Genomic DNA, 72,089 nt, shown 5'->3' with positions numbered 1-72,089 from the left:
AAACTGAGATTAATTCATCAACAGGTTTACGACGCCTTGCCGACGCAGACGGAGGGTCCAGGCCACCAGCTCCAGCCGGGTGATTGGGTAGTCACCCGTAACTTCTCACGCAAGAAGAATCTGGACCCCCGTTTTGTTGGACCTTACCAGGTGCTCCTGGCCACGAGGACTGCCGTTCGTCTCGAGGGGCGAAAGAATTGGGTACATGCTACCCATTGTAAACGAGTCCCTATTCCTTTGCCGGCAGACCCGTGGGTGAGGAAAGGCATTGCGTCAACAGAAGCAGAGACATTGCCGGCGTTTGTACCTTTTAGCGACGCACAGCTTGTTGGTGAACACTCAGCGCAGCAGAAAGCCACTGTTGGAACATTGTCATCAAAAGACTCAAGATCAAATCAACCGATTGATCAACAGGACGCTGTCTCTTCAACGGATCCTTTGTTCGACGAGCAGACACGTCCCGGGAAACATCGATATTCTTTGCGTTCTCATACTAAGGACAAATAAATTGTTTTCTTGCTTTGCTGAAATTGATAACTGCAATATCCTCGTTTCCCCTGATCAACTTTGAACAATTCGTATCATTGAATATTGTTTTGTACATGTATTAAGATTTTTTCTTGTATCTTTTTCCTTCCTCAGCTGAAATTTTGTGCTAAATAAAATACATATTGTGTATTGAGGGCCGTAGGGCCGCGCGCGTACTTCCTTCTGGACAGTAGGTCTTGACGCTAGGTTAAAGGCCGTCGGTTCCTAGGAACTCCTGGGGATTGACCATTGCTGCACAGAACGAAGTGCGTCAAGAAACGTTGCGGACGGTCGTAGGGAAATGGCATTTTCGAAGCTGAACGATTTGGAAGGAGCTCAGGCGTACAGAGTCAAACTGCAGAAACTCAGTCGTACTAAATGTGTTGTATTCCAATTGTTTGTACTGTTTTTAACTGCTTCTGCATTCTTGGCGGGTGGGGTGTATTACGCTATGTCTTACTTCTTACTTGCTACCCCTACTCCTACTTCTTACCCTAACCTTACTTTTACTGCTACTACTGCTTCTCCCCATTCCTTTCATATTTTACCGGAACACGAACAGGCTAGACGTGTAGAATTCCGCAACAATTCCTTTATCCAGCTCCTCCATCAGCATCAGTTAGTGGTTAACACTACTAATTGTTGGGTGTGTGGGTTGATGCCACATACTACGGGTAAGGGAATTCCATATCTGGTACTGCCGTATAGTTCCCAAGGGTCAGCTCGAGCATACCAAACAATGCTTCGAAGCGCACTAGGTTTCCACCCCTCTCCAGAACGTTCCCCCAAACCTGGTCCTACCTCTTATCAGTGGGTGCTATCGATAGCAATACAGGATTTGGAAGATGAGATCCATGATGCTTTTCTCATCCCTAAGGAAGAGGTACAAGCCTATAGGGTCCTGAGTAGAGGGGAATATAGTATGTTCACTAATGAAAAGCAGCTTACAAGCTCGCCTCCAATATGGGTCGTACCCCACACTGGTAATTTTTGTCTTGTGGGTCGTGGTTCGCAAGCCTCACTTGGAGTAAGTGCTTGCACTGAAAGTTACCTTCTGCCAATGTCCCCGACCCCTGTGTTTCTGGCTGCCAAGGGTACGTACTTCATCTGTCATGATCGTGCATATACATGGTTGCCCTCAGACTTCATGGGCTCATGTTTTGTTGCAAATCTGTTGCCTCCGACGTTCACTGTAGATGCCGATTACCACAAGACTAGAGTTGTACGAGGCGTAATTAGCGAAGAGGATACTGCCGGTCAAGAGGCAGGAGACTTTTTCAAGGGTTTCCTCCCGTTTTGGGGACCTATGGTTAATAGTAGGAACCTGAGACATTTGACTCGAGTGGTAGAATCGACAGCTAACATTACCGCCAGTGCCCTTGGTAATATCACCACAGAACTTCAGGCGGAGAGACTTATGACGTTGCAAAACCGTATGGTTTTAGATGTCGTCTTGGCAGATCGCGGTGGGGTATGTAAAGTGATCCATTCGAGCTGTTGCATTTTCATACCTGATAATGCTCCTACTGTCTATCAAGCCATCTCGAAGTTGCATAAGATCTCCGAATCCATACACGTGGATGTAGGGGATTGGACGTTACTCGGTTGGTTTTGGGGCCTGATGTCGACTTGGGGTTGGAAGATTCTGATGATCATCGGGGTTGTGGTAGTGTTCCTGTTCACGTGTTGCCTTTGTGTGCAGTGTGGTCCTGCCTTATGTGGCCTCTGTGCTACAACGTGTATGAGACAACCATCTGTTACCAAGGGGACTCGGTCGGACAGAGCTATGCTACAACGACATCTTGATGGTCTGATGAATATCGAATATGATTCCGACTAGTGCTTGCCTACATGAGGGCAAAAGGAGCGTCTGAGGTTCCGTGACAATTGTAAGTGGTGTTTTCGACTCGCACGAATATGGTCGAGTCTAGTATCTATGAACCGCAAATGACGAGTTTAGTAAGTGTGCGCAGTTTCGCTGTGCTAACTTAAACCGTTCGTTTGTTACGTGGGCTTCTCATCTGTACCCACGGGTTCCATCTTAGATACGGCATCCATTTTGTCTCTTGCCCTCAAGTAGTCAGCGAACGGACGCTGTCCGCTTCGCGACCCTGGGACTCCCAAGATATTTGCGGAAGACACATGTCCTTTGAAAGTGTCTTTATGACGAGGGGGTTGCTACTGTAAGGCAGATGGCGCCGCACGAGGCTCATCTTGCCGCATGGACTTATTGTCTCAGCCGTGCATCTCATTAGGCACGTCCCTTTGATGCCTGTATCTCGTGCTTCCCGACACCTCCCTTTTACACCCTTTCCGATCTCCCCACTGTCTCCGTCTTCCTCTGCACCTGTCTTCGTTCCTGTTTCGATCCACTTTACTGCTGATTGGAATTTGCTAATGGTGGGAAGATGGGTTTTTACAGTTGGGAACCGCCAAATGTTTCCGCACTTATGTTCCGGACCTTGTATGTTTCAAAGCGACCAAAGCGACCCCTCTGGGAGCTAGATGTGGGAACTGAGTTGTAAACCTTTGTGTGCAATGTTAGCCTATGGGTAAAAACTGTATAAAAGGAGCGATCCACAAAACCAATTTGAAGCAGTCTCCCCAAGTTGCACGTGTTGTACTTGTCGTGACTTCTGTGTTCCCTGCAGTAAATAAACCTTGACTCTTTGACGCCGAAGGAAGTGTCCCGTGTCTCTGTGACTTGTACGCCGGAGCAGGTTACCCACGAAGGTTTCAGGTGTTGTGCCCTGGCACCGCTGGGTCCAAAAGAACCCAGTCCTTCAACTCTTCATAAAAGTCATGCCCAAGGCCTCTCATCTGGAGTGCCTGGTAATCCTTTTTTAACACACCGAATTCCACTTGTTTTGCCTTTGTTCCAGGTCTTTTCCTCTTATAAATGTCGGCAGGTTTAACCTGCAAGAATTTATCAGTAGAAAACTACGTGGATGTGATAATTAGCACACAAATTCATAATTCCGATCCCTTAAAGGGTTTGCACAGGGATGGGAGTTTATCCCTGACCTTGTAATGCGGGCCTAAGTGTTGCAATGTGTATTACACTCTGTACTGCATGCAGTAAAGGCAGCCAACCTCCTTTAATTTCTGAAGGTTAAACCTGTCAAAATGTAAATAGAGAATAATGCCAGTAAGTACTGGAATATGTGGATTTTGCTGTGCTAGGCACTAAAATTCAGACGTGATGCCCAATTTTGAGGGCAAAACTTGTCAGATGGCTCACTTCACAAACATTTTAATATTATTAAATGATACATTTACTTACAGGTAATCTTCATTACCCTGAATAGGAGTCCTCCTCATCCCAGTCCTAATCTGTGAGGTGTCCACCTCCTCAACAGCCTAGTCACACGTTCACCCCCTCAACATTTAAAGAGACACAGGGCCTTATTACGACAACGGTGGTCCATGGGACAGCTGTAGTCGTGGTAGCTGTCTGACCACCCCCACACGGAAGGACCACCCGCAGTATTATAAGTGGAGCGGTAGACCGCCACTGAACTGCTGCTACCGCCATGGATCAAGGATCCTGCGGTGGTCTGGCTCAAGTCCAAAATATGCTAGCGGTGCAACAGCAGCATAGCCAAGCATATATTAAGGTGCCACACCGCCACCCTTTTCATGGCGGTTGCACTATCATGAAAAGGGTGACAATGAGGCAACAAAGGGTGCCCCCTTGTTGCCCTGTGCATGGGGGTGAATGCAGGGAGACACCTGTTATGTCCCCATGTAGGTATGCACCCCGAGTTCTTGCACAGGAAGGAATGCACAACATGGTGCATTCTTTCCTGTGCAGGAATGTGCATTGGCGGTCCAGTGGAGTGCTTTTTAAGACTCACAAAGAGCCTTTAAGCAGCACCTTCGTGGGACCATCATGCTGCGCGCTAAACCACAAAATTACTTGTAATCTAGCAGGCGGGTGGCAGTGAGTTTCGGTGATCCATGAGCAGAACTGTGGCGTGCCGCCCGCTCCAGGCCAGCTAAAACTCATAATAAGGCCCAAAGATTTCAGATCCTATTTCTATTACCGACTGAAATAAATAGTCCTTCCCACATACCCTACTCCTGTTAGAAAACAATGGAAGTACAACAATGGGAGGAACAGAGGAAAGGAAATGGATTGGGGTGAGGAGAAATCCTAAATGGGTAATGAAGATTACTGGTAAGTAAAAGGTTCATTACTCCCTCATGAAGACCTTCTCAGCCCTGATCTAATCTATAGGGATCTCACAAACAAAAACTTGCACCACCAATAAATATTTATTCTGTTTCACAATTACTTCACTGCTGAAAAAATGCCAGCAGAATTAACATTTTGATGTCTTGCATCAGACAAATCAAGTCAATAATGTTTAATGAAAGTAGAGTACGGTGACTATGTAGCTGCCCTGCATATCTCCAACAAGGGCACACCCCCTGCTTTTACCCAAGAGACCAAAGCCACCCTGGTTGAGAGGTCTTGAATGTTACCTGGAAGAGATTTACCCTTTGAAGAAAATGCTTGTGTTATGGCCTGATGGGTCAATGTAATCAGAGTACCTTTGGGCACTCCCTTACCATTGGCTACAAATCCATTAGACACAAACAGAGAGTTAAAATCCCCAAAAGGCTTTGTATGGTCTAACTAAATACTCAAAGCCGTTTTAACATCTACGAAAGATGTAACAGAGCTGCAGGACGTGTCCTGAAAATCTGGTAACACCACTTCTTGCAAGAAATGTAGAGGAGTTGTTACCTTGAGAAATAATTTAGGTTCTAATCCCAATACAACACTAGCAGGAAAAATCTTAGATAGGGGTGAAAAATGGTAAAAGCCCATGGGCCCGTAGTAGGTGGCAAATTCCGGTCGGAAACGGCCGAAATCGGCCGTTTCCGACCGGTATTTGGCACTTTGAGATGTAGGGGGCCAGTATTTACCTATTCGGTATATTTACCGAATCGGTAAATTTACAGAATCTGTAAAATACCGAATCGGTATTTTTACCGATTCGGTATCTTCCAGATGTAAGTGGGACTCTTCTGAGTCCCACAGGCCTTTCAGATTCGGTATTTTAACACCCAATGTAATTGGGTGTTAAAATACCGAATCCAGGTGTGCATGCACATGTGTGCATGCACACCTATGCCATGTGACAGACAGACATGCCCTTAGGGCATGTCTGTGTGCCACATGGCACACAAGCCAGTATTGGGGGTGCTAGAGGGTGTCAAAGTGACACCCCCTGCACCCTTGCTGGAATCGGTATTTACCTATTCGGTAAATACCGAATCGGTAATGCCCATTGATTCCTATGGGCTTCAAGGCCCATAGGAATCAATGGGGGATACCGATTCGGTATTTACAGAATCGGTAAATACCGAATCTTACAGATTCGGTATTTACCGAATCTGAAATACCTACATCTCCCCCCCTCTAATTTACCACTTCATAAATACCGAATCGGTATGATTCGGTATTTATGAAGTGGTAAATATAGATTTACCTACATCGGGCCCCATATCTTGTCTAGCCATCTGGCTGAAGTAATAAAACCTGTTCAGAACACCCCAAACCTTGCAGCCCTAACGGTTCCACATCCAGGTCGTAAAATTGAGATAACCGCGTTGATAAAGAGTTTGATTTAGAAACTGTAATGGAGATCGATCGACTTAGAGATGAAAGAACCTCCCCTTGGCCATTGTGAGAAGAAACAAAAACTAAACGTGCCTCGGCCGATAGGGGCTATCACTTTCACCCTAACCGTTCCACCTCGATCGTTTGTAGAACCCTTGGTAGTCGGTAAGTGGAGGATATGCAAACAGCGACCTTCGAGCCTGCTCAGGCCTCAGGACAGTGTTCCTCTGTACATAATTCCGGACACATTGCATTGTCCTGGGAGGCAAAAAAGGTCTAACCACAGGATTCTAAACCCGCGAGATATCAGACTGAATTGTTGAGCAGACAAGTGGTAATTCACTGAGAATGCTAAGTTGAAACTCACGCTGTCCACCCAATAATTCAGCACTCCCTTGATGCCAGTACATGAGCTTTTGTCCAAACAAATATCCAAACCGTTAACTTATTTTGTGTCGCCTTAATGATTTAAATAGCATCTTTCCATCTGGTTGTCAGTGAAGAATAACACACCTCTGTCTCTCAAATGAACTCTGTCCAGTTGGAAGACTGGATCTTCTCCCAAGAAGACCATGGGACTTTCTGTTCTTGGACCTTCAGAACTGCCTTCCAGTCCTAAAGACTGGCATCCATGGTCAGAACTGCTGGAAATGGGTACTGAAACAAACCCCCCTTCTCTAGATTCTCCTTCAGCCACCATGTGAAGTCCTGGGCTATCCCAGGAGTCACTGGAATCCACTGCTTGTAATTTGCTGAGCTCAGAGACCACTGACCCAGAATGTGATTGACCACAGGTTTCAAATGAAAGTTCGCCCAAGGAACCACTGCTGTGGACACTGCAAGGAGACCCTGTTTCTTGAGCCAGGATCTGTGGTCACCTGAGATTCTTCGGGCAGCCTGCGGGTGTTGGATATTACAACAATCTCCTCTCATCTGGCAGAAACACTTAACCCACATTTGTAGCGAAATATGTTCCAATGAACTGTTTGACTTGTGATGGAACTAGATGTAAATTTTGCAGGTCCAACAACAGGCCCAACTCCTGGAGCGACTTGGTTGCCTTGATCATAGCTGCCACTACCCCTTTAAAAGATAAGGAGGAGAAAGTAATCACTCATCCATATATCGAACAATATTTACACCATTAAGCTGAAAAGAGCCCACCACGGGAGCCAATACCTTTGGAAAGATGTGGGGAAGTCGTCAAGCCGAACAGAAGAGCTTGAAACTGGAAATAAACCTCATCAATGGCAAATCTTAGGAATTCTTGACTGCCCACATGGATCGGGATATGAAAGTAAGCATCTTGTAGACCAAATGTCATAAGATAGTCGCCTTTCGCATTTAGGCAAATGAAAGATTGCAATCACAATTCTGAATGGTTCCACCAACACAAATTTTTTCAAGACCTTGAGATACAGCACTGGGAAATTCTTCCCGTCCATCTTTGGAACAGGAAAGAGAGTGAAATAAAATCCTATATTTATTTGATCAAGTGGGATTGGAACCACTGCCCCTTTGTCCAGTAGAGCTTGAATTTCTATTATTAACGCTAGGTGCCTGACATTTTTCCTTGGTGGAGTACTCTTGCTAAGTGTCCCAGGCCTGTCTCAGAACTTTATCTGATAGCCATGTTGTACTACTGAGAGGACCCATGCAAAGTGTTTGAACCCACTGGTGAAGGAACTGCCTTAGCCTTCCCCTACCATATAGCCACATTTGTTTTATATCATAGATGTTCAGGATTTGCTATAGAACAGAGTGCCCAGACCAGTGGCCAGTCCTCAAATGGGGTATTTCTCTTGAGCAATAAATGCTTCTTCTCATGAAAAAAATCCTTTTTATTGGGGAAGGTCTAGAAAAGGCTTAATAGGTTTTGTCCAAAGAAAGGCAACTTGTAGAGCAATGCATGTTGACTAGACTCCAATCTCCAGGACTTCAGGCCCATGTTCGCATTCCGACCTTCGATGAACCTGCTACTAATGAAAAAGCCGACAGACCATTGAAAAAAGCATCCAAAGGGAATTGTGTGAACATTTTCATATTGACCAATAAAGATGTTGATGGCTCCTAGCTGTCTGAGTTTCAGAGCAATCACCAGGGGTGGGAACCTCCTGTGACGAACAGCTGTTGGCCTCATGGACTCATCAATGTGCAATCAACCGTGGTGCCTTTCAGTCATCCCAGCCCTTCGAACAGCTGGGGGTACTCCAGCATGATGTTGTCAGAGTGTGGCTTGTGGAGCTGTTGGGCAAAGAAGACGGCCCCCAGGTCTTCCGCTGTGTGGCAGCTGATCAGTGTGCCATTGGTTCCTTCAGTGATATGGAATTGGGCTTGCATAGCTCTCCCATTGCTTACCACCTCAACTTCCACTGCCCTTTTCAGGTGTAGCGGCTATGAGCAACCATATGTTTAGATCCTTGCTTTTGTTGCCTCTAACTTGGGGCAGGGAACCAGCCTGTCGAACTGTGATAAGTCCATTACATTGACAGAGGCGCCGGTGTCAATCAGTGCTCTCACAATCGTGCCACCAATCACCGCTGTGAGCATCAGTGGGGACCTCCTCCGATTCATCATCACCAGCATATGCCCTCTGGTAGTCACCAGCAGTGGGACCTTTGCCTTCCACAAGGTACAACTGTCTCAGGGTCGGTTTTTTGTGCCTCACTTTCCTGATCAGAGCCCCTGTCCCTCATTACAGAGCACTTTGACGAAGTGGTTCAAGCGTCCACATTTAGAGCAGGATGAACCCTGGATGAGGCAGGAGTTTGGAACTCGATTTTCCAGGGTGCAGTTGCCACACTTTCCGTCTGCCGGCTGTGTCCCACCAGATGTGTTGGGTCATTTTTATATGGCGTCTGCTTGCTCTTCTTTTAATTTGACGGTGGGGTTTGCACCTGCCTGGGACACACCTCTTGCCAGGGCCATATCCATTTCATCAGCCTGAGTGTCTGCCAATTTGTGTGAATTCACTAGCACTAGCATGGTGCCCAAGGTGATTCCAGGTTGGCTTAAGATGAGTCGACGGAGGGCTGCCGACTTGTACCTTGTGTTAGTTGGGCCCTAAGTTCGTCTAGCTGGCTGATGTCAGTGCACATGTTTCCCAGTTTCCTGAGCCATGCGCAGAAAACGTCTACTGACTCGTTCTCCCTCTTTCTGGCCTGGCACAGTTTGAAGCGCTCATAGTCGGTGTTGAGCTGTGTGTCAAAGTGTCTGTTTAATGCTGCCACCGCAGCATCAAAGTCCACATCATCATTTGCATTGAGCAGGGTCTCAAACAGGTCATACAGCGCCACTGCGTCAAAATGAAGCAAAAGTGACCTCTTGACTGCATCCTCTGTTTCTCATGTGGTGTGGAAGTAGTGCTGACGGCGTCTGACCAAATGTCTCCATTGTGGCGTGGCTGTCGCGGGGTCTGCCAACTCGCTGAAGGGCGGCAGCTCCAAGAGTGAGTAGCCGGCGTAGGCGGTGTTTGTCGTTGCTGTTGAACAGACATGTCAGGGGGTTCAGCGTTAATGTGCCATGTATGATTCTCACTCTGCGTGTTTTACCTCTACTGTTGGACAGTTCTTCTGCATAGCCTAGTACTACTCCTGCACTCTGTGTCTGCGTTCCTCCTACTGATCCTCTTCTTACGAGCTTCTTCAATTAATTCCTTCCTTTCTTTCCTTTATGTCTTTTTTTTCTTGTATTCAGGCCTCAGCTTCTTCCCACAGCAGCAGGCCATGATGCACAGATTCCCCAGGGAGGCCGCTCACTGGCCTGTTTGGGCTTCCTGAGAAATTTAATTTCTGGGGCAGCCACATGGCGCTCACCTTGCGCTCCTCCTTTCAGAGCCCACAGGCCCATCGTTGCGCACGTGGTGGGGTGTGCCTCTGACGCCTGCAGGTGGGGTTGCGGTCACAGCATATTTTGTGTTAGAGAGCTGCAGGCTTCAGACTGGTCACGCGCCCAGCCGGCATGCACGTGCCAGAGGCGATCACTGCGGGGCCCCTGGCGCATCACAGCCAGGTCGGCGACACTGCACCAGGGCCCAGTGATTTGCCTCACGGTGCTGCAATGTAAAGAATAGACCTCCTCTGTCTGTATTCTGATGCCCCCCCCCTTTGCCTATCACTCTGACATTTGGGATGCAAACACTCAGGGCCTCATTTATGAGGCTGTGCGTCACTTTTACGCCACTTTTTGTGACGCACAAGTGGCGTAAAATATGCGCCTTGTTGCGCCATATTTACAAAGTGACGCATCTGGGTAGATGCGTCACTTTGTAAACCCCTGCACCACGTTATACCTGCGCCAGGTATAATGTATGCAAGGGGGCGTATTGACGCAAGGAAGGGTCGTAGAAGTGACGCGGTGAAATCTATGAGATTTCAATGCGTCACTTTTAGGACGCCGTTGTGTCAAAATCTTGCGCCTGCCTCACAGCAGGCGTAAGACTGATGCAGGCCCTTTCACATGGGGCTTGCCCCATGTGAAAGGACGCATTGCTGGAGTTGCGTCACTTTTGTGACACACTCCAGCAATGCGTCACTTTTGCACTTACAGATACGTCAGAAATACTGACGTATCTGTAACTCCTTGCGACGTGATGCGTCATATATTAAATATGACGCATCAGGAATGTCGCAAGGAGTGCGCACTGAGAAGTGACGTATCGCTGCTTTCACGCAGTGATGCGTCATTTCTCATAAATGAGGCCCCTAGTACCACAAGCGGTTGCTCCTCCATTTATTTATACCTTCAGGTCACACCCTGCTCACGTCATGCATACTTTGCAACGCTGTAGTGTTGACGGTAGGCAAATGGAACTAGAGCAAGAACCACGCAATGCGTGAAGTGGTGAAAATAACTAATAAGCAGCGACCCTGCCAGTAGAAATGCCTGCATTACATCGTAAAATCAAAATTTTTTGATTAACAAAAAAAGAAGTAAAAAACATAGACATTCATTGAAAATGCAGTGTAAAGTGATGTCATAGTTATAGTTATCTCAAGTAACTATAGCTTCTGCCCTAAAGTAACTTTAACTCACAGCCTGGCCATGCACTGCTAACTAGCTCCAACATTAAATCACTTATTATCTGTTCAATGGCATCATTGAAAAGATCAATGCAACATCTGAAATGATAATTGATGACGACTCTGTGCATGGGAGGGCACAAGTTATAGTTACTTTAGAGCATTTCAGAAATGACTTCAGTTCTTCTTGCTCTCACCGAGTATGCAAACCACACCATGCAGGAATGTGTTTCAGATGCTGTCAGGGCGGCATCTGTAGTTAAGGCTCACCTATGAGCCATATATAGCTGTCGCCGTGAGACTGCTGTAGCACCACTAGCCGCCCATGGATTAAAGTTTTAATCCGGCAGGCGGGCGCTCGACTGTCTTGGCGGTCCCTCTTGGTGGAGCAGTGGTAGTGGGCCAACAAGAGGACGACCAAACTCGTAATAAGGCCCTAAGTCAAGTATTGCCATGGCCAATCACTGGTACTGCAAACATTTCCCATAGAAGATAATGAAGGCAAACACTTTTTTTTTTTAAACCCCATGGTATATATTGTGAAAATTGATTTCTTTATGTTTACTTCTTAAAAAGAATGTAAATGTATTACATATTGAAAAAATATTAATTAACATTTAAAAAAAACATTACCTTATTTGAAACTATTTAATTATAATTCAATAAAAATAACTGGAAGCCGTCAATTGAGGGCAAAAGATCTGAGTTTATTAAAGCTTTAGCGGTTGTTCCTAGTTTTGCACATCAGCTTGGTTCTCGGTCACTGGGGGTCCTCTTAAAAATGCATCAGCCCTAATGTGTGCCCCAGCTAAGGTTTGGAAGTGAGGTCTGGGGGTAGGCAAACTTGGTCAAGATCCAAACCGTGGAGAACCACTTTCTACGTCAGGTAGTGCAGGTTTCACACTCCATCCCCGCGTTTTCAGTGCAGGCGGAGCTTGGTCTTGGTCATGTGACGGACATGTTGGCCCTCAGCCCCCTTCTGTGCGGGACTGGTCATGTGATGGACACAGTGGCCCTCAGCCCCCTATTGTGCTGGATTAAGGTGTGGGCCAGGGAGGAATTAAAGTTTAACCACATCGATGCTGATGACGATGCGGTGGCGCTGTGCTAATGACGCAGCGGTTCCGTCATGGCCTGCGCGGCGCGTTCTAGTGAGCTGGTGGGGCCATGACGGAACTGCTCCGTCATCAGCACAGCTCACCCAAGGCTGGTGACTGAGCGGTTCCATCTCCAGCATGTGAGCGCCGCGCGGCCCCCCGCCCCCTTAGTAATGCGGCAGAATAGCCGCCGCAGCGAAGGAGTTAATCTATTGATCCTGGCAAATTGCTTGGCCCTTGATCTGGTGCACAAACTCGTATGGCTAGCCTATGTGAAGGCAGATATTGCCTCTATCAGGAGAGCAGTTATCTTTAGTGATCCTAATTCTTTGTCCTCTCGCGAATTAACGCGTGTTAAGAGACTGCTTCTGGATCTAGCCATGCTGGATAGAGAGCAGTGTAAGCTTCACAAACTCTAGGTGTGTGGACACATGCTCTTGAAGCCTGTTCAGAGTATGGAGCCGTATCTAGTCCAGGTTCGCCATCAGCAAAACCGGTTTCTCCAGGTCAGATTCAGGTTTAACTCACTTCACCATCTTTTGGCTTCTCCAACTGGCTGGGCTTTGCTCGATTGTAGGCCACCCTGTGGTTGCGACAATAAGGCCTCCGAAGGACACTCTAGACTTCGTTATGTTTTGGTGCTATTTTAGTAGGCCTGGGAAGCTATTTTTAGTCTCTGTTTAAGTGCCTAAATTTTTCTCAAGTATGGCAGGCGTTGGTTTACCTACAGATGCTCCACAATGAATTTGCTATGTTTGCTATTTTATGGTTTTTAAAAGCTGCATTGGTGTCTAAGAGATCAAAACCTGACTAGTTCTTCTACTCTCCTGGCTGACTGGGGCTTCCTGTTTTATTGACTGCCATTTTTATTTGGAAATATTTTACTGTAACACTGCGATGGGTGACCAGGTAACGATCGATCGGGCGCACTACCGTTTGTCTGAGCAAGTAATCGTTAAAAAGAGTGTAATTGAGTGCTTCAAAGGGTGGAAGGATCGGTTACCAATCCATCCCACAAGTTCCCATGAATGGGAAAAACTAAGAAACAAAACAATTCCTCCCTGAGCACTGCTAATTATAAGCAATCCAATATATAAGTAAATAAATTCCACAATGTAAAATTAGTCAGGTGCACATAGTGCCATATACAATTACTCCAGTGTCATGATGATAATAATAATAATAATACGTAGTCAGTCATTTTTGTTTCAAAAAGTCCTTATTCAAATCCAGAAAGATTTCCAGTTTCAACACAAATCTCCTCCACAGATCTTCTCAATATACATTTCTATAGTATTACTGTAGTCAACGAAAAGCGCAGCCAACACGTGTTTCGTCACGCACTTTCTAGTGCATAGTGACTTCATCAGGGCTGCAATCCAGAAATAAATAACATAAGAAACGTCTAATGAAAATATTCAACACAGTTTCATAAAGGTCTGACATAGATCAAAAGTTACATTGGAATGTACTCAAAGAGAGAAATGTAATAGTTCCAAACGCCTGTCGTGTATTGTTAGTCTTGAAAGGAAAATCAGTTGATTGAAAGTTAATATTAAAAATCCACACCATCGTGCACTTTGGACCCAAGAGTCTAAATAAACAGAAATCTCCTTACGCACCTCGACAACTTCACATTCAAAGAACACACAATTTTCTCAATCTCTTAGCAAGGGATCTTGACTGAACTGCTGGGGTCCCAGCTTCCCGGTCGCTGGGTGCTGCTGTGCCGTGTGGGCCCCGGCCCGGGGGGTGCACGCTGCATATGTGGAGCCATTGGCGGCGGACCATCGTTGCGAGTGGCACTGTTGATTCCAGTGGATGCTGTCTCCTTCCCACCATGCTGCTGCTCCACTGGTCTGTGGCTTCTACCCGCGAAAACAGGCAGTGCAAAGTACATAGATTTGCAGTGAATGTGAGACCTGTTTTGCGAACATCATTGACCTTAGCTGAACATACGCGGTTGCACACAGCAGAAAGAGCACCACGATATAATGAATGGGAGGGGGGCTTTGACCCACCGTTACACCTACGGTCCCACCGGCGTATACTGACAGGGGAACACCTGTACAAGTGCAATGCTTGTGAGGGCAGCTTGGACACATTGTTAGATTTCATTTACCATTGGAGAATGCACGCAGCATAAAAAACACTTGACTGAGAAGAGGAGTTTCAACATTCATCAGATCTAATGACCTGCTAGCGCATGCCGACTGGGGAACACCTATACAAGGGCATAGAATGTGATGATCTAAGTCCGTGTCGCCATTGCACCCCTGTTGCCACTACTGGCCTTTACCTTTTTCCTGCTGCCCAGTGAAGTGCGCCATTTCTAACGGCCTGCTAGACTTATCAGACAGCTGCAGTGTTTGTTGGTCCGGCCTGGGGAGGCTCCCATCGTGTTCTGGACTTGTTGTGGCTGTGCCTATATGGAGAGCTTTCTGAGGGTGCTGTACGATGGCTGGGGTTCTGCATGAGGCGGCGTGGTCCCCACATATTGGTGGTAGTGCGGTGCGGTGCGGTCCGGAAGGGCCCCAAGGGTGTTTGGCTGCTGGTTCTCGCTTTACTTTATTCCCTGTCTTGATTGCGGCGATGCGGCCTGTGAACATGGGTCGGTCGGATAGGTCACAGACTAAAATCTCTTTTGAATCCAAACGTGCTCCTATGACCCCAAAGAGGGCCGCATCAGATTCGGAGGCGGACGCAGCGCCTGATGGGCCCCCCACCCTGGAGGCCACGTTAGTTGCCATGCAGCGGACTCTACAATCAATAGAAGACGCTATGGCAGCAGTCAACCACACACTTGATCACATGTCCTCTCTCTCATACAGGCGAAAAAAGAAGACTTGGAAGCTCGGTCCCGACGCAATAACATCCGCGTTACGGGATTGCCGGAATCCACGAATGTGGGAAGGATGGAGACATATATGGAGCGCCTCATCACAGACATATTTGGCACGGAACAATTGTCTAATATGTTCATTGTGGAGCGTGCCCACCGCTCGCTGACTGCTCACCCTATTCCTGGAGCCCCCCCCCTCGTCCCATAATTGCCAGGGTTTTGAACTATAGGGATAGAGACACAATCCTGCGCCTGGCTAGAGAGAAGGGAACGATAGAGCATCAGGGGAACACGCTTTCTGTCCAGGCGGCGTGGAGGGAGTTCGGCACTGTGAAGCAGTTTTTGTGTAATGAAGAGGTCCCCTACGCCATGCTATACCCTGCCCGCCTTCGCATTGGTGCTGCTTCTGACAACAAGATTTTTTCCTCCCCTAAGGCTGCAATGGATTATGCAAAAAAAATTGAAGCGCAGAAAGCGGGCCCCCACGGAGGCTCTGGAGGGGGAGGAACAGGGGGATGCTGAGAGCTTAAGGTTCTTCTTTGTGCGTATTGGCGCTGCTGCACTGAGGGCTCCTAGGCATGCCAGATTCTATATACAATCTAAGATTTCATATTTCCTTCTCATACAGGGCCTATAAGTATTTCTGATTATCTGAGGGAGGGTCTTCACATGTATGGTCCCGCAGAGGACGACAAATAGCGATTGCCTTGGGTTCGGCGTTACAAAATATCCTAACACATTGGCGCACCGCCACCTCTCCCACGATTACTGGCTGATTACACAGAATGTGGCACGTCCTGGGCATGGAAAAGTTGTCGCTCACCATGGCGGGGGAAGGGGACAAATATGAAGAACTCTGGTAACCATTCCGATCACTGCTGGTTACAGAATTCAGAGAAATCACCTGCCCTAGGTACTTACGCTTGCTGAGACTCACAGAGACAAAGGAGACTGACCTTAAGGCAGCCGCAGATTGACGGATCATGAGGGCAGAGAGCCACGGGGCACTGGGGTGGACTCGAGCACTGGACGGGGGGGTTGGAGGGGGAGGGGGTTGGGGTTGGGGGGTCTCTCATTCTTGTTTACAGTTGGGGTGGTGGGACCGTAGTAGGGTTACAGGATAATAGCCAGTCCTTAATGGGATGGATTGTACTAGTTGTATTGGGTTCACATGGACCTTGTTTACTTTGAGAGAGTTTAATGATACCTGACTGAACTGTACATGTGATGATTGCCCTTTCTAGGTGTTGACTTTAATAAAAAGAGTTAAACCATAAATTTGCCACTTGGAATTTGCGCTGCTTGAATTCGCCACGGAAGATCAGGATGGTGTTTGCAGGCTTGGATAGAATGGGCGTGAGTGTCGCTCTCCTCCAGGAAACGCATTTTACTGCGGCATCGGTAAGGAATGTTGGGGCCCGATGGGCTGGTGTGCGGGCTTCTTCCTCCTATTCTTCATATGCAAGAGGTGTGCTCACGTTGGTGAAGAAAGGTGTCCGCTTTACCGAAATCAAAACTAAAACGGACAACAGTTGTTGGTGTGTGATTATGCATGGTAGGCTGGGGGGTGAGAGCGTGCTTCTAGTAAACATTTACGGGCCGAATGTGGATGATCCAGCGTTCTTTTCGGATGTGTGGCGACTGATCATGCAGTTTACTCCTGCTGAAATTATCTGGGGTGGAGATTTTAATATGTACCTTGACATGTTTAAGGATAGACATGGCGCAGGCGAGATCCGACAGAAGAGAGCATCGGAGGTGCTGTGGGGTCTGATTGATGCTGGGCTTGTGCAGGATGTTTGGCGCTCACGCCACCCGGAAGCTTGTGTGAGTGCTTGTGTGAGTACATGTGTGTCTACGGTTGATTTCAGGTGAGGTGTGTCACTGGGTTAAGAGTGTTTGTCACGTAGCCAGAACACTTTCCGGCCATACTCCAGTGCTCATGGAGTTGACTTTGCCGGACTATAGGGCTCCGCAGTTTGCCTGGCGGCTCCAGCCGTCTGAATTGAGAGATCCTGTGTTTCAACACACTATAGAGGAGGCGATTGGGAACTACTTTAAGGAGAACAAGAGCACAGTGGATAGTGCGGGGGTCCTATGTGAGGCCTTCAAAGTCACCATCAGAGGGGCGTGCATAGGGGTGCAGGCGGGAGTACTGCGGGATAATAGGCGCCGGATACAGAAGTTGGCTGCATACATCAGTGACCTGGAGCGAGCCTTTGATGACGATCCAACTGCGGATAAACTTGCACAGATCCACTGAACATAATGATACTGTTGACCAGGAGCTGCGGCATTGCTCTAAGCATCGGATAGCGCAGTAATATGGGGAGGGTGGACGGCCTGGCCGTTCTCTGGCTCAGAAGCTGAGGGAGCCCCGAAGCCAAGAGCCCATAAATGAGCTTAGTGACGACTCTGGTACAACCCGGCACTCGACGGAGGAGCTTTGTGATGTAGTATTGAAATTTTACACCGATCTTTATGCAGCCAGGGATCCCCTTCGGATGAGGAAACACATGATTACTTGGATGATGTGGCACTGGGTTGGTTGTCCAACGCACATTGTGAATATTTAGTGCAACCATTCGGGGAGGACGATGTTCGGGAGGCTATAGTGGCTTTACCTACGTGTAAAGCTGCCGGGCCCGACGGGATGCCAAGTGAGTTTTATAAGACATTTGCTACGATCTTAGCTCCGTGGTTGTTGGAGGTCTTTGCTGAGGTGTATGACGGCGGGTCTCTGCCTCCATCGCACCGCGAGGCCTTACTTGTCACATTATTGAAGCCTGACAAGCCCCCTAATCCGTGCGGATCGTACAGACCGCTCTCCATCATCAATATTGATACCAAAATATTGGCAAAAATGATAGCCACTAGACTTCAACCCCTGGTGCCCCTGCTGGTTTTGCCAGATCAGTCGGGTTTCGTGATGGAGAGATCCACCATGCATAATCTGCGTACATTATTTTGCACGCTGCATTATTTCGAACCTGACTTTCAAGCCGTTGCTGTGTTACTCGACGCAGCAAAGGCCTTTGACTCCGTGCATTGGTCCTATATGTTAACGGTACTGGGCAGAATGGGGTTCCCCCCCTTCTTTCTCCAATGGATTTGAGTTCTCTATAGCGGACCTGTCGCCAGAGTGCGCGTCAATCATAGGGTGTCGTCCCTATTCTCTACCAAAAGGGGCACTCAACAGGGTTGCCCCCTGTCTCCCATTCTCTTCTCCTTGCTAATAGAACCCCTGGCGTGCAAGCCTCGCCAAAAGCATTCGCCCACAGCTTTAAGATTTTGATAACGCCCATTAATAGTCTCCCTGTATGCGGACGACATGCTACTTTATGTCCGGGGGCCATCAAACTATCTTTCTCCGCTACTGAGGGAGTTTGTCCAATTTGAGAGGTGTTCTGGTTTGGGCATTAATTGGTCCGTAGTCTTTCCACTAACTGAACGCACAAAAGAGGTTGAGCTGGACTTCCCACTGTCGTGGACTTCTGAGCCAGTGAAGTACCTGGGGGTAATGATCCATAGAGAGCCAGCTGTGGTGGTTGCAGAGAATTATGGGTGTGCCATTAGGCGCATAACAGAGCAGACGGAGAGGTGGGCCCGTCTCCCCCTGTCGCTGGCAGATAGGATTGCTGTCGTAAAAATGGTGTTTCCGCCCAAGATGCTGTACTTCTTTATTAATATTCCAATTAAATTAAATCTGGCCTTTTTCCAAACGTTGCAGTCGGCTCTACTTACATTTGTCTGAGGGGTTAAGCAATCACGATGTTGGTGGGATCTTCTAGTACAGCCCTTTGATCGGGTGGCTTTAAGGCTCCGGATCTTCGCTTAAATTACTTCTGTGCTCAAGCGCATTTTGCTCATTATTGGCATTTTCCGCAACGCTTTCAGCCGCACGTAGCTATTGAGGCAGATGCTGTTCTTGCCATTCCTGTGCAGGCTATGGTTTTATCGGGTGGCTCCTGTGGTCCTCGGCAGGAAATCAACCCCTCACTGTGTACGTCCTGGGCGTGGAGGGCTCTGGCATTTAGAGTTCAGCTTCCATATTTGTATGCCCCCCTCCTGCCCATAGCTTCGCATCCGGGAATTTCGGCTGCTAGGGAGCCCGCTGCCTTAAAGCACCTTTCGGCTGCCAGTATAGTTCACATGGGAGACCTGTACGGAGGGGGTTGTTTCAAAACTCCTCCCGTTTCCAGCCAAAGTCATCGAGAAGACCGTCAACAACCAGCTGGCCGCCTTCCTAGAGATGAATGGATCCCTCGACCGCTCACAGTCTGGCTTCCGAGCCAACCACAGCACCGAGACCGCCCTCATCGCTGCCACCGATGACATCCGAGCCCTGATGGACAACGGAGAAACAGCGGCCCTCATCCTCCTAGACCTCTCCGCGGCATTCGACACTGTCTGCCACCGCACCCTAGTGCAGCGCCTCAGCAACGTCGGAATCCAGGAGAAGGCACTGGAATGGATCATCTCCTTCCTCGACGGAAGAACACAGAGAGTCCGTCTACCACCGTACAAGTCAGAGGCCACCGAAGTTATCTGCGGCGTCCCTCAAGGATCCTCGCTGAGCCCCACCCTCTTCAACGTCTACATGAGCCCCCTCGCGGCCATCGCACGCCAACACAACCTCAACATCATCTCCTACGCTGACGACACCCAGCTGATCCTCTCCCTGACCAATGACCCCGCCGCCGCCAGAGCCAACCTTCACAAAGGGATGAAAAACGTAGCCGAGTGGATGACGACCAGCCGCCTGAAACTGAACTCAGACAAGACGGAAGTCCTCATCCTGGGCTCCTCGCCCTCCACCTGGGACGACTCCTGGTGGCCCCCCGCCCTGGGCACCGCACCCAAACCGACAGACCACGCACACAACCTGGGCTTCATCCTGGACTCCTCCCTCTCCATGACCAGACAAGTCAACGCCGTCTCCTCGTCGTGCTTCAACATCCTGCGCATGCTACGGAAGATCTTCCGGTGGATCCCCACCGAGACCAGGAAGACGGTCACCCAGGCCCTTGTCACCAGCCGACTGGACTACGGCAACGCCCTCTACGCCGGAACCACCGCCAAGCTCCAGAAGAGACTCCAGCGGATCCAGAACACCTCAGCCAGACTCATCCTCAACATCCCACGACACAGCCACATCTCCGGACATCTGAGAAACCTGCATTGGCTCCCCGTCAACAAAAGAATCACCTTCCGTCTCCTCACCCACGCACACAAAGCCCTACACGATCAAGGCCCGAGCTACCTCAACAACAGCATCAACTTCTACGCTCCCAAACGCCATCTTCGATCAGCCAGTCACGCCCTCGCCGCCGTCCCCCGCATCCGAAGAACGACAACAGGAGGAAGGTCCTTCTCCTACCTGGCCGCCAAGACCTGGAACTCCCTCCCGACCGACCTGCGTCTGAGCCAAGACCACCTCTCCTTCAGGAAGAAGCTCAAGACCTGGCTGTTCGAGCAGTAGCAGCACCCCCCCTCCCCCAAGCGCCTTGAGACCCTCCGGGTAAGTAGTGCGCTCTACAAATGCCCTGATTGATTGATTGGAGAAGCCCAAAATGGCGTTAATCGATCCTTCATGTTTAGATTCATGTATGTCCGCGTTCGACAGGCCGCTCTAGACGTATACCCAAAGTTTCTGGAGGAGCCTACGACTCTCAGGGCATTACAGGTAATGTTGGCGGGGGGAGCTGTAAGGGACTTATTACTAGACTCTACTCTGCCTCCCAGAGGGACCAAGAGTTTGAGGACCATCAGTCACATCAAAGCTGGCAAACCGCGACAGGCAGTCCGATCCCGATGGAGGTATGGTCGGCGTGTTGTCAACTCACTGGTCGACTAACGGCCAATTGTAATCTCAGAATCATTCATTTTAAGTTCCTGCACCAAATATATTATTCAACTTTACAACTTCATAGGTATGGTCTAAGAGAATCAGCAAGGTGTGTGCAATGTGGAGTTGATGATGCGGATTTCTTTCATGTGGCCTGGCTGTGTGGGAAAGTCTTGGCGTTCTGGGCAGAGGTGGCTGCATACGTCGGAAGTGGTACTAGAACTTATTGATTGTTCACCTGAGCTATGTCTACTGGGATATGTAAATGACTTGAAGCCTGCCAGTCGATGCCTCGTGGCGATCTCCACACTGATGGCAAAGCGGGAGGTAGCGAAGAGATGGGGTTCGCAGACTGCTCCAACTATAAAATTGTGGCTTACTGATCTGGCCTTTAGTAGAGACCAGCTGCAGGCATATGAAGAAGAGCTGCCTGTAGCTTCCCGCCCTAAAGACTTCTGGAGCCTCATGACTGCATATATGGTAGCGCATCCTGATATATTTGGGGAAGCGCTGCTTCATACATAGTGCCGCTGCGGTCCTTATCTTTGGTCTGTCACAGTTTGGACAAATTCTGCAGTGTTGGTCACAAATGCTGTATTGTAGTGTGCTATGCTGATACTCAATGTAAGAACTAGCCGTCATGTAGCACATGTGTGGTAAGTAACTCAGGCTTCTTTCAATTATCTCAAGTTTATTGTCACTCAAGAGATTAACAGAAACATACAGCAGGGTAACTCAATCAGGAATAACTGTCAAACCTCCAACCTCCACATTCTGAAAGAGAATCTATTATACAGAATCAAAGGACTTCTATCTATGGTTGCATAATTTTCAAGACTTGATTTAATGATTTGTCATGACCATCCTTTGTTTCTCTGAAAATCAAAACATTGTCTTGAAACACAATAACTCCAGGGGTATCTTTAAACATCTGACTCATCAATCTCTGAAAAACTGCTGCCACCGATGCAAGACCAAACGGCATTCTGCAATATTGATAGCTACCAAAAGGAGATACAAATGCAGTCAAAGGTCTTGTGGCTGGATTTAACACCACTTGATGGTATGCCGAAGCTAAATCCAACTTCATGAACCACCTTGCCCCTCTAGTAAATGATAACAGTTCTGTGACCTTAGGCAAATGATGTGAATCAACCCAGATGTTTTTGTTTAAACTACGCAAATCCACACAAACACGCAAGTCACCATTCCTCTTTCGTGCCACCACTAGGGGAGATAACCACAGCGAAGATTCTATGGGCTCAATAATGCCTTTCATGCACAATTCATTAAGTTATTTTTCTAAACTGTCTTTCACACTGAATGGCATACTCCTCACCTTGTGATTAACTGGAATGGCCCCATCTTTCACTCTTATTTCATGGGTGAAATCTTTAATCATACCAAACCTTTTCCAAAAACTTCATGAAATGCAAGACTCAATTTTTCTGTGTAATCTGAAGAATCAACCACAATTACTTGCTCTTTCGTACCTGGTCTAAGAACCATTTGAAACAGACCCTGGTGAAACCACCCTAAGATGTTTAACCCTTTTATGGCAACATAGACCTTCCCAAGTATTCTTCTTCCTTTAAATTGTAACACATCCTCAAAATACCCAGCTAAATCAAATTTTCGCCCCTCATAAGAAACAGGAGCCCTGTCTGGTAGTTCTAAAATGCTTTCAGGCCATGTTTCTTTAAATACCTCTTGTGTAATCATAGTTATCCTTGCACCTGAATCAACAAGCAAAGTAAGTGTTTTGCTACCCACACCAATTTCAACATAAGGATCAATGCATTCTGATGAATCTCCTGTGATAATCTATTCATCATGTACAACCATAATCATTTCTTTCAGATCATCTTAAATACTTTTGATGGTATCACTTTCTTTACTAGCAATTTCAGAAACATTTCCCACCCCAAATGAATTCCCTTGACTTTTGTTTTGGAATCCTGAATTTGACATTTTATTGCTTTGACAAAATTTTGCAAAATGTCCATAGCTTCAGCATATTCGAAAAGTAGAATTCCTTGAAGGGCAGAATTTGTTCCCTTTATTGTGACTAACAACAAGGAGCTTAGAGGGAAATGAGGTCATAGGTCACCCTCCACTCAATGTATACTTTCACAATTATGACCTAGACCGCATGGGCACCTATAAATTACTTATTTTGATGGTGTACCATATGTTGCAGAACTTTTGCAACTAACTCCCCTATTTTAATTAATGAGGTAGGAGGTACATCCACATTGTGCCACATTTAAAAACTGCCCAATCCCTTTGCATAAGACAACAGTTGTGAGACGACGAATAACACACACCTATGTGCCAAACTCAGACAAGCAGAAAAAAGTGTGTGCGAGCGAGATGGCGCCTCGCGGGTGCACCACCGACGGGAACCTGGCAGGTACTCACCAGGATTGCCCTGATCTCATCATTGGCACCATCAAGCTCGAAAGAAAAAATGTGTCCAATAACAAACAAAAAGTGTGTTTGTGAAGATGTGCAGTGTAAAGGAACCACGAACAACACAAATAGTGTCAAAACAACATATAAACCACAAACAACACGGGTCTTTACATTTATTCTGTCTCTTTCATGTTGGTTGTGGGCTCTAAAAAAGTGAGTATGGCTACTACTTATCCAACCATACTCTACTTGCCGACATGTTTCATTGCCATTCAAATTTAGGCAATTTCTTCAGGGCGTCACACATTTTAAGCCACTGCATTGGACATACGTAGTCTTCACAACTGTTAAAAACATATAAAAACACATGGTTGTCAACCTGCCTTATAAAAAAGCCTTTTAAAGATAGCTTTAAGTATGAGTGATCCCAAATGCACATAATTACACAGTATTTACCCTCAATCGGCCACCTTGGCTCATACCAGCCGAGAGGACGAAACCTTCGTGTGTTTCTGAATGACTCCGGATGTAAGTCACTTTTCCTCCCCTTCGGTAATTTTCACTGCAGGGGATAGAGCACATACAGTTTACATGTATATTTTATCTTGCCTCCTTCAAGCATTCTAGGTTTTCACTTTCCTTTACTGCAGATTATTAAATGTTCGATATTTCCCCTTTCTCGCTGCGGAAGTTAAGTTTCTTTAAAACCTTTCCTATATTGTGGGACAAATTCCCACATCTATAACAAATGTCATTTTGTTTGAAGAAAGTGGTCTTTTCAGTGCTTTAAATTCTCGGTGTAATTTTAGTCTCTTTAGCTCTGACTGCAGCAATCGCCTCCTCACTTTTCTTTTCAGTTCTTTTACCTCTATTTTGGACATTTCAATGCTTTTAGCTGTGCAAACAGTTTCTTCCAATGTAGGATTTCCCAATGTGAGTAACTTTTGTTGGATAGACTTATCTGTACATTTACAAATGTACTGGTCTCTAATCAACAGTTCTCTGAACGCCTCAAGTTGACACTCAGCACTCAAATGTAGATATATAAGTTTCTACATCCTCTCCTGGTAATTGCTCCCTTTTGAAAAATGTATGCCGAATAACAACAACACTTGGTTCTATATAGAAACGCAACTCTAGTTTCCTTACAGCCTCTATATAGTCATTAATATCTTCTTCTGCATTGTCTCTTACTAAAGGAGGTAAGTGTGTATATATCTCTCTGCCTAAAGAATGTAGCAGCAAATATTTCTTTCTCTCTGAACGGTATCTAGATGCACCAATCGCTCCCAGATAGGTCTCAAATGCATCAAACCATTTTTCCATGCTATTGGTGGATTTCCTGGTGTTTCCAGAAACGGTGGTGGTGCTGAAACAGACTGCATCTTAAAGATTTTTTTTTTAAATAAGATGCTTAACTCTGAATTCTATACTAATTGTATTTACACTTTGTATACATTAATTGACAAACTTCAGCTTAAATTGTAGTCAATTAGTTTTTCTACCACATAAGCTCATTTGCCAACCACAACTGTTGTTTTTGCCAACCACCCTAAATTAGTCACACCTTCATAGCTTCGTGTAAAAAAAAATGAATACTGCTTCTTTAATATCAATTTTCCAAGTCAATTGACCAATGTCCCTTTGTTCCTGAATGTATCTTAATCTTTTAGAAAAGATGTTATGCTATAGCGCTATTTTAGTTATTAAATTAAAGTTTGTTTTTTTCCAACTTAAAATGGCATCCGCAAATTTTCACGTTCCTTAATGACTTGCCAACCACTAAGATTCCGCCTGTATGCTACGCTCCTTGAGGTTTAGAGAACATAGATTCTGCCAACCATGACGTTAATGGTCCGAAAAGATTTTGCCAACCACGACGTTATTTGTCCCAATTTATAACTGCTCATACACGCTTCGCACTTTGCCAACCAACCTAAAATGGCTGACACGCTTTGCATGTAGCGTCTGTTGAGGGAGTGTGCGCTGTAGCTCGCCTTGCCAACCACGTTTTGCCAACCAAATAACTCACAGAGCTCCTCCTCACTTCACAACGCATTCAACCACAACTCTGATCACTCTTTTCTTCGCGCTTAAACACTTATCTCTTTTGACTTGTATTGACTTGGCAATTTTTCCCCTTATTATTTCTCCTGTTGCTGCTTTTCCTTTTTCTGTGACCATTCCTTTATCTTCACTGCAAGGTTCTCCGTGGGTTCTTCTTTATCTCTTGAGCATAGTCGCCATCATAAATGTAGTAAGTAACTCAGGCTTCTTTCAATTATCTCAAGTTTATTGTCACTCAAGAGATTAACAGCAACATACAGCAGGGTAACTCAATAAGGAATAACTGTCAAAGCTCCAACCTCCACATTCTGAAAGAGAATCTAGAATACAGAATCAAAGGAGTTCTATATATGGGTGCCTGAGCAGTCAGGGACCAAACCACAGAATACTACAACATGTTATAACAGAGTCGTCTCACTGAGGGGGCTCTGCACTATTCGTATTGCCTGGTAGATGGGTTAGGGGAGGTAGGAGGGTTGGGTGGAGTTGGGATGTTTCTCATTTATTGTAATGGATTCAACATACATAGAGATATGTTGCTGGAGCGTATCCATTCTACTGATTTATATTGATGTGTACTGGTCGTGATATGCATACAACCAAAGAATATACGCTGTATGTTATTCCTTTTGAAATGCTATTAAATAAATACAAATAAAAAACTTTCAATCAACTGATTTTCCTTTCAAGACTAACAATACACGACGGGTGTTTGGAACTGTTGCATTTCTCTCTCTCAGTACATTCCGATTTAATTTTGGATCTATGTCAGACCTTTATGAAACTGCGTTGAATATTTTCATTTTACGTTTCTTATGTTAGTAATTTCTGGATTGCAGCCCTGATGAAGTCACTTTGCACTAGAAAGTGTGTGACGAAACAGGTGTTGGCTGCGCTTTTTGTTGACTACAGTAATACTATAGAAATGTATATTGAGAAGATCTGTGGAGCAGATTTGTGTTGAAACTGGAAATCTTTCTGGATTTGAAGAAGGACTTTTTGAAACAAAAATTACTGACTACGTATTATTATTATTATTATTATTATCATCATGACACTGGAGTTATTGTATGTGGCACTGTGCACCTGACTAATTTTACATTGTGGAATATATTTACTTATATATTGGATTGCTTATAATTAGTAGTTCTCAGGGAGGAATTCTTTTGTTTCAAAATATTTTACTGAGATGGTTTTATTATATGTCTTTTGCATTCTTTTATGGTTGTGTTTGTTAACCGAATAAAGATTTTATGATGATGATGATGAATAATAATAGTTAATAATATAAATTAAAAATAAATGTACGTTTAGTTTTACGAAACATTTTTTTTATTAATTGTATGCATAATTTAATGTTTATGCATATTAAATAAATAAAAACATCTTACTTTAAGTGGATTTTTTAAATACATCTTAAAGATATTATAGATTTTATTTAATATGTTTAAATGATTTAAATATTGAATTCAAAATTAAATTAATAGTGATTTAGCATGTTAAATAATTTACATTACTATTCAGCATAAAAAATATACTTCTAAACTTTTCCCTATATTTTATCATAAGGAGACTAAAAAGTTACAAGTAGTAACTTTATACTCATAAATTAAGCACCACCCCAGATGGAGACAAATAGGCCCACACCTTGTAGTAAAGCTACTCTCATTATTGGTGAATAGCAAAATGAGTAAATGAACCGCGAAGATTAAACTTAGATTACTCACTTGCAAATTTATGTTTGTGAATAGTCCCCAAAGTCCAGAAAAGTGCATTCAAGTTCCTGTGATTGGTAAAATCTACTTATGATTAAAACAGGAGTGTAGTCACAAACATTTTGACTTCCTAAGGTGGAAATAAAAACGAGCATTGGCAAAGCCAACAAGTCTCACCCCGCTGAGAATAACACTGGGCAGGGCAATCTCTAGTTTGCCCTTGGGGGGAGCACACAAGGGAGAGAACTTGAAAAAACATGCACTCTTATGGAGTGCTTAATCAAAAATTAAAAAGTAGTTCCCTAAAAGTAAGCAATGGAAAGACACAAGTTATCCAAATCAAGAGTATGTTAAAGATGCTATGCTCCGTTGGAGGGACCAACTCAAGATGGACCAAAATGGACAAGGCAAGCCATCAAATAAGAAGCAAGGAAATTAAAGTGACAAAAAGCCAAACAAGGGTAAGCACTGGCCCTTTTTTAAGCCCACTGAAGTTCTTCATAAGCCCAGAATAGTTTTTTTTCAACCAGACGACTGCATTTTCTGGTAGGGTCAACCTAAGAAGGTGTGAAAAACTAAATCCAACCTTGTGAATTTAAGAATACTGAATAGCCAAATCAGGTTTAACATGTGAATACCAACCTACCCAAGTGCAAAAGTCAATTTACCTGAGGAATCTGCTCACTTGAGGCAGTTTGGGACAGTGGTATGGGGGAGGAGGGCATAGGAGTGGCTCAGGGAGGGTGGCATACAGCTGTTTTAGTTACTCAGACAAAGTTAGACCTTGGCAAGATTCTCAGGTAATTTTCCCTTTGGAAATACTTGACGTACGTGTGTGTCGGAGTGGGAAATGGGTAGGGGCCACCTCATTGTGGTCAAAAGAAAAAAGTTGGTGGAAGCAGAAAATGTGTTCTCCATAGAACAAAGAGGAAGAAATACAGTGTGTAGCTTCTGCACCATATAACAGACAAAATATCCATGGTGCTAAACCGACCCAGCATAGGTTAAGAAGGATTATGGCTACGAGGTTTATACCTGAAAATCTACAATATGCTTAGATTTTTAGGACCTCTGAATGGAGATGTTTCTCCATAGATGTTGTCATTCGCAATCATGTTGCATTTATAATTAAGTCCTATTCTCCTTATCTTCCTCTCCACTCAAGCACAGGTATTGAAATATTCCAGCACACTTTTTGCTAGGAGATAAAACATACAGCTCTGTACCTATCACCTGACAATGTGTATCCCATACACTTTTGAGGAGCTTTTCGACTGCCTAATGGGTATTGATGATATTTTTTCCATTAAATTTAAAAGAAGTTGAATAATAATTCTGACAAATTTCAAATGACCAATAGCACCTAAACATAATATTGCATTTAAGAAATGTGTAATCTAATACATAAAGGAGATATCACTTCAACTAATGAATGTGGGGGACCACAGAAAAGCTTGTTGGGCAGATATTGTTGATTCATACAGTGTAAGCAATATATAACTATAATCCAATCGTTTTTAAGTAAATAGTCTATGTATAATACATTCTCTACTATGCCATTTTGCAGATATGGTGAATCATCCGATTTAGTACAGCTAGGTTAATTATGTCATAAACTATAATTATGAAACTACACATGTATGACATCTATAAACTGCACATTTTGTATTTGTTTTTGTTTTCTCTTTTTCTAAATTGCATAAATTATTTTATTAATTCAATAATGAAGACTTCAACCAAAACAACAAAAAATGAAAGTTGGTAGATAGCAACATTTGGGGCTGATTAAGTGGGGTCGGTAACTGAATAAGCAAAAGTAGAACTGTATGATTCCTTAATAAGGGGAAACTGTTATGTTCCACTCGACGAACAACTCTTGAATATAAGTAAGTGAAGTTTAATCAAGAGTGTTAAGTCAGAAACCACCAGTCACCTCACAACTCATCCAGTCAACTGACACAAATAGAATGTCACAGCTTAGTTCCATTTCCACACAGGGCACTATGAGCAGTGACAAGTACAATGGCATAATGAAATTCTAACACCACATGAAAGAAATCATACAGTTCAAGTGGATTATAAATCACCTTCCCCCATTAGAATACAAAGAACTAATGTAAAAAAATCATATACCAACTGTAGGGAATTTAAGGAAAGGAAATGACAATGAAACAGAGAACTTTTGGAAAGTTACTCAATAAACAACAAGAATAGGCATATAGTGTAGGAATACACATCTTAACTTGCAGAGTTAACATCCAATGAAATGCTCAAACATAATCTCAGTTGGTTAATCCTCCATTTTTCACTAGCGTGGACATGCTCTAAATTGTAACTTAGTCCAATATAACAACATTTTGTTTAACTTTTTGTATTACAAAGGGGCCCGTGAAACTGGTGGTACCTTTCTTCACAAAATCAGGTTTCTCTCCTATAACTCGGTCTCCCATAACTTGGAAATAAAATGTAGGATCAGACCTGCCTTTGTACTTCTCCTGGTACAGTTTACGTCTATTGGCAATGACATCTTCAGAGAGATATTTTCATTTCAGTCATTGTCTCACCCAGCTTCAACCAAGCTGATTTATGTTTGGAGCTAGGTAACCTGCACTTAAGGGGGCAAAATGTTGATTTCAAGGATACACAATTCAGTGTGACTCTGTGGGTAACGTAGGAGAGATCCTTATGCAGGCGCTGTAGTTCCCTTTAAATGAACATCTTTTTGCTCTGCAGATCCTCAAAAGTACTCAAGCGTTGGACTATCCATATTAGGCAGATCGTACATAACCATATAAATATACATAACTTTTGTTGCAACACTGCAGTTCTGGGTTATGGGTCTCTTGGGAGTCGCCTGAGCACCTCTGGTGGCTGTTTTCCTTCTGACCAGTTCATGAGTTTGCAGCTTGTAGTACTAGGGTGATATCACCATGGAAGGGCTCGACTGCACACTGGAACGGCGCTCCCACATACGTTTTCCCTTTTCTTTGAAGGCTGTGGGTGTTAATCCGACCCCTCACTGAGGGGCCCATGGTTTTTTCCTCCTTCTTTTTTCGCAAGTTCAGTACTGTTCTTTTTTCTTAGGTCGTGGAGGTAAATGATAAGTTGTGATAGTGCACTTCGTTTTCCTTGCAGCTACCTGTTTTTTAATGAGAACTTTGTTGACTGTTAATTAAGTTTAGTTACATACACTCTGTTCTCAATGGATTTGGAGAATGTGTATTTTCCCACAGGGGTGATCCCATCAACCTACTATTCACGATCTGATGAGGTATGGGAAGATGCCCCTTTATGGATACGTTTTTCAGTGATTAGGGGAGTAAGGATGATTACTCTAAACATTATTCACAAGACAGATCTTATGTTTATAAGCAGTGAGCCCCTTCATCCTACTAGGGTATTTTCTAACATTCTCCAACATTTTGGCTGGTCAGATAAGTGTTAGGTATGTTGAGGAGTGGTACTATGAGTTTAGGGAGGTATAGGATTTAGCAGGGGTTCTATGGGCATGTTGGACCCGGCCCTTTTTGGCAGGTTCACCCCGAATCTTTTTGCTTTTGCCTAGCCTGTTTCTGTAACCTGGCGTTGGTGATTTTAGGTCTCTGCGCACTTTTTCACTGTGGTCCAGTGTAAAGTACGTGCACTCTCAGTGTGTGTGGTGAGAGTGACCTGCCCTCTTATAGGAATGCATGGGGAATGTGTGTGACCATGGTAGTTCCTGATGTGTGGGGAGTGCAGGGTCGAGTTTGGTATGTGCGAATTCGTGAGATTGAATGCTGCACAATGATGTATGCGGCATGATTGTGCCTAGTGTGGAAGTGTGGAAGTGCCACTTCTAGAGGTTGGCAGTGGATAAGTGTGGCTCAGGGGTTAGAGGCGGCAGACCTGGAGCTTGAGTTCGGCCCTGGACCAGGGTTCAATTCCCCGCCTCGGCGGGTCTTGGGCTCAATAATTCCACGGACTCGATAATTCTCGCTCCGGTGCCTTCTCGACTCACGGGTTCACACTCTGCGACTCTGGGCAATAGCTTGCTTAATCTCCACATCGGCCCCTCGCAGTGGGATGCCTGGCTTTCACCTTGTGGATACCCTGCCAGGGTTATCTCACAGGGGAATACCAGGACGGGTTCCCTAAGCAAGCGCGGAGATGCCCCAGGGTAAGTCATGCGCTATATAAGCTTCATACATTTACATTTACACATTTACACATTTACACATTTACATTACATTTACATTTACATTGTGTAATTTGTGTCTGGCGTGTGATTGGCTGGAGCTGGCTGGTGAGCCTGGCTCCAGGAGTCAGGATGGGTCTGCCCCGGTGGTGAATGGAGAGATTAGCATGCTGATGTGAGGGAGGGGTACACCTGGGACCTGAATAGGGCTGGTTCTTCCCGCCACAATGCTGGCTCCACCCCCCTGTGGTGCGTCTGATGTCCCTAGCCTGGCCAGTGAAAGGGAGTTCCCCATAACCAGTTGTAGCTGGTTCTCACATTGCCTACACCATGCTAGACAAAGGATTTTGCTGTATAAAAAGGGTGCTGTGACACCTTGAAGATGTTCTTGTGCTGCATTTGAAACAAACCAGGGGTGTGCTGCTGCTGGGGCCCAGGGGAAGGCTTGCACCTCCCTGGGCCCTGCCCAGCCCCTGGATGTAGTAGGACTCTTCTTTGTTGGGAGCTGGTTGGCTCCATCTTTGTTCCTCTGGACTGCTTGTGGCCCTAGTGACTTGGGGGCTGCCCCAGCACGTTGTGAGTGCTGGCGTTGTTTTGGAATGCACCTGGGTCTCTCTCTGCGCACTGGAGTGCTTGACTTTGACTTCTGGCAGAGCGCTGTGGTTGTCCCAGGGGGAAGCGCTCCTGCCTTGCATTTGCAGCGCCAGGCTGCCATTCCTCTTTGTGGGGGTCTCCGCCCCTGCAGCTGGTGCCTCGCAGGAGCCCACCCCGCACAATCGAGTCATTTGTTTATGTTGCGGGTAGTCACCCCGTTTATGGCACCTGTAGCGAGTCCCACCTCGCTTCGATATTTTAACTACGCACCGAGGGAGCCTACCCCTCGTTATGCCCGAAAGGATTTCACTGCCGCAGCCCGGGGGAAACGCCGGAAGGAGATGTCCGGCCCGCCACCTGGTTGTGGGAGGGGCCGGGAGGACGTTGTTTCCGCTCCCCCCTGCCTGGGGGAAGCCCTTCTTTGCGCTTCCGGTCTCCCATGCGGAGTGGGAGACCGTAGATGCTGCGGCCGAGAGAGAGAATGCGGCAGGAAGGAGGTCGGGAGCCTACCCCGCCTCGAGAAACCTGAGGAAAAGCCCCCGGGTCCCAGGAGGGGGCCTGGGTGCTGAGAGATTGCCGCCGCGAGAAGCAGAGGAGGAGAGTGCTGGAGTCCCCCGACAGACGCCCGGTGAGTTAAAGAGGGCTGGGGGCTCCACAAGTCCGATGGTGAAGCCGGTACCAATCGGGCTCCTGTGATGAGCGTGCCCGCCGTTGCTGGCCGCCCCATGTGGAGGGGGACTAGGGAGTTCTGAGACCCCTGGGAGGGGCCCGGAGATCGACGGGTGAACCACACCGAGGAGGAGAGAGGCCCGACGCCTCCCTCTAGCGGCGAGGAGGTAACACCGCAACTCTCGGGGACAGTCGCGTCAGGGGCGAAGCGTCCCCACGACGAATTACCAGGGCTCTGAAAGATAAACGTGCACAAATATATCAATCAAGAGCCCCTAAGCCCAACTACAAATATATATAGTGCCTAAAACCCAAAACACCCCCACATTGCAATAACGAGGGAGAGCATAGGAAAAAGCACTTAACTGGCTGCGAAGCAGCGAAGAAAGAGGGAGAGACCACAAGATGGACGGACTACCTTAAGGATTATGGACACTGTAGAAGGACTATGCACATGGACCGATGGGATATGGAGTTCCCTGAATATGTTTTGATTTTTTCTGTTGATGTTATTTACCCGATGTTGGGTATTATGTGATATATTTTTTCATGTTTATTGCTTTTCTGGCTACTATGCGGTGACTTTTGAATAAACAGCTGTGAGAGAAAAGCATAATCTGAAGCCTCTGGTCCTGACATAGAATTTACTTTCCAGCACAAAACTTGTTTTGCACTGAAAATTCACTTGAAAGTAACACAAAGCAGAACAGGGTGCTCCTTTGCATTACGTAGCGTCTAGGGGGCATTCCATGGGTGGTGCATGGACATTCCTATGCAACCACCTGTGAGTTTTTTAAGCAAAACCCTATTTACTAAAAATATTAGACATGGGTTTGCGTAAAAAAAATAACATTATTTCAAATTGGCACTATCACCGAGAAATGCTTTTATTTCTCATTTTTTTCTCACTTTGCATGTGTGCTTCACTATACAGCACACATACAAGATGGATTTTTTTTTAAAGTTATTCTAAGCATAGTAATTTGTATTGGAAGGGCACCCTTTCAGTACAAAAGCTATGCTAGACTCACACAGACACCCTTGCACTATGGTGCAATGAGTGTGCATGCCATCAGCAGCAAATTTATGTTTACGTGACTAGGAACAGGGGAGGAGAAAGTCATATCTCCGTAAATATAGGGCTCTCCTCCTCTCTTTTTCTCACTCAAAACAGCGCAGCATTCTTGGCTGGTGCGATGCGTTGCGTGGGAAATTAGTAAATCTGGGCCTTGACATCTGACGCCTGAAACAGAGACTGCTTGAATGTTAATAAAGTACTGAAACTTCTGCTTTCTGTAAATTACCTCCTGTGCCGCTGTGTAGACAAGCTGTACCTGGGTGCAATCTATGCAACCTATGATGTTGGGAAGCCTTTAATTGTTTGTCCTAAATATAGGGTATAACTTCCTGAGAAAAACCTTGAGTTTCACCATATATATAGGAGAGGGAGCTTGGTTAGAGTTGGATGCTCTCTTTTTCCTAATCACTCTCTATTTTGCCATCCTTGGACCTGACTCACAAAGGTAAAGTTAGACCAAAATTCTAACTTTAGTACTTTTTGGTATTCACAAAGGCTAGTTAGACTTTTGGTCTGGTTAACTTTTGGTCTAACTTTACCTTTGTGAATCAGATCCTAAGTTTAGACCCGAAGTCTAAGTGCCTGATTCACAAAGGTAAAGTTAGACCAAAAGTCTACCTTAACTTTGTGAATACCGAAACTAGTAAAGTTAGACTTTTGGTCTAAGTTAAAATTTTGGTCTAACTTTACTTTTGTGAATTAGGCCCTGGGTTTAGACCCAAAGTTTAAGGGCCCGATTCACAAAGATAAAGTTAGATCAAAAGTCTAACTTACTTTGTGAATACTGAAAACTGGTAAAGGTAGACTTTTGGTCTAAGTTAGATTTTTGGTCTAACTTTACCTTTGTAAATCAGGCCCATAGTTTCTTCATAGAGTTGTACCTTAGCTTTCACGGAAAAGTCATGGGGCAAATGATTATTCAATATCCTATTCCAGTTGTATGTGTTTAGTCTGTGAGACTGTTAAACAAAAACAGAGACATTTTCTGGCGAGCTCTATATTGATCTGAAAAAGGGTTGGTAATCAATAACTTTTCCCTGCTGAAACTCAGGTCAACGTGCCCTTGTTTTCTTGCAAGTGTACTTATAAATACTTCGGAATGTGCAAAAGTTAAATAGTTTAACGAGAGAGAGAATGTTTTTACAACTTGCTGTTCATCAGTTTCCTACAAGGCTTTTTAATCATCATGTATATCAATTTTAAAATAATGTATTACGCTTATTTGGTGATCCTGTAAAAAGATCTGCACTGTAGTCTGAGTGCCTAATCAATTGCGAATCATTGATTAACTACTTCTGCATTCTTTTTAACATTGTTATGGATGTAATAGAATAATTTGTATTATTTCTAATAACGTACAAATAACATTGTGGAAAATATGTCTGGTTTGGAAAGTATCAATTAGCAAGATTTCCATAGATCTGGATTACAAACAATTAGCAGTCAGTGAAACAAAGATGTCGTAGAGTGCTGTAATTAACAACTTAACCCATTGTAAAATTAGATGTATTCGCATGCCAGCCTTGTGTGCATGTTGTTTGGTCCTTTTTTTCTGGGGGATTCCATATGCTATTAAAAGTTCAGCAATGGCAGAGAACTTGCCATTGACACTGGCAGATCCCTAGAAAAGGGTGATATTTCTGCTAATTCTCAGCACTGCTGTCACATATGTGTGAGAACGCAGGCTGTGATATGCCAGAAGCAAAAAGCCACTCTGCTCTGTCTGAAAGGAGGCTGCCTGCTCTACAGAAATGCAAGCCTCGCTGATGGTGCATAACAGTCCTAGAAACAATGGCAGGTGCTCTTCTGCTCACTAATTGGGTTATGAAGGCCCTTCCGAAGTGGTAGTTGGTGGTAGAACATGACCACGTGTTCCTCAGGTATGCCAATTAGTCTCACCTGTAGTCAATAGATATGTCAGCCCTCCTCCCTGCATGTTTCATCACCATGGCTACCTGATTGACAGCCATCCCCCACTGTCACGTGAGGTGAGCTGCCATGGCAGCCATTACGTTTTCTGTGCGACGGAAAGTGCAGGCGATAATTTAGATGATTTGTGTTTGGTTTCACATGACATACACATTTGCTTTACTGTTTGCGACATTGCGACTTTTTTTGGTGTGCTCTTCTACATTGTTGTAATATAGCAGAGTTGTGCATATTTACCGCTGGTGCTTTGGCTTAGTCGCATAGTCTGACGTACTGCTTGCAAATCATTGTTTAATGAGACACAATATCACCGTGTTTCCCGGTTATTATGCTTTTATTATATTAAAACACCCTCTATACTATTTACTTTATGTATTTCATAGTATGAACCCAGCTTCAAAGAGTAGTGAAGTAATGCAAAGAGAGAAGTGATTTGCAGGAGGAGCATTTTATAGATGAGGTGATCTGCTTAGAACTGTATGTTGTTCTTGGACTCTGCTTAAAACCAGTTTAAGGAAACGGTTGTTTGGTAACATTTGGGATTGTAGAATTATTTTTTACACTACACACTATTACACATTAGAGAATGACTCCTGGAACTCTCCTCGGCATCTTTGCTCTGAAACAAACTTCACATCTTCCACCATGGCCCATATTATAAGTAGGCAATTAGTGCGACATAAGATTTTTCACATTTATGCGCCATAATTATCAATTAGCAGAAGTTCTGTCTGCAAAAATGGGGTATAACATACAGACTTTGGCATCTTATCCATGGAAGTTATAAGCAGGTAGAATACTTACTTGCCGCCACCGCCGAGAGTCATATCCAGGCACTTGACTGCACTTACCTGTCAGCCGCCACCGCCGAGAGTCATTCCAGGCCAATATCACGCACCAGAGCTGACGCCTAAGCCGCCACCGCCGAGAGTCATAGCTGGCCATTGAAACCGCGCCGCCGCTCCGGGGGGACTACGGCGCGCGGAAGTGACGAGAGACGAGAGACGCGCCAGCAGAGCGCTCAGAGGCTGCATAAAGGGGAAGGAGACCGGCAGAGCGGGGGAGAATACTTACTTGCCGCCACCGCCGAGAGTCATATCCAGGCACTTGACTGCACTTACCTGTCAGCCGCCACCGCCGAGAGTCATTCCAGGCCAATATCACGCGCCAGAGCTGACGCCTAAGCCGCCACCGCCGAGAGTCATAGCTGGCCATTGAAACCGCGCCGCCGCTCCGGGGGGACTACAACTCCCGGCAGGCCTCGCGGCGGCGCGCGGAAGTGACGAGAGACGCGCCAGCAGAGCGCTCAGAGGCTGCATAAAGGGGAAGGAGACCCGCGTCGCGGAACGCCCGGGGCGAAGCCCGGGCAAAGGGCGGGCCGTCTGAGGCCGTCCGAGGTCGGCCAAGGTTGGGTTGGGCCAGGAACTCTGCCCAATCTCCTACAGGCCTGCAGACGATCTCTGTTCTTCCGATCCATCGACCTCCAGGTAAAATATTCACCCCTTATTTAGCTTCTAAGTCTTGTTCTAGCGCCAAAGCCATCTGCATACATGCCTGGCAGAAAGTTAACACTAGCCACTAACACTATGGAGAACTACCTAGTCCAGGTAGTGGCGAAAATAAATAGTGATAGAAGGTCTTCTTTGGGCTTGGATTCATCTACACAATCTCCTCTAGCAGACAAAGAGACAGAGGACTCTTTTGATCTGTTAAATAGTAGCCTCTCTGGAGTGGCACATGCTTCCGCCCAGGACACTGTTACTATCCAGCCCAGTGGCATAGTAGCCAGTACTGAAGATAACAGCGATAATGAAGTAGTGACTGTGAGCCCTACGACCTGTGAGCCCATCATCCCTTCTATTGTCCCTATTCCGGCACCGAGGGTTACAGGGGCCAAAAGAAAAGCTACACAAAAACGGGCGGGATTAAGGTCAGCTAAAAATAAAATTGCAACACCACCAAGGAAAATTTCTGACGAGGAGGAGGACGATCTGACTGGGGAAACCTATGTGACCTTCTCTAATGTTCAATTCCAGAAATTTTGCAGTTTGATGGACACAAAAATCAAAGGGATAGTTAAACCTTTGATAAGCAAAATTGATAAATTAGCCGCCGAGGTAACCAAACTGGAAGGTCTTCTTGGAAAAACCCTGGGTGAAGTGGGGAAACTCCCAGAAGTCATTATGTCCAGTGTTCAACCTTTGGTTAATGACATTCAATCGATTAAATCCAATGGACTGATTCCTACTGTTGCCCCAAACCCCCCAGTGGCTCCACTGATAAACCCACCGGATAATACCTTTGGTGCTGTACCCTCCGCCCATCTTAATGGTGAACCTAATACCTCGAAAGGGTCATTTGAGCTGGTGGTGGAAGCTTCGCCACTAGTTCTTGTACTAGCAAATGTGCCCCCTCTGGCTCCTGGTGAAGTTGAAACAACATCATCACTTCTAAATAAAACCTTTATCTTGGCTAACTAATAACATGGCCATATCTCCGTGGGGCAAACAGCAACTAGCTGAAGAATTGGTAAACGCAAGAAGAGTGGAGTGGATTGGGAACAGGGAAAAAAAGTTCAAGGGTGATTGCGTTGTGCTCAATCTGTCTGACCCTGAGGTTCTACCAAACATCTTGCCTAACAATTTTCCTCCACAGAGACGATCTACTTCTATTGTTCCATTGACTCTAGACTTCTTTTACCCCCGGAAAGGCAGAGGCCCCAATCCAAGCACCTTAAGAACAAAATGGAACGTCGTAACCAAAAGGGGTAGTAAGAATTTTGGTTCCGTTGAGTGGGGTCTAGGACTGGAAAACAGATTCTCTGCTCTTTCCAATCTAGATGCTTGTGATTGACAAATAACTAATGGTATGCCTCTGCTTCAAATTTCTTCAGCTGCTTGCATAATAGGGGGGCATAGTCGAGCTATAGGTACACCAAATGAGTCATGTAATCCTGATGCTTCAGTAGGACTAACTTATCCAATTGTAAATGACATTGTTAATGTTAATGTTGATGCAAATTTGAATGGGTTTGATCACAGCTCTGAAATAAGTGCGGAGTATGCCTCCGGGAACTTACTATCTTGGAATGTAGCGGGCTCAGTTCCAAAATGGACTGTGGAGAATGGTTTGTATTTGTTAGCAAGTATGATGTTTGCATTTTTCAAGAAACATGGGCCTGTGATCCTGTTTTTGCTTTGGGCTATTTGAATTATTATGTACCGGCCATTAAAGGTCCCAAAGGGAGACCGATGGGAGGACTCACTATATGGGTCCGTCAGTCCCTGAAGATCTTAGTAAAAAATTTGGAGCTTAATCATAAAGACATTCAGCTCATTAGACTTAAGAGGGACTCATCCACCTCCATTGATATTTATAATTTATATGCTAGAGGAGGAAGTGCTGGTAAATCAGTGGTCCTATTGTCTCTGTATAATTACCTAGATATCCACTCTTCTGGGAACAACATTATATTGGCAGGAGACCTAAACCGTACTTTTGAACCCCTTGATACTGGTGAGGCTTTTTTAGGTGCGGAGGAAGATAAGATCTGGGAAATCCCTGCACTTGACCTAACCCCAATAACTCGCTGGACCGAGGATATCTTAGGTTTGAATGCTATGTGCCTTGAACACGGGTTAAGGGCTTTGAATGGTCGTACTAAGTCAGACAGAGTATCAGCCATGACTTTTAATAATGGAAGATCCAGGAGCCGTATTGATTATGTTATATGCAGTATGTCCCTATGGTCATCTATTATTGATATGGAGGTTAAGGAAAGGCTCGAGAGTGACCACAACCCTCTTTATGTTCTCCATAAATGGTGGCTGTCTGATGTTACTGCTCTTAGTGCTTCTGTTGATCCCGTACCCCCGCTGATTGTGCCTACAAATGACTTACGCAGGCTGAGGTGGACTAGTGTTAAAACAGATCAGCTGGTTCTGGAAAAAATAAGTATGGCAACTGACAAGCCTATCATGGCCCTTGAGGGTGAAGCTGGGCTTCCTCCTAGCAAAAACACTGCCACCAAGGTCCATGAAGTTCTCTTTAATGAAATCAAAGGCCATTTTCTGAAACCGGTAAATAAAAAGAAGATCTGTGCCTATAGACCTGCACGATGGTACAATCATGAATGTAGGTTGGCAGGAACCTCCTTGGGTGATGCTATCAAAAACAAAAATCTAGAGGCTATTAGATCTGCCAGAAAGCAATATAAACAGTGCATAGCAAAAGCGAAAAAAGATTGGGATGAGGCACACTGGAACAACTTAAAAAATGCAAGTGATCAAAAGGACTCCAGGTTATTTTGGCATATAGTCAAATGGGGACATGACAGGTTAGAAGAGGCTAGCACTAATAATGTTCCTCAGGACGCATGGGTTAAGTTCTTTAGCGAACAGTAAGCCTCCAGAGATCAGGCAGTGGATAGAAGATGCCTGCATTTTTTACCAACTGAGGATGACATCTTCACCAAGAACGAAATACTTACTGCCCTTAACACTGTTCGAAGTGGACGGGCCCCTGGTATTGATGGGGTTCCGGCTGATGTTTTTTTGAATGACACTGATAGATGGTGCAAATATATTCATTTGTTAATAAATTTGATTACCAGAGGGGCAGATATCCCAGCAACCTGGCGGGGTGCTGTAATCATCCCTATATATAAGAAAGGAGATCGAGCACAGCCCGGTAATTATCGCCCCATTAGTTTAATAGACACCATTCAGAAAATAGTGGGGCGAGTAATTGTCAATAGGTTGCTCGATTGGGCTGATGAATGCAACATTTTTTCCCCCTTCCAGGCTGGATTTCGCAGGGCAACCAGTACTGTGGATCAAGTCTTCCGTTTCCAACTGATACAGTGGAAGACCGTGGTGCTAGGCGGAGGTAGCCTGTACGCAGCATTTGTTGATTTGCGGGCTGCCTTCGACCTGGTACCTAGGGCAAAACTGTGGGAAGTGCTTGAGACACTAGGGGTCCCTGGGGATCTGTTGATTTTAATTATGCGACTGCATGAGGGCAACTATGCCAAAATACGATGGGGAGGATATGGGAATGACACTGCCGAATTTCCTGTTGAGCGCGGGGTTCGGCAGGGATGTTCAATGGCCCCTACTTTGTTTACCCTTTTTATTAATGGTATCGTTTCCCGCATGCAATCTCGGGCTGTGGATGCCCCTTCTCTTGCTGGTGAGAAAGTCCCTATTTTAATGTTCGCCGATGACACCTTAATTTTATCAAAAACCCCTAGTGGTTTACAAAAAGCATTGGCAATATTTGACGAGTTCTGTGTTGATCACGGACTTGAGGTGAATACGTCCAAGACAAAACTCATGGCTTTTAACCCACATAGAAATTTTAAATCAAAAATTACCATGAGTGGTCGCATCCTGGAAGTTGTAAAATCCTTCACTTATTTGGGGATCCTGATCTCCAATGACAATAAGTGGCAGCAACATCTCAATATTGCCACATTAAGGCACAAGCAGCTAGCCGGCACTATAATCAAGGAGCATAGGAAGTCACTGACAAAACCCATTAAACCACCCTTGATAATATATGAGGCAAAAGCAATCGGGTCTGCTTTGTATGGTGCAGAGTTATGGGGGTATGAAAATCTCCATGAACTCCAACTATCTGAAAATACATTTTTGAGGTCATTGACAGGTACCCCACAGAGCAGTCCGCTATTGCCCCTGCGTTACGAGTTAGGTAGAAGAGAAATTACAGAAAAGGCTAAACTACGTCCGATACTATTCTGGCGTAGACTTTGGACTACGCCAGAGCTCTCCCACTACGCGGAAGGGTTCATAGATGTTATTAAAGCTGACCATTATAATAAAATCAGATGGTTCAAAACACTAAAGATTGCATTGTCCAATCTAGGACTATACGCTTTATGGACTGATCCTGCTGGGGCTTTATTTCCCTCTAAGTCTGTTTTAAAAGACATTTTTTGGGAATATGTTGCCAATAGGAGTATGCTCAATACGAATAGTGGGACCATGGCCACTAGTTACCTAGAAGTTAAAACGTACAACACTTATGAAAAGTATTGGGATTACATAACGAACCCCTTGGACAGGAAATTGCTATTCCAATTGAGGGTAGGCTCGCTCCCCCTTCGTAATTTAACAACTAAATGGAAATCTGGGGGGGTAGCAGTTTGTCCAGCCTGTGGGGTAGGAAAAGAAACTCTAGGTCACTTTTTGTTTTGTTGCCCAGTATATTTTGCCCCAAGGCGAGCCTGGTTGGCTCCTATGTGTAGGAATTTAGGTACAAAAAGTAGCATGGTGGCACTGCGTATAGTAAAATCCACTACTGAAGAATGGATCAATATTGCAACTGCAAAGTACTTGGGGTGGGCATGGGTTTTAAGGCAGAGACTGTTGGTAAGTTAACTACTCGCCATTAAGTTGATCAGAGACTGCTAGACAGCTGTCTATTCTCTGTAACTGCTTAGTATTAGCCAGAGACTGCTAAACTAAAGTTTATTCTCTGTAAATCTTTTAGTTGACCAGAGACTGCTAGACTTTTGTCTATTCTCTGTTTATGTTTATGCTTATTTAATGTGTCATCGGCTTAAACTTTGAACTTTCAATGAATTCTTGAGGATTTTTTGCTATTATGATTATCATCCCTCTGGTATTTTTCAACGGTAATGATTTTTGCACCTGTATATATGATGTGTCATCGTTTTTAACTGCCTAAATTGTGTAATAATTTTTAATTGTTTAAATTGTGTAATGTGCTTTGTCTGATTGACTATGTAAATTTAATTGTTTTTTATTATATGTTTGTATGTCTTGCTTTTATGAGTAATACTAGAATAAAGCACTTTTTGAATTGAATTGTTATAAGCAGGTTTGACCGGCTGAAAGTTACCTGTGGAAAAATGTGGAGCTGCACTGTTCAATGTAATATTCATAATTCCAGTGTGTCGGGTAGCAGGAGCTATAGCACAGACAGCAAGTAAACATGCCACTCATAAAGAGAGACCTCCTCGAAGCTCCAAGCAAACTGGGGCTGACCCAAGTGAGCGACCCCATCCACGCAGCCAGAGAGCTCCTCGACTATGTTGTCACCAACTTCACCGACATCACGGTGGACAAGCCCACCACTCTCACCTGGACCAACCACCCCCTTATACAATTCAGCCTCCACCTGCCAATTCAACACGGAACTGTATTGAGCAAGACATCTCAAGCAACTGGAACAAGAATTCAGATGAAATCTGGTACACTGAGTTCCAACCTCAACACCCACCACACCAAGATGACTTTACTCGTTCCCTCATGAACTTTTCCACATTTGGATCATCTCCCAAGCAGACATTCTGTCCCCACTCAAATCCATACTTACATCTCAGGCAAAGCCACAAGCAAGGTGGCACATGAAAGACCTTTGCCTCTACAGAGACATTGCAAATAGCAGGATTGCAGATGGCGACTCACCCATGACCACAGTTACAGAGACACCAAAAGATCACTCCTCCGGAATTTGCCATCAAGGTCTCAGAACCATCAAGCGCTCAGCACTCACCAAACAGATTCATATCAGCTTTAACAACTCTAAAGAAATGAGCACACATTGTGAAGATATAGCAAAGTTAGCCCTACCTCCCTTCAAGACACTGGACCACACTTTGAGACGTTACTTCGGGTTTGACACACTCCTCTGCCAATCTGGCGGTCACGCCTGTGCTGTCCAACCATGGTCTCAGCCTACACTTTCAATCTACACAAGGGCCTGCAGGTCCGCCTGCATCCTCACCCGGACGCAGGTCGATTCAGCAGTCTACAGAGACTATAATCCACTGCCACTGTCCATCGGCTTTTGCTAAGTAAACACCCTACACCTGGTTGGAATTATCACTGGTTACTTGGTGCCTACTCTCCTACTGTGTACATACACGGAACAGCCCTGAAGAGTCACAGGATCATTCCTTGTGACGAAACACGTGTCGGCTGGTTGTTTTTGATGTATTACAGTCATTGCCTTGTGATAAATAACTTATCCTAAAAAACTTACACCGGGCTCGACCTCCACATTGTCAATAAGTCAACAGAATTGTACTAACTTTGTTATATCCTCACAATGTGTGCCCGGGACTGTGCTCATTCTACAGTGTGGATCTTGTGATACACACACAACTGGGGGTTATCAGGTAAATCCCCCGACCCGGCAGCACCGTATTTATTTCAAATACACGCAAAACACTACACACATCAGTTAGAGCGCTCTAAAGAAATCTTCATCATAGTGAAATAATTCACGTCTACCGCTGCCACTTCTGTGAACATCGCCCCCTCCAAGGAATGTTACACCCATCTCTCCCAATAATTCAGCAACAAAATCAACACCATCTCTAACAATTTTGAACCCCAACCGGACCTCTCCACCCTTGCCATTCTTTAATCTATTAAGAACCCACCGGAAACTTTCTGACCTGTTTGCCCATCATCACACCTCTGGAAATCACCACCACCATGCACGCCATCCGCTCATAAGCACCTTCGGATCCCTGCCCCAACTTCATCTTCACCAAAGGACTCAACCCCATATGCAATCCTACAGCTCACTTGCTACAGCCACCTTCCAAGAGTCCTGGAAATATTCCACTATCTTACCACTCCTGGAAAAAACCGTAATCTGACCAAAAGATATATCTCCCTCTTCCTTACCAGGCCAAAGTTTTTGAAATACTCATCAAGAAGAGACTGGCTGACCATCTCGATGCCAACCCCCTTCTGGGCCACTCCACATCTGGATCCAGACCTTACCACAGCACCGACACTCCCTAATCGCCACCACATACAACATTAATCAAATATTGGACAAGGAGGACAATGCAGAAACTCATCCTACACAACCTTTTGGCCACCTTCGATACTGCCTCCCATCCCATCCTCATTCAACGCTGCCACAAGATGGAAATATGTAAACCATACCTCTGATGGATCAACTCGCCTTTCCCTGTCCTCTTCCATTGCCTCCAACCTTATCTGTGGCATCAATTGGGGCTCCTTGCTTAGCCCTAAGCTCTTCAACGTCTGTTTTTTATATTTGGCTATATTTAGATATTCCCTGAAAATACAGAAACCCAGAGCACACTACTATTGCTAGCTCAGACCAGTATCAGGGGGAATTTGCCTTAACCTGACTTTCTCCCTGAATACAGGGTCCGCGCGACTTGTCAATAATCTCACTCAATTTCAATGGTTTAACCCATTTTATAAACAGAAAGAAATTGATCCTATCTTCTTCCTATCTTCACACTACCTGACTGATTATTAAATTAATAAGAAAGACACACCTTGTTAAATTTGAGGGTGAGAAGCTTAAGAGAGACTGGGGTGTTTAAAGAATATCACTGAAGCAGAGGGTCAGCAGCAGACATGGGGACCTTTTGTCTGTACCCAGTTGTAATGGTGAAGTAGATGTCCTAGTAAGGAAATCAGCAGACGTGGCATGTTCCAGAGAGCCACTATGTATTTAGAAAAGCATTTATGCACACTCACATGGTAATCATAGTATTGATCTATGCCTCAGTGGGAGACAAAAGTAGTTTTTTTAAGAGGTACTTAGGATATTACTTCCCTTCATATGCATACAAGATATTCATAGGAGGGGTTAGAATTTGGTGCTATAACCATTATTAGATAAACAGAGCTAGTTATCATCGATGCAACGCCCTAAAGTCAGGTATTTGTTGGAGGACTGAACGGCACATTACTCTCTTGTTGATCCATGGCACGTTATGCACCCGGCGGCCCTAGTACTGGGACGAGCAATGAAGACTGCCATAATATCAAATAGTGTCTCTGATCATAACACACCACAGATTTGGATTTCCTTAGACGTCCAGAAGACCCAATGGGACACTAGTGACTTAATATTGCGATACAAAATACCAAAAGACAAAGCTCACTTGTGATCAATGTTGCATACTTATCTGGAGGAAAATCAGAACAGGGCTTCCTCAGCACTAATATTTTGGATGTAAGGCACAGCCTAGGTAAAGGGTGAAATAATGAGGGACTCATACCAAAATAAGGGAAGGGTCAATGCAGAGAAGCTGGTGTTAGCACAGAGAATTAGGCACTGACTGCTCATTTTACAGCCACACACTCAAAAAACACACTGCGTAATTTACTGAGAGCAAAATTCAAATCGATCTGATTATACCTATCTATGGTGGAAAGGGCTCCTTTTTGTCTTGAGCAACAACACTATGAGAAGTGGGAGAACATGGAATGCCTGCTGGCCCTACAACTAAGTCAACTGGAGGCAAACCACACAAGCCCTGTGATAAAGGACAGACAGGTCTCTGTAGGTACATGCCTTGTGAACATACTTTCAGATTTCCATATGTTTTAAGGAGAATTGTACTCCTAGGAGTGTCAGAACACTGAGGCAGAGGAAGAACAATTCTTAAGCTCAATCCGCTTGCTAAAACTGCCCCTTGACCAGGAAAAATCCCTTGAGAGATCCCTTTGCTGAAGGCCGGCGCTGCACCTGCTGCCTGGAATAGATGGATGATGTTGTAGGACGGTAGGACTGAGTTCTATATTGAGATCCAGCAGGTTATTTTGTTCCAGATGTTCTGACAGTACCCTGTTCACATGTTTCTCCAAATGTTTTCATTGCAACGGATAGGAGAGAAACTGGCCTGTGCATGATGAAAAGGTTGGTACAGGGGAGGAGGGAGATATTGAAAATAATGTGAGAGAGAGAGAAAGATTGAAATTATGTGTGGTGGTTCCTTTATAACACGTGGTGAACCTGACAAGCCCCTGAAAATTATCTGAATTCGTCTGTCCTAAATTAGTGTTGTGTAGTTCCTACAGGAAGTATACAGGATCTGCACGTTTAGATAACATACACCATAGGATTGGTGTCAGACAAACTCTGATCACCCCCACCGGGTATGTTGGCCCGTTTGTTCCAACTTGCTCACAGTGCCACTAAAAGCTCCTCTTACCAAGGAGAGAATAGTTACTGAAAACTATGGAACATGACAACCCTGATCCCTCAGGACCGTGGAAACAATATACTAATTTTCGTTCAGTCACTCGTGCTTACTTCGTATGTCTCAGAGAGGTACACTGAATAAAACAAACTGGGCATTTTCAATAATCATTTATTGAACAGTTGTTATTCTGGTGTAGAATAGATGTGCTGCATCAACCGTCAGACTGTACAAGATATAAATGATTAACATTACTCTAAAGGTAAAAGGATGGTATAGTTCTACCATCTTACTCGCGGCTCGAGGTTTGCTGGGACCGAGACGCCCCTGGGGACCCGTGGATATTCCAGCCCATCTGGGGATTGTTTGCAGACTCTGACTCTGATTACCTGTGGGGAATCGGCGGGTGCGGCGGCCGGGGACTGCGAGTACCAGCATTCCCCAACATCACCAACAGCTGGTTCTCTTCCCCAGCCGGCCCCGCCTCCTGCTTGCTGCCGTTAATACCTCTTGCCGCACCCGCGGCTCGAGGTTTGCTGGGACCGAGACGCCCCTGGGGACCCGTGGATATTCCAGCCCATCTGGGGATTGTTCGCAGACTCTGACTCTGATTACCTGTGGGGAATCGGCGGGTGCGGTGGCCGGGGACTGCGAGTACCAGCATTCCCCAACATCACCAACAGCTGGTACTCTTCCCCAGCCGGCCCCGCCTCCTGCTTGCTGCCGTTAATACCTCTCGCCGCACCCGCGGCTCGAGGTTTGCTGGGACCGAGACGCCCCTGGGGACCCGTGGATATACCAGCACATCTGGGGATTGTTCGCAGACTCTGACTCTGATTATCTGTGGGGAATCGGCGGGTGCGGCGGCCGGGGACTGCGAGTACCAGCATTCCCCAACATCACCAACAGCTGGTACTCTTCCCCAGCCGGCCCCGCCTCCTGCTTGCTGCCGTTAATACCTCTCACCGCCCCCGCTTCGCGGGAGCGACTCGCGGCTCGAGGTTTGCTGGGATCGAGACGCCCCTGGGGACCCGTGGATATTCCAGCCCATCTGGGGATTGTTTGCAGACTCTGACTCTGATTACCTGTGGGGAATCGGCGGGTGCGGCGGCCGGGGACTGCGAGTACCAGCATTCCCCAACATTACCAACAGCTGGTACTCTTCCCCAGCCGGCCCCGCCTACCCGTGTTCATGTCCCGCGGGCCGCGCGCGGGCCGAAGTGCGGGGTTAAGCCTGGTCAAAGGGCGGGCCCTCTAAGGCCCTCAGAGGCCTGAGGAGGACTGCACGGGCCACCCCCCTTGGTACCGGGACAAGAGGAATTACATTGTTTTTATCTATACTCTTGACACTTTTAGGACAGTGTATTTTTCCCTGAAAGCCATCTTTATCTTTAATATATTACCACACTGTACTATGTCACGCAAGGGGACCAATAAGAAATCTCCCTTAATACACGACCCAGGCCAGGGGATCCTGAACTTTACTGCGACCAATCGAACACTGCCCACTCCCAGCGAAGATGCGAATGAGGTGCGACAATCGATAGAAACTAGGCAATCTCCCCCATTGATCCCTGTTACCTCGCAGAACTTGTCTTTTTGGGAGGAAATAAATGCTCTATGTGGCACTAAGTATGCCCTAGTGGCATCCCCATCCCCCGAAAAAAGCATCAGCACTATTATCCCAATTAGGAAACCCTGTGACTCATTCCCACCATCTCTAATAGACAACACCCAAGGTATTGCCTCGTTTCAGGGCCCAAATGATAAAAGGAAGCATGACGAGACTAATGAGAACGGGAATCATCCGAAAACACCAAAACCGTGCGCTGGTCCTACATCGCCAGTCACCAACCCCACCTTAACTACGGTGGAGACTGGAACTTATGTAGATCAAGTACCTTCTCCCTATTTCCCTTTACTGTCTCAGTTAGAGTTATTGCTTAACTCTATCGTATCACCACTGGTAGAAAAAATCAATGCCCTGGGTGATAGATTAACGGGTATCGAGAAAATCATTCTAGCCAACTCCCCACCACTTATTAACGATCCATTTAATGGGGGAAGAGCCCTTCCGGCTACTACCATAACAAAAGAGATAAATACAAAAACTAATTCTCCGTTCACATCTAAGAAGGCAATACCCAATGGTTCTGACCTACTTACTGCCACAAATGTTCCCTTGCCTATTAACTTAAGTAAACACGCCCAAACTTCTCCACAGCTTCCTAAAAAACCTGTTACAACTAAAGTCGCCCCTAAATCTGGGTGTAATAAGTATACTGCTGCCAGAGTGGATCCAAACAGAGTAGCATCCATACACCTACCCCCAGAAGCCGCCCCATTTTTCTTGTTCTTTCAGGAATACCGGCACCCTCCCACGGGAAACTTGAAAGTCGCCAGGAACTTTTAAACAAGGTCATATCCTGGCATTCTGAAAATAGACCACTCGGACCGAATCACGACGGTGGAATCCTGTGTGTTAGAAGTGTGGGCTGGCTAGGGTCTCTAACCAAAGACATCAGTGGGGATCCGGTCCTAGTGAAATTTAGAAATAGGAACATTGTCCCCCTTCTACGATCCAACCCGCCCCAAAAAGGAGACAGCCCTGTATCTGTCTGGGACTTACATGACTTCTACCCAAAGTACACTATATATCCGGTCAATAAGGTCAAAGGCGGATTATACCCATCTGTTGGGAAGGGGTCTCCAGGCAGTTTAATGTGTTCATAAAACTATTGTATCCACAGATAGTTTTCCTTATTATATTTATGTACATTATGTATCGATTTTCTGATGATGTTGCTTTTATGATTTTTTAATTCTACAAAAATCTAATAAAGCTTTTCTACTACTACTACTAAAATCATGAATTCATTAGAGTATATAAAACACATGATAAAAGATGAGTACTCCTACGATGCCTTCCCTAACTAGATGTACCTATGTGTACCTAGCATTGGTATAGGTGTTTATCCGAGAATCCCTCTAAGATCTAATCAACCCCATTAACTTGAGTGAGACTGTGGGACCCTGTCCTGGTGTCTAGCTGGACACCCCGCGAGGGATGTTAAACCACTGCGAGCTGGAGTATCTGCATGAAGGAACCTTAGCGTCTCTGGTCAGTGTGTCGGCCAGGAAGTCTCGGTCTCCTCTCTCTCTATCTTAGCAAGTGGTGATGCATATATAAACATAGGTCTCCCCAGGGGTCCTACCTTACTGTATTACTGTGTTGTTCAAAGGATGACGTTGTGCATGAACTTTATACTGAAATTTTATACAGGAGATGTTAGTCCTGCTGTGCTTCCAAGAAGCCTCATGCATAATGTATGAGATTTCGAACTAGGGAAAACCTGTGTTCTGAATGCAGTGTAATATCTAGGTAAAAGGTCAGACCTTGTAAACTGTGACAAGTGTGATCCAGTGAGAGAATATAGGTGAAGGATAACAAGTTTTACTGAGGCCTATATTATAGTACCTGTATAGAATATAACATTAGCGAGGGAAGGGAATATACATAGGTTCTGGAAGTAGGAGTGTGGGGGGATGACCATGCTAGAGTTTAGAAGGTCAATACGCAATAAAGATGCCTTGCAAGTTTGTCATTTACTATGCATTCAAAGCCAGGCTATGTCTTCTGAGAAATTGATGCTTATTCGTTTAATGAGATTGCTGTTTGGTTTTCATTTTCAGACTGCAAAGTAAGAGGATTTTATTAAGTGAACTATTTGCAGTCTTGATGGAGTATAAGGAATGTGAAAGGAGAGACTGTAGGATTTCATTTTTTGTAACACAACAAAATTTAAACACATATAAATGAATTATACAAATATTTCAAAATACACCAGGAGTTAAGAAAGCACAAATGAAGCACTGTTTTGTAATTCTAAAGTGTGATGGAGTCAACAAACATTAATAGGTTTAAAACAAATCAAGGCACTTCGTGAATGATAATCAGTCACTGAAACCCGATTTCCTCACATTGTCATTTGTGTGCTACATAGTTTTAGCAGTAAACTGCATGTCTATGAAAATGTAATGAAAGAATGTAGAGTGTGCTGCTCCTGAGTGGGAGGCTAGGTCTGGTAGAGGGAGAGGAGTGCTCCTTTTAAAATAGACATATTAGTCTACTTAGCTACAAAAGTAGTGCATAGCAAGGTCAACATATTTCATGCCTGTTATAGTCCGTAATGGATCATAGCATTTCATCAGGACCAGGAAGACCTAATTCTACTCTTCACAGACATGGAGGGAATGAGATATGTGTGAACCATGCCCTGTGAATGTTATGCAAAAGAAGAGACGTTAACAATATATCCTGTATACTTTACATAGACATGGGGAACATCTCTTTGGTGGTAGACCTAGACAAAGGGAACAAAAAGGTACAGAGATGACATTAAAAACAAGTGCCCGTGGTTGTATGTTGACCCAGTTGGAGCGGGGAACCACTAGTACGTGGATCACATGATATACCAGTGATGTGAGGTGTTCTCAGGCCAACAGGTGCTAGTGTCAAAGAAAAACAGGTGTCCTGAGTGCGTAATTCACTTATTCTAAACATTTGTATATTATATCCTTTTGATAAACAAGCATTGAGACTGATATTGCCCGCGTCAAACTACACCTGTATTTCTAGGACAACCATACCTGTTGTTCCAGCACCACTGGCAATAACTCAGTATTCCTGTTAAATGATGCAGTACATAAGTACTTCCCTTGGGATGTATAGATATTGCTTTTTCCAAATAATATGTGGATTTTGTATCTTTTCCTTAAAAAAGGAGGCTAGATTATCAGCAAGTTCTTGGGAATGGGCAAAATATTGTGAAACACAAATAGCATTATCAGATTGCCTCTGATGGGAAAAAAACCTATGCGTGGCCCTTAACCATTCAGCATCACCTGCTGAAGAGGAATTCACAAACCACTAGAAAACACTAGAGGCACTAAGAGGGAAGGCCACTTGCTCAGTCACTGTTATATTATGCCTATGGTATGAGGATTTGTAAGAGGCACTATCACCCAGGTGGGTATCCTGTCACTGACTGGATGTGGGTCTAACCTCACCAAGAGCCAGGTCTTCAGCTTGTTACAGAAGTCTAAAAGGGAGGAGGAGGCTCTGGTGTATAGTGGCAGGTCACTTCCAACTTTAGGAGTGATGTAGGAGAAGGTTTGAGTACTAGATCAGGCTTTGCTTATGCGAGGGATGTGAGCAAGAAATGTGAATAAGAAGGAGTCAGGCCGAGCAGGGGTGTCTGGATGGTTTGTGGAGGCAGATGTGGCTACTGAGGTTAGTGCTGTGCAGTGCTTTGAAGATGTGGGTGAGGAACCATGCTTGTTTGTGTATAGCAAGCCAGGTTGCTCCTTGAGGTGCAGTGTGATGTGTGTGCAGGGTGGGAGGTTGAGAGTTCTACTGGACACCGGGTTTTGTATGGGTTTGTAGTCATCTATTGAGTTGTTTGCTGATTCTGGTGTGGAGGGTATTTTTTGAGTCGTGTGTGTTTGTGCCAAGGTTGTGTGTGATGGTTTTCTAGATGTTGGTCAGGAGCTTTTTGGAGATTTTCCTTAGCATCCTCAGGATATGGAAGAGGGAGGCAATGACGGCGTTGACCTGTGTGGTCATGTTGAGTCTGCTGCCTACAGGAGAAATATCATTAGACACAGTATAAATATTTCATGCAATTTGGCAGGTTAAATGCAAGGAATCCATCAAATCAAACATCAAAATCATGGGAAAAGGCATTTAAAAAGAGTACCCCTTGGGCAAACAACAACATTTTCAAAGATAACCATTCCAAAAAAGTTGACAAACCGTCACAATAATGAACAAATTCTTCCAATATGAGAATAGAAACAGTAATTACAAAATGGGACTTTCTGCAATAAAAAAATTTATTAAGGGCCACAAGTACGACCATTCCTTTTCGCGAGTCGTAAAAGGAAATGTACTAATGTGCCTCAGACACATTTTGCAATTCCCAATGGCTTCACAAATGACCTGCCTCATTAATATTCATGAGGCAGGTTGCAATTTGGGACCCTTTTGGGAATGGGCAATAACACAGGGAGGGTGGGCTGCTGGGGACAGCAAACACCCATGTCTGTGTTTGCTTTTTCAATAAAGCAATTTTTTTTAAATGCAGTCCATTTTCCTTTGTGTTTCAAAAATAAAAATAAAACTTTCAGTTTCATTTTTTAAGAGTAATCAGTGATCTTTGGGATCACTGTTTGCTCTTAGAAAATGTGTTAGCTGCCAATCACAAAGAGGAAGGGATCCACTGGGGACTCCTTCCCATTTGCAAAGGGCTTAATTGTTTTGCAACTGCATTCGGTCACAAAACAATCGTACATGGCCTTGCAACTTGCTATTAGAAAGGGACACCGTTGGCAAGCCCCTTCCTAATAGCGACTCGCAAACCCTATTTTGCGAGATGGTAACAGGTTACAGACTCACAAAATAGAGTTTCTACTGCTTCTTAGTAGCACACCCCTCCACTCCACCCCCAAGGCCAGTCAAGCATAATTGCCAGGGCTGGGTTCTGTTTCCAGTCCAGCCGTGGACAACACCCTCTGATTGTCCCCATTTGAGGAGAATTGAGAACCAGCCAAGTGTTGACGAGGAGTTCTTGAATTTCCTAAGGGTACACATAGCCTTCTGGCTAAGATGATGGCCAGGTTAGCGAGCATTGTAGCAGCTCTAACATTGATTATATAAGTCCAGAAAAGCCTCGCAATGGGGCATATGTGAGAAATGAGTAATTGCATTTTAATATAACATTGTTTGACATTAATTTATTATAAATTATACCAACATTTCAAATAAATGGTTCACTAAAGAGTGAAAGAATTTACTTAAAATTACTTCATATTATTTTGATCTAATAAAAGTTGGTGTTGTGGTAGTTGCATCGATTTAGCTGTACATCAATGTATTAGGTGGCAAAAGGCTGATGGCAACAATGAAATATTTCCCTTTAAAACGAGACTTTGGAGACATCCTTAAAGTTGATCACAGGTGCATCAAATATATGTTTGGCAAGATAATAGGGCTTTGCACTAGAAAATTAGATCTCATATATCTTTGCACCAATGACATTTGATCAGGTGTGGTCAGACATCTTTATGTCTCTTTCAGCGGGGTGATGTCACCTTCCTCACAGTCATTCACGTGATCTCCCAGGAGGTAGTGATGCCACACCAAGTGCTGCTTTTCGAGGAACTGTTTTTGCCCAAACAGATTTATCTGAAATCCTTCATTTCCTTTGTGAGAGACTGTCCGCACTCACGCAAATTTACCTGCGTTTTCAAGACTTACTTTAGAGTAGCTTGGTGAACTGGAGCCTGACACCCATTGTTATTCTCAATACTTCCATCATTTATGGTAAGAGGAAGTACCAATCGGGCTCTGGCAAATGGGGAGAAGTATTTAATATTCTCATATCATGTATCAGAGGCATTAAGCAGGTACTCTGAATACTGTGAAATGTTGCTACTGCAACATTTTGTTTTGTATTTTGTGATGACTAAAGATGCCATTGTTTTGCTTTCTTCAGATCTTTTGTTTTCGCAAAGCATCCTGACTAACTGATCAAATTCTTGAAATTCAGAAAAAAATATATTTTTCCAAATTTCAAGAACCTGATCAGTGAGACAGAACGCTTCATCAAAACAAAATATTGCGAGGGAAGATATCAATCGAGGTACCCTCTGCATAGTAATACAAGACACAAAGAACAAAACAAGGCTTTTTGTACAGAAAACACACAAAGAGGGTTGAGGCAAATGGCCCGCACCAATCACTGCAAATAGGTGGCTAGTTTGGTGATTGTGCATCTGAGTTCGTGTCATGGAGAAGGTGCAAACCAGAACATGTAATGGCACCCATTTATATGCAGTAAATGACTAAATTGAAACACCTGCAAAGTTAACAATAGAAAGCGGACATGCCTCGCCGGAATCATACCGGGTGTCGTCCATTTTGTAAAAGTGAAATACATGACAAAGTATAGTCTGACAAGTTGAAAACATGCAAAGTTACAAACAAAACATGCACCGCCGAAATCTTAAATGGTGTGAACCATTTTGTAAAGGTATAATAACTGTTAAAATACAACCTATGCTCACCATATTATAATGGGCGAGGACTTTATTCACAATGCTCCTTATGTATATTTGTGAGCTATCCAAAGTAGTACCATAGAGTCTAAGCAATCATGATGTTGAAATGAAGCAATTACAAAATGTAGAGACAGAAAGCGGACATGCCTCGCCGAAGTCTTATCAGGTGTCGCCCATTTTGTAAAGGTGAAATACACGATCAAATGTAGCCGATAAGTTGAGAAAATGCAAAGTTAAGAACAAAAAGCGGAAATGCGTCGTCGAAATCTTAAATGGTGTGAGCCATTTTGTAAAAGTGGAAGTAGAATACACAGTAGAATATAAACCATGGTCACCATATTTAATGGGCGAGAACTTGCTAACGTTAATCTATACTTTTGTCTGTTTACATTGCAATTCGAAAATGGCACCCTCGCATTGCAATTTTTGTCATAGAACTTATACTGTGCATAGGGTTTATTCTGTTGCGTCTTCACATATATATGACTGATGCATACATTTTATTATGCACTTTAGTCATGCAAAATATTATTTGCTTTTTTGTTTATCGATGGTGTTGTTTCCAATGCAACCACTACTGTATTTTCTACTTCCTAACAAACTGTACTCATTGGATTGGCGCGCTTAGGAATATAACGATATTGTAGATTGTGACTATTCCACTAATATAAGTATCCGTCCTTGAGCTTTGCTTGTCTTTCACAAAAAATGGCTTGTCTTTGTTGTATCATCTACACAGAAGCTTCATATAAGGGTTGTTTCTTAAATACGCTTTTTGCTATTATGTCTTTTTCTTTTCTGTAGATTAATACTTCGTACCGCAAACAACCTTATATGTTTTTACCAATCTTCTTACTATTGGATTTTTGGATACAATACTTCGATATTATCTAGAGGTATGTTGAAGATGGAATGTGGTGTGATAAATCGCAATAGTTAATTTGCTCACAACAATATACCTCCATGGTTCGCACATATTCTACAATGGTGTTGAAGATGTATTTTGTCTATTGTTTATCTAGGGCTATATGGCACAATGGATTTTGTGAATATTGGATTTTAATGTTTGCATCCATTTTTTCAATAAAGAAAATAATTCTGATTATAAAGAAAAAATCTGGACCTGACATTCTTCTACAAGTCGTCATGGACAATTTGATTTCATTCATATTAAGAATGATATTGTAACTTGTTGTTTGCTGATTAAATTATTTTCTATTTGCTTTTGGGATTCTTCCCAATAGGATGTGTAGAGGGGTGCACCTTCTGATTTTGAAACACCATCACCAAACTAGCCAGCCATTTGCAGTGATAGGTGCGGGCCATTTGCCTCAACACTCTTTGTGTGTTTTTCTATGTTAATTGTGGGAATAAAGCACTATCACTTGGCTTAATAACACGTGATATAAGGATAATGGATTTTAATGATAATCGAGAACAAATGTTTGATGACTTGTTCAATGATAAAACCAAAGGCAGGCCAATCACACAAAATACCACAGTGGGCAAAAATGAAAGTCTAAAAAGTAAATTTGCACGTTTTCGAAAAACTGAAAAAAGCTGAGTTGGCCAAATGATAGGATGGAGCCACCTTGAAGAAATACATTGAAAATAACCCTATTCCAAGGGGTATCCGAATATTGATTTTCCCGAGCTCTGAAGATTTAGATCAGGACCTTCTAGTTGAATGGAAGCAATCTTAAGGATGTCATTCAAAAAAACAATGACATCATCAAAAAGGAATTAAATAGCTATCAATTATATTTAAATGAAGGCGATTACAGGAAAGGGCGAATATTCACATTCGCTTGAAAATATGATGATGCAGTTAATAAAGTACAGGTGGTAACTGATACCAGAATCAACACCAGCATCTCATCTAGCAGTACCTCGTCTGCTTTTTTACAAGAGGTACAGAGGTACCACCTGGGCAATCGCAAAAAACCCGGAGAAGAAGAACAAGGCGGGGTGGCCAAAAATGCCAGATCAGGAACAAAAGCAAGGGAACAGGATTAATGGAGGAATGTGAGACAGTCGTACTACGTAAAAGCCTAGGTAATTGTCCAACTAACAAATGTAATTTTGATAATGTCCATCTTGATTTGTTTAAGTTCATACGCAAACTGAAAATAAAAAAACATTTTGAACAACATCCTACTGTACTATGTGCTTCTGTACCTGACTCTAGTGACGATGCATTATCGATTCAAGACATTCATAACTCACATATGATTGCCACTCTCTCTGATGAGGAACAAATTGGGAAGATCATACAGTTCAGCAATATGTTGGGCATATATTAAGACTGTAATAATGACAGTGATTTACGACCCTGTTCGAAATGAATGCACTTGGAAACACTACATTTCAGAATTACTCTCCCTCAGCTTTGGACTGCAGTCAAAGAAACTTGATGTGTACCCACCCACGAAAAAAAGGGAGAGGCAGAAAGAAATGTCAAGAAAGGGGATCGCAATTCTTTTTTACATGTGTACATTTTGTTTGAATGAAACTGGAAAATATTTCTCTTTTTAATAAACCAGTGTAAACACTACATTTCAGTTGTGGGTATATAATTGTACTTCAGATAAAACTTATTATATGGATTTCAAATTACCAGCTAGTCCTTGAGGATGGTTGTGATCGTATTAACCCCCCTTTCTTTCCCCTCCAACCCCGAAGAATGTTGATGGTGTGAAAATTACCAGAGTGAAAGGTGTGTGAAACTTAACTCCAGGGATTACTTCTCTGCTTAATTATATTAAGAGCCCTGTTCCCTGGAATGTGAGGGGCCACCTCTCTTTTTGATTCACTCTAAGATTATATGCCCGCAATGGTATCATACATAGTAAGATATATAAAAAGACAACGGCATGCAAGAGTGTCTTGCATGCAACAAGCTTGCATTGTGGTTCTACCATAAAAGCAATCCCCTATGGGGAAATGGTTGGAGCCAGGAGAAATTGCAGCAGAGACACAGACTTCTTAAAAACTATCAATCAGATCAAGACTGTTATATCCTCTCTGTGGATCATTTACCCTTGTATATTTATGTAATGCTCTGGAACATTGATGCTCCCTAGCAACCTGTCTGTTCTGATGCACTGGTGAGATCTTTAGAACTGAAGGAAGGTTGTTGGAGGAAAGAGCAGCTGTCTCCCAGGTGTTTGTTCCTGTTGTCATAATAATTTGCTACTTCTTCAAATTACCTGTGTCCTGCTTCTTCAAAACTGGCGACGAGGGCGGGATACCCTTTTTAAAGAAGGACATCAACAATTTGGACTAATTTTTGCTAGAAGGAGTACTGGAACATGTACATGGACAGTAAGTGACCCCTGGATATATTTGGATAATGTTTGTGACACTAAGCTGTTCAGTCTTCATCTATTTGCAGAGACTGTTACCATTCCCTGTTACAGTGGCTTTTCTCTCCTAAATTCTTGGTGCATTTATGGATTTTGAGCTTCGTAATCTTTCATGTGTTGATGCACTTTAACACAGCCATTTACCCCGAGTCAGTGCTGGTGACAGAGAAGCAAATTTGTGGTCTTGCAACGTTTTCAAGTTCACAAAGCCTGTATAGTTGCAACTGGTGCAACAGTGACTTTGTGAAGCCTGCATAGTTGTAACTGCATAGTTGTAACTGGTGCAACAGTGACTTTGTCCTTTTTACTTTAAGAAAATTGTGGGCGCGGTGAATCTTTGTGTTGTGGACTTCTGGAAATATCAAATTTTCCACAGAGAAGTCTATTGTTAACAAATGGTTATATTTGACTACGGCAGTTAACGTTACGTTAATCGTGGTTGGCCCATGCTTTGTTTACCTTCAAGCTTAGTAATGCGCTTTCCATGGCCGTGCTCTGAGGAATCCATGTCTTTGTTGAATGGAGTTTCCACTGCATAGAGCGCTGAAGAAAGGAATGTCCTGACGCTCACGTCACACTCGCTGCGTACGTAAGAAACGTGCCGCCAACTTGGGGGAATTAAGTCTCCTGCTTCATAATATTCAGTATCTCGGTGACGCGCACACCATTCATAGCGCGTCAGCACAAAGCAACAAGTCAAGCAAAAACAAAGTCAAGCTTACCACCATCTTAGGGTAACAAAGTTTTCTTCTGCTACTTACATCAATTATTCGTGATGCACGCACCATTGCTAGCGTCTCAGTTCAATTTCTTCTTTCTGGATCGTCGGTGACACGCACAGTTACGGGTGTGTCAGCCTTAAAGTAAATATGTAGTCTTCATCCAGAGTTCTATTCTACTCAACAATTATATTACAGAACAGTCTACATTCAATTTTGAATTCTGCAAGTCTTGGTTTGTATAGTTTCATTTTGTGTAATATACACTTTTTCAGAGACATTTTCTTTAATTTAAAACTACAATTTAGTCTTGATTATAAGAAATGTCATCCAAAGTTATTCCTGCACCACCATTTTTTCTATAAAGTCCGGGTCACCCCTGTACGTTGTGGGAACATTGGAAAGAAACATTCAAGACTTATCTAGAAGCCATTGGGGGGATGATTATATTTCAAAAAGGAAATTGGCCATTCTGAAACAATTTTGGGGTTTGGAAGGAAGAAATGTTTTAAAAACATTAACTCTCATGGAAACTATTCATGTTGAGATTTATATGGACAGTGAATCTGCATGGAATAGTAATGTTGATGTATATGAAATAGCTTTACAAGTTTTGGAAGAAAATTTTGGGAAGAAAGTGAGTGTTGTGGTTGAGAGACACAATTTTTTTCACGTACACAGGCGTTGGGGGAAACCATTGAGCAGTATGTGGCAAATTTAAGAATGTTGGCTGTCACTTGCAAATTTAATGACATGAGAGATTATCTAATTAGAGATCAATTAATTAATAGACTGTCTAATCTTAAGAATCAAGAAAAACTTCTTGGTCTAAAAGATCCTACTTTAGACAAAACTTTGTTGGTAGCCAAAAGAATGGAAAACACCTCTATGTTAAAGAGCTCAATACCGTTCCAAAAAAAGTTGTGAAAGACGATGAAACAGTACATATCTTAAAAAAGAGCTTTAAGAAAGGAATAGAAAAATCCTTTCCTGATAACAAACAGGAATATTCTAAATTGAAATCTAAGTTTTGTTTCAGGTGTGGTAGTCCAAAACATAATGCTGATGCCAATTTTTGCCCAGCCATTAAAAGCAGATGTCAAAAATGTAAAAAACTGGGGCATTTTGCAAGATGTTGCAAAAGCTCGGGATCTGCCATTTCTTCCAGATCAAATCAATTCTTCTCAAAGGGAAGATTTGTCATGTGATAGTGATTGTGAAGATGATAGTGTGGAAGTAATGGTTATTGAATCCAAACAAGTACTTAAATGTGGTGTGGATAAACAGGATGATCATCGTCCTCCCAAATGCATAATCAAAATTAGAGACAAAGAGGTACAAGTTTGGGCAGATTCCTGTTCTCCATTTACCATCATTGATAAATCCATCTGAGAAGGTTTGGGTGGTAAGTTGGAGGAGTTACAATCCACTGATGTAATTCCTGAAAGTTATTGCGGTGAAAAACTACCTGTTATTCTGTATATAGAAACGGACATGGGTTTCTTAAATAGGAAAACCATAGTGAAGTTGTACGTAGTGCACAAGAGCAGATCTCTTTTAGGCTGGAAGGAACAGAGAGCTCTCAACATAGTGTTAAACCCGAACCATCCCCAACAAGTACTATTAACGTCGCCTAGTAACTCTTATAAATGGTGCACTAAATTTCCCAAGTTATTCAGTAAAAAGTTGGGTTGCCTAAGAAAATGTAAACATAGAATCATCTTAAAGGTGGATGCTGTTCCCAATGTGCATAAGGTTAGGAATGTTCCTTTCTTTTTATGAGATAAATTGAGAGAAGAGTTACAAAGGCTTTGCAATGAGGGAGTAATTGAGCCTATTGAGGCATCAGAATGGTTAAGTCCAATTGTTTTGGCCAGAAAATCCAATGGAAATATTAGGATGTGCATTGACCTAAGAGATGTTAATGACAATATTTGGATAGATCATCATCCCCTTCCCCGTATCAGTGAAATGTTAGCTACTGTAAAGGGGGGTACACACTTCACCACTTTGGATTTATCCAATGCGTACCACCAAATTTTATTACATGAGGATTCTAAGCACATCACATTTTTCATTACTCCAGAGGGCGCCTTCCAGTTTGTACGCATGCCTTTCAGTTTGGCGTCAGCATCAGCTGTATTTCAAAAGGTGATGCAATCCGTCTTGGTTGGTCTGGAAAATATAGTAGTATTCCAAGACGATATTTTGGTGTGGGGTTGTGATAAATCCAAACATGATGACAATTTAGAAAAAGTTCTCAAGAAACTGTCTAAAGCTGGTCTCACCATAGCGTTAGAAAAATGTAAATTTTGGGGTGAGTGAGGTCGAGTATTTAGGTCACACGTTATCATGTGATGGTGTAAAACCTAAACGGAGTCTGGTGGATGCCATTGAGAAAGCAATGGCTACAAGGGCTAGAGACCAGTTAAGGTCATTTCTTGGTCTCGCAGAATATTATTCGAAATTTGTACACCATTTTTCTGATAAGGTACATGAGTTAAGAAAGTTGATGAAAAAAGGTGACAAGTTTGAGTGGTCAGAATCTTGTCAGCAGAATCTTGATTCTATAAAGAGGAGTATTGCCAATGCCGTCACGTTGAAACCTTTTGATCCTGTTGATCAGACTATTATTTCCACTGATGCCAGTAATTATGGTCTTGGTGCTGTACTCATTCAAGTTCACAAAGGGGTCGAAATGGTAGTAGCCTTCGCTTCCCGCACATTAAAAGGTGCAGAGCATACATATTCCACTATTGAGAAAGAAGCTTTGGCATGCTGGTGTTGTGTGCAATATTTTTTACCATTTGTGTGGGGAACCACTTTCCAACTACATACAGATCATAAACCTTTAGTGGATCTTTTTTCTACAAGGGGAGCGCGCAAAGCCACTCCAAGGATCGCTAAGTGGTTATATCGTCTTCAAGAATATATCTTTGAGATAAAATACATTCCAGGTGCCAAGAATGTTAATGCTGATTGCGTTTCAAGACTGCCTTTCGATCACTATCAGGAAGATGAGGACGATGAATGGATGGTGGCTGAAGTTAAGGATGTGTGCAGTGCCATTAGTCAGGAAGATTGGAAAAAAGCCCTGATGAGGATGAAACCTTAAGTAAGGTTATATGTGTTTTGAGTGACAAGCATGGGTGGAGATTTCATAAAGATTTGATGTCATTCAAATTGATATGGGCTGAATTTAATGTTATAAATGATTTTCTTAGACTAGGGAATAGGTTTGTTGTGCCTGGGAGTCTTAGAGAGAGATTGCTGAAAATCATGCATGAAGGACATGGGGGAATGTCTGCCATGAAAAGAAGATGCAGAGAGAATTTTTGGTGGCCTGGCATGGACATTCAAATTGAGCGTTATGTTCAGTATTGCATTGCATGTGCTTGTAGTGACAAGACCCATTCCTCCCGGAAAACCACCATAGTTGCTTCACCTATGCCTAAGGGTCCCTGGGATAAACTGGCCATTGACATTTGTGGACCTTTTGACATTTTGAATGTATCTGAGAAATTTTCCATTGTCAAGGTTGATTATTTCCCTAAATGGCTAGAAGTTTCTTTTGTTAGAGAAGTTAAGTCGGGGAGTGTTATTTTATTCTGTGAAGATATTTTCAGAAGAGAGGGATGTCCAGCTGAGATAGTCACGGATAATGGGACCCAATTTATCTCTGAATAATTTAAAGCTTTCCTTGTTAAGTGGGGCATCAAACATACTACGACACCAGTTTATCATCCAAGGGGCAATGGTCTTGTACAATGCTTTAATAGGGTGTTGGTTGAATGTGTCCAATTGGCGTGTATGAATAGTGAGTCCTGGAAGCAGCATGTCAAGGACATGTTATGGTCATATCGTACTACTCCACATTCGGTAACAAAAGAAACACCTTTCTCTTTACTCAAAGGGAGAATACTGTGTGCTGTGGCTGTACCAGCGTGGATGAACAGAGCTGGTAAGCATGATGTGAACCTGAATAAAGTACAAGACAGAGTGGAAAAGTACCAAAAGGCTTATTGCCATCACCATAATAAGAATATATTGAAGTCTAAATGTGTGTTCTCGCAAGAAATGTTTGTAAGAGTGTTTGTTGGAGACAAATCTAGGAAGGGTTGTTCGAAATGGTCTTCTCCAAAAGAGGTTGTTCTTGTTAAAGGGAACAGTGTGAAACTTGCTGATGGTAATTGGTGGAATACTAGAAAAGTTTCACCATGCTCTGACACTGAGGTCGCAATGTTTTCTAGACCTCAGCAAGGAGCTAGTGGGAGTAAAGTTGTTCCAGGTGCAAGTAACAAGTCAATTCCTACTGTCAGATTTAGTTCTGAACGTTTACGTGCAATGCCAAAAAAAATATAATGATTACATATGTTCTTAATGCAATAGTTGATTATAATTTGTTTTTTTAAATGAGGAAGATGTGTTATATCCTCTCTCCAGATCATTTACCCTTGAATATTTATGTAATGCTCTGGAACACTGATGCTCCCTAGCAACCTGTCTATTCTGATGCACTGGTGAGATCTTTAGAACTGAAGGAAGGTTGTTGGAGGAAAGAGCAGCTATGTCCCAGGGGTCTGTTCCTGTTGTCGTAATAAATTTGCTACTTCTTCAAATTACCTGTGTCCTGCTTCTTCAAAAAAGACACATTTTAAAAGAGGAATTATAATAAATAATGTCTCCAAAAGGCTGAAAAAAGAGCAGTGAGTCTGGATAGAAAACAGATAACGAGACCGGTCACTAATTCTAAAAAGACAGGCTCACAGGGAATGACAGAAATTGCTTTAATAACTGAATATAACTCCTTTAGCAGTCACATTTACAAAGTACTTAGGAAGAACTGGCACCTTTTGGATTCTGATTATATTCCCAGAGGTGCAATATCTAGAAACCTAAGGTGTTTTATAGAAGAGGGCGAACCCTAAAAGACACACTCTGTCCCAGCTATGTCAAGACTAATATGGCCGGGATACCCGTCACCCCCTCCCAACACAATCCCCAATGATGGGAAGACGGACACAGTTCTTGACTTTTGGAAGGCGGGAGGGAGTTACCCTCCCGGCCGTATTTATTAAAATATTAAACAAAATTAAAACATTAAAATAACAGTTTCATATCATGTACAATTTCATTTTCACATTACGATGTTTATTGACTAACCTTAACACAGCTCTAATACAAAGGTTCTCCTAGCCGATTCCAAACATCCTGCAAATGCGTATACTCAAAATTAAATTGTACATCCTAACATTACGGGCCAACGGCAAGGTCGTAACCGGTGTCAGATCCCTAATACCAGAACTCCCCCCCTTACTTGTGAGGGGCGGGCGCACAGAGGACTGTACCTCTGTGCCAACTTCCAATTTCCCTTGTCTTAATGGGGGCCCCATATTTACTCGACGCCATCTTAGTGGTCGTCCGAGGACTCGTGTGAGGTGTCTAAAAGGTAGCGTAGACCCCCCTCCCACCCCACACTGCTTACCACATCCGCCGTCGCGGATGTCCTGGCCCCGGGAAATTCCCAGGAGGGGCCCGTAGCCCCTCCTCCCCAGGGAGGGGCCTATGACCGCCTTCCCTTTCGGCGGCCCCATCCTTAGAGGGGTACCGCCTCCCCGTGTGAGGGGCCAATGGCCGCCTCCCCCCGGGCGCTCCCATCCATAATGGGTGGCGCCCCACCTCTAGGGATCTTCCAATTACTGCTCACCGATCATGACCTTACCGCCCGACCAAAATAAATATGACATTTTGAACCTAATGAGGATGGAATAAACGGTTAGACTGGATATTACACAATAACCTTTATTTACACAAGTAACACATCATTCAACTAGGCTGTGATACTTCACCTAAGAACATGCTAACTAGCAACCATTTTATTATCCTCAAAAAAGACAATCCAGACTTTATTAAAACAACCTGTAAAAGAGATAATATCACCGTTAATCGACTTTATTGCAGTACTACTCATTGCCATAAGGGGCTGGTGGGTGGGTCAAAATTGGCTCCTTGTTCCGTCTCGGGCTCACGTGCAACGAGGAGGTGCAGCTTCCAAGCACAGGAACAAGAGGATGCTTCCTTAGATTGTTGCTCTTTTATTCTTCCTCGGGAGGGCGTGTACCCTCCTCCGATCCGCCTACGGGGCGTGGCCAACGGTGTAGGTGTCTAGGACAACCCCTCTTGGGCGGGAAAAGGCGCGCCCCGGCTACGCCGCTTCAGGCATACCAGCCGGGACACGCCCCCCGCCCAAAATGGTTTCCCGGGGGGGTCAGGGCACCCTACCATACGTTCGGGGGGACCGAGTGGTCGCCCCTTTCCATATGGCCGGGATACCCGTCACCCCCTCCCAACACAATCCCCAATGATGGGAAGACGGACACAGTTCTTGACTTTTGGAAGGCGGGAGGGAGTTACCCTCCCGGCCGTATTTATTAAAATATGAAACAAAATTAAAACATTAAAATAACAGTTTCATATCATGTACAATTTCATTTTCACATTACGATGTTTATTGGCTAACCTTAACACAGCTCTAATACAAAGGGGTCTGGTGGCTCAGTGGACTAATGCGTCTACTGCAGGGGCCTGTGTTCGACCTCATGGTCACAGGTTCAAATCCCGGCGGGTCCACTCAGCCTTTCATCCATTTGGGGTCGATAAAATGAGTACCATTGAGTTGGGTAACAAAAAAACATCTGTTATTTCAGCGCCAAGATGCCCGTAGTGGTGAACGTGCGCTTTACAAATACTCATGTTATGTGTTATGTTATGTTATGTTAAAGGTTCTCCTAGCCGATTCCAAACATCCTGCAAATGGGTATACTCAAAATTAAATTGTACATCCTAACATTACGGGCCAACGGCAAGGTCGTAACCGGTGTCAGATCCCTAATACCAGAACTCCCCCCCTTACTTGTGAGGGGCGGGCGCACAGAGGACTGTACCTCTGTGCCAACTTCCAATTTCCCTTGTCTTAACGGGGGCCCCATATATACTCGACGCCATCTTAGTGGTCGTCCGAGGACTCGTGTGAGGTGTCTAGAAGGTAGCGTAGACCCCCCTCCCACCCCACACTGCTTACCACATCCGCCATCGCGGATGTCCTGGCCCCGGGAAATTCCCAGGAGGGGCCCGTAGCCCCTCCTCCCCAGGGAGGGGCCTATGACCGCCTTCCCTTTCGGCGGCCACATCCTTAGAGGGGTACCGCCTCCCCGTGTGAGGGGCCAATGGCCGCCTCCCCCCGGGCGCTCCCATCCATAATGGGTGGCGCCCCACCTCTAGGGATCTTCCAATTACTGCTCACCGATCATGACCTTACCACCACAGGCCGGATAGTTGACCGGCTATCCGGACCCCCACAAACTCCTACTAAAGGTCATGGCTACACAAACTCTTTAACCAATCTAAGAAGTCTCCTATGAGTAAGACATTCCCCTCCCGGGACAAATGGACCCCATCTTCAAGATACATATGGTCCCCCCGAATACATCCATGTGGAATACAGTGCAACTGGCCTGAACGAAACAACCTACTAAGTTTGGTATTAACTTTCTTTACCGACTGATTCAAAGCTGACACAGAGAGGGCCCCCCGCCACACCCTTCTAGGAATCATGTGTGACCATGCAATCGTGCACCCCGGAACCCTTCTCGACAACCAACTCACTGTGGATAAAATTAACTCGAGAAGTACTCGTCGACCAATGGTTACCAAATCATTGCCCCCAAGATGTACTATGATTACAGACGGCGGTGACCTCGTCCGCCCTAGCAGTCCCTCCATAAAAGTTTGAAACTGGTCAATACAGAGTCCGCCCCTTCCGTGGAAGGTCACCCTGCACCCGTATTCCCCAGCCACGTGAATCATGTCACCTGCTTTGAATACGTCCGCGGCTCACCTCACGTATGAGTGGCCAACGACCCACACCACTCTTCCCTCAGCCGGTGATCTTTGACCGCTGGTCCCCAGGTGTCGGGTCAACTGCACAGTCCGCCCCGCAAAGCCTGCTCGCGAAACTGTAAACCAAACAGAAATCAAGAAGCGTGAGTGCATGACATTAGCTTCACAACATGTGCAACCGCACATACCTCTTATAACAATTCGAGGACCAACGCCCCAACTGTTTCACCTTTTCAACACTCAGACCCCTGGCTGTAGCCTCTGTAGCAGCCCCTATCCGGAAGGAATGGGTCCCAAAATCGCTCGGGTTCAAGCCAGCTGCCGCGATTACCATTGTTAACACCCGCTGGAACTGAAACCTAGTCAGTGGGGTGGCGTCGGTGTGCCTCAGCAAGCTTCCCCCCCATGATGCCGCCCTCTGCGCTAAATACTCCTCCACGCATTTTACCGGGCACATGGGAGACCCTGGAATCCGCTGGACTACCACACAGTCCCCGATCGCTCCCTGATCGGTCTTGGACCTGGCTATTGAGACTACCATCGTCTCACCCTTAATTTGAATGTGTTCTCGACACAGACCTCCCCCCGTATCCTGCTTATTCCTCGCTACCAGTTCGCTCACCCGCATAGCCCCATGGAATGCTAATGCAAAAGCGGCCCGGAACAGCACTGTCTCTGATTGAGATGAACATGTCGCAGGGAGTACGCACATTAACAGGGACAACCTTTCTAGACCTATCGGGTGCCTCTCATCCACTCTACGACCCTCAAGGCGTTGCCACCCACGCAGAGCCTTCCTTACGAGAAAGGACGATGTGGGGTCCTGGATGCCATGAGCCTGCGCCATGAAGGCAATGGCGGCCCTGTGCCTATTGGCTGTTGCCAGTGATCGGCCTGCCTGATGTAGTGATACCAGAAATTTCAGGACATACTCCTCCTGCCCCCAATGCTCTCCCCCAGCTGAACCCAAAAATTCCCAATAGGAACGGAACGCCCCTTCATATGCCTTCCTTGTCCTGGGTGCTAGACTCTCTCCCACGAGGTTTTGTAATCTGGGGCACCGAGAGACCAGAGAGCTTCGGGAAATGGTGCCGCCACCAAGTCCGCTGAGGGCAGAAAACCCCGGAAGGCCTGCATGTGGGAACGAGAGAGTGCATCAGCCGCCTGGTTCAGTACCCCAGGCACGTGTCTTGCCCTAAAGTGGATGTTTAGTCTCATACATAGCAGGACAATTTCTTTCAGCAATCTCAAAATCCATTTGCAGCGTGCTGCCTGATTATTGATACATTCAACAACGGTCATATTATCAGACCAGAACACCACAGTGCGATCACGAAACCCTTCTGGCCATGTTTTCAAGGCCACCAGAATGGGGAACAGCTCAAGAAACCCAATGTTACCTGTGAGCCCACTATCGTGCCACCACGCCGGCCATGTTTGTGCCGACCATTGATTACCAAAGATGGCGCCAAAGCCCACCCTCCCTGCCGAGTCGGTCCACAACCCCAGCTCCTCGGAGGAAGCTGGCGGTTTGTTCCACACGACGCGACCGTTGAAATCCGCCAAAAATGCCAGCCATATGCACATATCCTGGCGAACCTCTGCTGACAGTCGTGTGCGGTGGTGCCCTTCCTTGAGGCCAACCATGGCTTGAGCGATAGAGCGGGAAAAGGGGCGAGCCATTGGTATCACTCTAAGGGCAAAGTTAAGCTGACCCACAGCTTGCTGCAACTGATGGAGAGTTACTTTTTTCTCGCCGAGGCACATTTCAAGTGAGGCTACAAATTTCATTACCTTCTCCTTGGGCAAACGGAAGCACCCCTCTACAGAATCGAGCTCAATTCCCAGAAACTCGAGTGAAGTAGATGGCCCTACCGTTTTGCCTGGTGCCAGTGGCACGCCGAAACGTTTCATGAGATTACAGAATTCCCTCAAAGCCTGTGCACATTCTGTGTCCCCAGCTGCCCCCAGGAACAGAAAATCATCAAGGTAATGCATAACCTGCGTAAAGCCCGTGGCTCTGGTGAACGCCCATTGCAAAAAAGTACTGAACTTCTCAAAATACGCACAAGAGATGGAGCAACCCATCGGCATACATTTATCCATGTAGTAGCGTCCCTGAAACACAAAACCTAAGAGACGCTGATCGTGTGGGTGTACCGGGAGCAACCGGAATGCTGACTCGATATCTGATTTAGCCATCAGCGCTCCGGGCCCCAGGCGATTCAACATGGCGACGGCCTCATCAAAGGATGCATACCGCACCGAACAAACTCCCGGGTCAATCGCATCGTTCACCGAAAGACCCCTAGGAGCGGACAAATTATGGATTAACCTGAACTCACCCGGGTCCTTCTTGGGGACAACTCCCAACGGTGAACAAACAAAGTTAACAACCGGCGGGTTTCCATATGGACCCGTAACCCGACCTCGGGCCACCTCCTTTGCAATCTTTGCCTGTACCACCGCCGTATTTTGTTGAACCGATAGTTGGTTCTTACACTGTGTTTCCCCCCTAAAATCCCCCGCCGGGATGCGGAAACCATATGAGAAACCGTCTCGCAACACCCCGGCAGAGACATGATCAGGGTATTCGTTCAGCCAAGGGATCATTGCCATGATATCAACGGGAGTAGGTAACGGTGCCCCTCGGTCGACGTTAGACCTGTTTGGCCCCCCCTCTACCTCCTGTATCACCATTCTTGGCTCTGCACGAACTCTCGGGGTGTGAAGACTGTCCGCACCCTGCACACTCATGCCTGAACTTGCATGTCCCTTGTGGCCTAATGCACTTGCCCCTGTTAAAGCTCCAACAGACCCCTTTTCTACCCGAGTTCCCGTTATTCTTTGTGTGCTGATCACTGTTGGCGCCCGCCCGAAAGGGCGCCGCCACATAATGGCGGGAAGGCTCCGCCCCATTCCCGCCGAAAGAAGACGACTTCGTTGTGTTCGGCATAACCTGCTTCTGCCAAGAAATGGAGTCGAAACAATCCCACGTCAGAGATGAGTCGTGCTCCTTGGCCTTACGAAATTTGTTATCATAACCCATCCATTGATTGCCTTCATACGTTTCATAAAATTCCATTATACGTGTCTGGTAACAAGCTAATCCCGACAATACTTCAGGCCTACGTTCCCCCATGATTGCAGTAAACATTCCAAACGCTCTGGCCCAATTAGCGATCGTTTCATCTACCCTGAAACCCGCCATTTTGGCACGCCATACACTCGGATGCAACAACTCCTTCTGATTTCTAACGTGCTCTATCTCATAGTGATCGGTCAACAGCGAAAACATGTTCACATATTTATCCGCCCAAATCCTTTCTTTCACATCCATCGGGATATGTTGGACCACCTTTTCCCTCCTTGAGGGTAACGATCCCTCCCCCGCCATTGGCAACGGCTGCTTACCCGAACCAGTAGCTGGATCTGTTGTTGCTGCTTTTCCAACGCTCGACGCCGGTTGCTCCGAGGGATTCTGCGGGGAAACAAGAGGACAAGGCGCCTTCGCAGCATCTCTCGATTGCCGCAACTGCTTCATTATTAACCTGGCTTCCTCGGCCGTGTCTCCCGGTGCCACAGCACCCTCGCTGCTCTTGCCTAACCATGCTGCCAACTGGGCGGCCAGCTCGGGAGGCATATCCCCCTCGTTAACGGGTGTAACTACCACAGGGATCGGCTGTCCCGCGTTCGGGCTCGGAACTGGGGCCTCCTCTGGACTGACCGGGCTCGCCGGAGGTGACTCGGGAACCGGGGCCTCCCCCCCTGCCGCCCTATTCCTGGCCCTTTTACCTCTCCCGGCAGGGACTACTCCCGGCAATGCTGGCCCGATGACTTTCTTCGGTCCACCCGTACCATTCATTGCCGCCATCTGCTTCTTCATGTTCGCCATGTCTTTCACCAGCATGCGAAGCATTTGTTCGGTTCCAACCTTCTTTCCGACCTTCTTGCCAGGCATCATTCACGGCTATTTGACTCGAGGTCCTGGATCCAAAGCTTCGGAATCACTGAAAGGAGAAACACAAAAATTACAAGTTCTCAAAATTGGCTCCTTGTTCCGTCTCGGGCTCACGTGAACGAGGAGGTGCAGCTTCCAAGCACAGGAACAAGAGGATGCTTCCTTAGATTGTTGCTCTTTTATTCTTCCTCGGGAGGGCGTGTACCCTCCTCCGATCCGCCTACGGGGCGTGGCCAACGGTGTAGGTGTCTAGGACAACCCCTCTTGGGCGGGAAAAGGCGCGCCCGGCTACGCCGCTTCGGGCATACCAGCCGGGACACGCCCCCCGCCCAAAATTGTTTCCCGGGGGGGTCAGGGCACCCTACCATACGTTCGGGGGGACCCAGTGGTCGCCCCTTTCCATATAGTCACCAAAACATGGCTGCCAGATAAACCAAGAGGTTTTTATACTTGTGGTTGTTGTTGTATATGCAAACTGGGCAGGAATAAGACCTTGAAGTTCTCTTATAACGGTTCAAAAGAATACAGCATTGACCATTTCGCAAATTGTAATACAACTTTCTGTGTATATACAATTATATGTTCCTGTGGCAATATGTATATTGGTAGCAGAACACACAGCCTCAAGATATGTATTCAAGAACACGCCAGGGCAATAAAAAATTGGGATCTTAGATATCCGATTGCGAGTCACATCCACAATGAACATCCAGATAGCAAAGTTATTGCATTTCATGCCATTGATCACGTTACTGTAAATGAGAGAGGCGGTAATAGAGAGCTGGATTTGAGAAAACTTGCAGTCTCTGTAGTGTAAAATGTGGATTGAATCAAAATAATGAATTTCATTATTTCTTGTGATCCAATGAATCATATTTTTTTCTGTACTGATTTCCCAGTTATTTTCGTGAAGTTGTTAGCTATTGTATAAGGAATGTGTTTTTATTTAGGAAACATGCACTTATAGATATTGTCTATTACCACTGAAACATAATAACTCAAGATTGCACCAACAATGTTCATATATGTATTGCCTCTATTACTGTGGCCATGGTCATTGGTAACATATGTTTTTCTGTTGTCTTGTTTATCAAGCACTGATGTGAGCTATGTTATTTGAGTTATATTTGAGGCATTTTTTCCCTGAAAACTGTTAGTGATCATTGCCCTACAGTGTTTATGATTTGGGACACATAAAGTTACATTATTCCTTCATGGATTTATTGATTCGATTGAATCTTATTGATAGATCGATCTAGGCTGTGTTATTTGAAGTTTGGTTCTCATATATTGGTTTTTATCCCCCAGAGCTAACATGTGTTCTTCCTATTCCTAATGATGGATTATTAGTAATTAATCAGAAAGAGGGATTAGGGATTGGGACATCTGTTTCATTCCCCAGGGTAAGTTAATGATTAATCAGAAAGGAGAAACAGACACTTG

Source organism: Lissotriton vulgaris, chromosome 7 (genome assembly GCF_964263255.1).
Source record: "Lissotriton vulgaris chromosome 7, aLisVul1.2, whole genome shotgun sequence".
NCBI lineage: Eukaryota > Metazoa > Chordata > Amphibia > Caudata > Salamandridae > Lissotriton > Lissotriton vulgaris.
The sequence above is the reverse complement of the archived record's forward strand: the minus strand, read 5'-3'. Positions refer to the sequence as shown.